Raw genomic sequence first — 72,089 nt, forward strand, 5'->3', positions numbered from 1 at the left:
TCTCCCGGTAGCTAACCGGTATCATATTGCCAACCTGTGGCCATCTGTACAATATATATAGTCTTTCGGGAAAATAGGCCCCTTACCTTCGATTATAGCTCGAAGTCCATGCATAATATGTCATGTATGATATGAACTTTGAATGCACATAATAGGCCATAACAAGAACTTAGCCAACCTTGGCTCATTGGTACTCTTATTCTCATAATCTCATAATCACCTTCGTATCGCATACAAATGTCTCGTGGAACCTCATATCTTTTTTTAATAAGTTTGAAAACTTAGCTCGACTTTTAGAAAGATAACTTAACTCTGAATATGTTCATAAAAAGCTTAAGGTGCTTCACTTAGTCCTTATACCTGATTTCTTGATAATTAGTAAAAGAAAGTATTTCAAAAAAAATCAAATGTTTTAGTAGTTTAAACATAAAAATTATATTTGAAAATTTTGAAATCGACGTGTCACTTTAGAGATTTTAAAATATACTTTAACAAGGAAGAAGGACTGATCGCAAAGACGAATAAGAATTCATATATATGGACATATATTTAAGAAAGTTGACAAAATGACATATATAGATGTCGAATACCCTTTTTAACCGAACGAGTGGAATATCAACCTAATAGCATCATGAAAATACTTCAGCTACGATACCAATGCCTTTCACAGAAGGTCTTTCTAGCAACAGAATAGTAAAATATCACATTTGGCGTCTTAGGAATTTCCCAAAATTCGTGCTAAAAGGAAGGACGAAGCTTAGCCTTAACATACCTCTCCAACGAACGTCCGAATGTCTGTAGTTCCTTCACGAAGGTTGTTCCTTACGTCCTAAGCTTCGAAACCACTATATATATGCAGCTTATACACACCTATAAACAGTTCATAAATGAGTTTAAATCGGCAGATTTCCCATATGACCCTAACTTGACGAAACGCCCGTAGAACTTTGTAAAAACGATCATAAAAGAGTCCCAAGATGATTACCTTGGCAAAGAAAGTATAAATCCTAAAGAACCAGCAAGAACAACAATTTCCTATCTTCCAAAAATAGCTCCAAACACAGCTAATAGAAGGGGAAAACGATTGCAAAGCGTAGAGATTGCGCTTCTAGGCACGGGGGCAAACTTTAATGATAGAAATCGTTAAAAACGCACCTTAATCACTCAAGAACACCATGAAACCCTCTCTTAAGCTTTCTCACTGTTTTGGGACGAAGATGAAATGTTTTGGGGTCTTAAAAGTTGGATTTTCTGACTTATACCACTTGTTTGACCCGACCCGGTTTGCGACCCAATTTCAGCCCGGATAGTCCGCGGTAAAATAGTCATAACGTTTTACTCCAATGTCGGTTTGATGTGAAATTTCCTTGGTTGCAAACTAGACTTGTAGAACTTCGATATGGTATGTTGTGGGTCCTATAACTCTTTATATATTGGGAGAAATGATCTGATACATTTGACCCAAAGTTTAGAAAATTTATTAGAGAAATTTATGATAACTTTTGCCGACCTTTATTTCGCAACTTGCTTGACTCCAAAACTTAACATGTGACCAGTGTGATATTATAATACCTCATAATACATTATTCTTAGCATATTATACACTCTTAGTCTTATCCCACAGGTGCAAGTTAACTTAAACCTTCCGAACGCGCGGGGTGCTACCCGAGCCATTTCTTTAACAATGAACCTTTGTTTAAGGGATTCCTTTGATTTAAAGCTTTAGTTTAGTTCCTTGATATTACCACACATTTTCAATCTTATTCTCTCAATGTGTTATACCCAATCATATATACCTAATATAACCACGCCACGTTACGTATATTACGTAAGAGAAGAGAGAAACACCTAGGGTCTCACAGTCTCTCCCCCTTAAGAACATTCGTCCGCGAATGGGTCAAGTCAATTCCTTGGTTTCATTTCTTGTCCGCTAATACATTATTTGCGAGGCTATATTTGTTACATTTGCAAAGCATAAATCAAATTCTGAAGATTCCAACTACTAGGCTTCGTATAGCTATCTCGCAATAAAAAAAAAATTAAATTGCACTTTCAAGTCATTTAAAATCCAATTAAGTTGCTGTAAAGAAATAATTGGCAATTATTTAAATGCGACTCACCTTAAGTCGTAAATAGGTGGGGGTACTTCTTCCTCATTTCCTCCTCAGCTTCCCAGGTCATTTCCTCGATGTTGTTATTTCGCCATAACACTTTCACGGAAGCCACTTCTTTAGTTCGAAGCTTCCTTACCTGCCGATCTAAAATAACTACTGGTACCTCTGCATAAGATAAGTCTTCAGCAATGTGAATATCCTCAATGGGCGTAATACGTGAAGGATCTCCAATGCATTTCCGCAACATAGATACACGAAACACAGGATGGACTGCTTCCAATTCTAAAGGCAAATCAAGCTCGTATGCCACCCTACCAATCCTCCAAATAATCTTATACGGTCCAACATACCTGGGGCTGAGCTTCCCCTTCTTTCCAAATCGCACGACGCCCTTCATAGGCGATACTTTCAGGAAAACCCAATCTTCTACATCAAACTCTAACTCTCGTCGTCGAACATCTCCATAAGACTTTTACCGACTTTGTGCTGTACGCAACCGGTCTCTAATAAGTTTTACCTTTTCCATTGCTTGCTGGACTAAGTTAGGACCTAGCAACTCTGCTTCCCCGACCTCGAACCAACCGATTGGCGACCTACACTTCCGCCCGTATAGTGCTTCGTAAGGAGCCATCTGAATACTAGCTTGGAAGCTGTTATTATAAGCGAACTCAATAAGAGGTAGATGATCATCCCAACTTCCTTTAAAATCTAGCACACAGGCACGTAACATATCCTCAACTGTCTGAATAGTACGCTCTGCCTGTCCATCAGTTTGCGGATGAAAAGCGGTGCTAAGATTTACCTGTGTGCCTAGACCCTTCTGAAAAGATTTCCAAAAATATGCTTTAAATTGAGCCCCTCGATCAGAGATAATAGATAATGGCACTCCGTGAAGGCGAACAATCTCTCGAATGTAAAGCTTGGCATAATCCTCGGCTGAATATGTCATCCTGACTGGCAGGAAATGAGCAGATTTTGTAAGCCTATCAATAATTACCCAAATAGAATCATACCTCCGTGGAGTGCGAGGCAAACCAGTGATGAAGTCCATATTTATCATGTCCCATTTCCATAATGGAAGCTCAATACACTGAGTTAGGCCTCCAGGCCTCTGATGTTCGGCTTTAACTTGCTGGCAGTTGGGACATTGGGCTACCATCTCCGCGATATCTTTTTTCATTCCATTCCACCAATAGATCTGTCGAAGGTCCCGATACATCTTTGTCGCTCCGGGATGAACTGCATATCTAGAATAATGGGCCTCCGAAAGAATCTTGGCACGGAGCTCTCCTACTGACGGTACACATAAGCGGCCCTGGTATCTAAGGACTCCATCTCCAGTTAGCTCAAATAAAGGTTGTCGCTGCTGTGGAATACTTTCCCTCAGTTTTATAAGCTCAGGATCCTCGTGTTGTCGCTCTTTCACTTCAATAACAAAAGAAGATTTTGCCGTATTCTGAACGAGAATGCGTCCACCCTCTACATCTACCAAACGCACCTGCAAACTAGCTAGCTGGCATAGATATTTGGTCATCTTGACCTTATCAGCTTCAACATGGCTTAGACTGCCCATGGACTTCCGGCTAAGGGCATCAGCAACAATATTAGCTTTGGCGGGATGATATAAAATATCAACATCATAGTCCTTTAGTAATTCTAGCCATCTTCTTTATCGTATGTTCAGCTCCCTCTGTTTAAATAAATACTGAAGGCTCTGGTGGTCGGTGAAAACATCAATATGAACCCCATATAGATAATGCCGCCAAATCTTTAGGGCAAATACAACTGCGGCTAACTCAAGATCGTGCATAGGATAGTTCTGTTCATGTTTTTGCAACTGTCTGGAGGCGTACGCGATAACCTTACCATGCTGCATAAGAACACAACCTAGGCCAATTCTCGAGGCATCACAATATACAACATAACCCTCGGTGCCATTCGGAAGAGTCAAGACAGGTGCCGTAGTAAGCCTTTTCTTTAGTTCCTGAAAACTTTGTTCAAATGCCTCAGTCCACTGAAACTTAGCTCACTTATGTGTCAGTTTAGTCAATGGTGTAGAGATAGAGGAAAATCCCTCCACAAACCTTCGGTAATACCCTGCCAAGCCTAAAAAGCTACGAACCTCTGTCAGATTCAAGGGCCTCGGCCAAGTCATCACAGCTTCAATCTTTTGGCCATCAACCTTGATACCATCGCCGGTAATAACATGACCAAGAAAAGCTACAGAAGTTAGCCAAAATTTACATTTAGAGAATTTAGCATATAACCTGTAGTCCTGGAGAGTCTGCAATACAGCTCGCAAGTGGTCCGCATGCTCGGCTTCCGATCGCGAATATATCAGGATGTCGTCAATAAACATAATCACAAATTCATCCAAGAATGGTTTAAATACCCGGTTCATAAGATCCATAAAGGTTGTTGGGGCATTTGTAAGCCCGAAAGACATGACAAGGAATTCAAAATGGCCATACCTCGTCCTAAATGCTATTTTTGGGATATCAATATCCCTGACTCGTAGCTGATGATAACCGGATTGCAAGTCGATCTTCGAAAAGCATTTGGCACCTTGTAACTAGTCGAACAAGTCATCAATCCGTGGAAGAGGATACTTATTCTTGATAGTGACTTTATTTAGTTGCCTGTAGTCAATGCACATCCGCAAGGACCCATCTTTCTTTCGAACAAAGAGCACCGGAGCACCCCATGGGGATGTACTTGGCCTAATAAAGCCTTTATCGAGCAAGTCCTTCAGTTGTTCCTTCAATTCCCTTAGCTCTGCAGGAGCCATTCTGTAGGGAGGAATGGATATAGGCTGCGCATCAGGAAGCAAATCTATAGCGAAATCGATTTCCCTTTCGGGGGGAATTCCTGGAAGCTCGTCAGGGAATACCGTCGGGAATTCATTCACAATAGGAACCGACTGAAGAGTCGCTGGCTCCTTATCTATATCCCTAACATGAACCAGATGGTATATATAACCTTTAGCAATAAACTTCCGAGCCCTAAGGTATGAAATAAACTTACCCTTGGGCATGGCTGCATTACCTTTCCATTCAAGGACAGGCTCACCAGGAAAATGAAATCGGACCAACTTTGCACGACAATCAATATTAGCATAACAAGCTGCCAACCAATCCATACCCATAATGACATCGAAGTCTAGCATAACCAATTCAACTAAATCAATAGAGGTTGGACGGTCATTAATTAACACTGTACAATCTCGATAGACATGATTAGCTACAATAGAGTCGCCAACTGGCGTAGACACCTCAACTGGCTGTGGCAACAACTCAGATCTCATGTCAAGCTTACCAGCAATAAATGGAGTAATATATGAAAATGTAGAGCCGGGATCCATCAATGCATAAATGGCATGAGAATGTATTGTCAATATACCTGTGACAACATCTGGGGATGCCTCTGAATCCTGTCGGCCTGTGAGTGCATAAAAGCGGTTTTGGCCACCACTAGAACCTGAGGTGTCTCCTTCACCTCTCCCCCTACCACGGCCCTGAGTAGACTGTGGACCTGGTCGGGGAGCACGGACTGAGGGCGAAGAGGCTGTTGTGAATCCTGAAGGCTGAGCTGGTATACCTCTGCCTAACCCTGGGCACCGGCTAATATAATGTCCTGTCTGCCCACAATGAAAACATGCACTCGAACCCTGTCTGCATTGCCCGGTGTGCAGCTTACCGCACTGAGTACATGGAGGAGTAAGCTGTCTCATCTATGCAGAACACTCCTTTCGACGGCCCTCAGGCTGGCCTGAGCTCTGCCCCGGTCCTGACTGAATATAACGATCAAACCGCTGGCCCTGCATCTGTGGTGGGAAACTACCTACTGACCGAGGTAGATATCAATGGAGTGGGGGCCTAAAATCAACTCGTGGCTCCCTATAAGACCCCATAGTAAGCCCTCTTACTCTGCTCCCTATCCCTGCGAGTATCACGAATCCGATGGGAAAGGTCCTTTGTAGTCTGAGCGAAAGCCTGTATGCGGGAAATATCTACATCATCCGATAGGGATGCAACCCTACAGTCTCTAATCAGATGATCCCCCAAACCATCCACATAATGATGAACTCTAGCCCTCATGGTACGTACTATATCTGGTGCATACCTTGCCAAAGAATTAAACTTATGGCTATAATCCCTCACACTCATATCCCCCTGCTTTAGGCTAAGAAACTGGTCAAGACGGGCCTCCCGAACCTCCCGTGGCAAATAATGGGCTAAAAAAGCCTCAGAGAAGTCCTCCCACTCTGCTGGCGGAGCATCAGGTCCTCTAGATCTCTCCCATGCCTCATACCATAGGACGACTACATCACGTAGTCGAAAAGAAGCCAACTCCATAGCCTCGGTGACGGAGGCATGCATCACACTCAATACTCTATACATATGGTCTATAAAGTCCTGGGGATCCTCAGTGGAACTGGATCCTGTAAATAATAGAGGGGCCAAGTGAAGAAACTCTCGTACCGTCGAGCTTCCTATCCGATCTATCCGGGCATCTGCTCCTGACTCTAGCTGTTGCTCATGAATAGAAACCATCCTAGTCAGCAACTGAACAGCCTCCCTCATCCCCTGCTCCCCAGTCTCTGATGGGGGAACAATAGGTGCTGGAGGTCCTGTGTCTCTAGTTGCCTCAGGTACCCATGGAACTGGTGAGGCTGGAGGTACTGCATCTCCCTGGGCTCCAACAAGTGCTGGGGAAGCTGAAACTAGGGGTACTGGAGACTCACTGTGAGCCTCTAAGGGAAATCTATCCCTCTGACCCGGTGGGGAATGACTGGTACCTTCTCCCGGATTCATACCTATCTCTCGTTGTGCCATCTCCTGAGCGTAGGTAGCCTATTAGATAGGAAACACAAAGCACGATTTAGATTTCATATGTTCTTATAACTTCGCTCTATAGCACGATCTATTAATTGAAAGAAATATAACCATTCCTAAATGCCTCATAGCCTCATAATTATAAGTATGGTGCACAACACACCCATAAGCAAGACTCTACTAGACACGGCTTGTGGACTCCCTGGGATACGACCTGCTCTAATACCAAGTTTGTCACGCCCCAAACTAGGGGAGGCACGACTGGCACTCGATACTATATTCGATCGAGTTAGCCACTAAACATACTAGCTAACTAGACTGGGGGCCCAATAGATCGGGCAGCACAACATCTGAAATACTAAGCCTGGACCGTAAGGTTATGACATGAATAACAATAAGCCATATAAACATAGGTAGACAAGCCAAAATAATAAAATATTAGCTGGCCGACGAGGCCGCGACTGAAGACATACATGCCTACACACCTATATATACATGCCAAGCCTATGGGCTGGAGACTGAAAGCAGCAAAAAAGAAACCCAGAATATTGTGTCCACAATAGCCTCTAAGAGTGTCATAAGCACTGTCGGGATAAGGCCTCAACTATACCCAAACTGTACAACAAAAGTAACCATCCTATGAAAGCTCCAGGAAGAGGTAGAGCTTACCAACTCACAGCTGAACCCCGAAATCCTAGCGGAGGGGTCGATCAGAGTCCCTACCTGGACCTGCACGCACGAAACAAAAATGCAGTGTCCCCAGGCAACGGGACATCAATACGAATAAAAATGTACTGGTATGTAAGGCAGAAAGTAGAATCATACATAGCTGATGTAAAAAGGTAATAAAGATACCACCTGACACTGAAACTCTGATAGCCTCCATGGCCGACATTCGACCTCATAGTAATAAAATATGCATGGTATGCTCGTGTAATCGTATGTCGTGAATACATATATATTGATGTAAATGCATGACATACCCAACCAAATGCTAGCAATAGCGGTCTCTCCCGGTAGCTAACCGGTATCATATTGCCAACCTGTGGCCATCTGTACAATATATATAGTCTTTCGGGAAAATAGGCCCCTTACCTTCGATTATAGCTCGAAGTCCATGCATAATATGTCATGTATGATATGAACTTTGAATGCACATAATAGGCCATAACAAGAACTTAGCCAACCTTGGCTCATTGGTACTCTTATTCTCATAATCTCATAATCACCTTCGTATCGCATACAAATGTCTCGTGGAACCTCATATCTTTTTTTAATAAGTTTGAAAACTTAGCTCGACTTTTAGAAAGATAACTTAACTCTGAATATGTTCATAAAAAGCTTAAGGTGCTTCACTTAGTCCTTATACCTGATTTCTTGATAATTAGTAAAAGAAAGTATTTCAAAAAAATCAAATGTTTTAGTAGTTTAAACATAAAAATTATATTTGAAAATTTTGAAATCGACGTGTCACTTTAGAGATTTTAAAATACACTTTAACAAGGAAGAAGGACTGATCACAAATACTAAATGCCTTTATTTTTAAGTCATACAACCCAAAGACGAATAAGAATTCATATATATGGACATATATTTAAGAAAGCCGACAAAATGACATATATAGATGTCGAATACCCTTTTTAATCGAACGAGTAGAATATCAACCTAATAGCATCATGAAAATACTTCAGCTACGATACCAATGTCTTTCACAGAAGGTCTTTCTAGCAACAGAATAGTAAAATATCACATTTGGCGTCTTAGGAATTTTTCCAAATTCGTGCTAAAAGGAAGGACGAAGCCTAGCCTTAACATACCTCTCCAACGAATGTCCAAATGCCTGTAGTTCCTTCATGAAAGTTGTTCCTTACATCCTAAGCTTCGAAACCACTATATATATGCAGCTTATACGCACATATAAACAGTTCATAAATGAGTTTAAATCGGCAGATTTGCCATATGATCCTAACTTGATTAAACGCCCGTAGAACTTTATAAAAACGATCATAAAAGAGTCCCAAGATGATTACCTTGGCAAAACAAGTATAAATACTGAAGAACCATCAATAAAAACAATTTCCTATCTTCCAAAAATAGCTCCAGACACAGCTAATAGAAGGGGAAAACGATTGCAAAGCGTAGAGATTTCGCTCCTAGGTACGGGGGCAAACTTTAACGATAAAAATCATTAAAAACGCACCTTAATCACTCAAGAACACCATGAAACCCTCTCTTAAGCTTTCTTACTATTTTGGGACGAAGATGAAATATTTTGGGGTCTTAAAAATCGGATTTTCCGACTTATACCACTTGTTTGACCCGACCCGGTTCGCGACCCGATTTTAGCTCGGACAGTCCGCGGTAAAACAGTCATAACTTTTTACTCCAATGTCGGTTTGATGTGAGATTTATTTGGTTGCAAACTAGACTCGTAGACCTTCGATTTGGTAGTTGTGGATCCCATAACTCTTTATATATTGGGAGAAATGATCTGATACATTTGACCCAAAGTTTAAAAAATTTATTAGAGAAATTTACGATAACTTTTGCCGACCTTTATTTCGCAACTTGCTTGACTCCAAAACTTAACATGTGACCAGTGTGATATTATAATACCTCATAACATATTATTCTTAGCATATTATATACTCTTAGTCTTATCCCACAGGTGCAAGTTAACTTAAACCTTCCGAACGCGCGGGGTGCTACCCGAGCCATTTCTTTAACCATGAACCTTTGTTTAAGGGATTCCTTTGACTTAAAGCTTTAGTTTAGTTCCTTGATATTACCACACATTTTCAGTCTTATTCTCTTAATGTGCTATACCCAATCATATATACCTAATATAACCATGCCACGTTACGTATATTACGTAAGAGAAGAGAGAAACACCTGGGGTCTCACAATGTCCATGGGTAATGCTCCTTTCTTTACTGAGTTTTCCATGGATGTACAAGAAAATGAGGCAATAGAGAACATGTTGTCCATAGCTCATGAAGGGGTTGTTATATAAGGAGGCAATGATGGTTTTGGGACTCAGGGAGAAGAGTCTAAGACTGTGAAAGAGGATAATGATCTTGTGCCTATTGAACAATCAGCACATGACAATACTACTGGGGTACCAAATGAGTGACCTGATTCCTCCTATGAGGATTTAACTCAAGGGTCCTCTCAAGAGCCCCATGTCAGTGTTGACCCTACTCCCTCTCCTCATTTTGATGTTAAGCCTTTGTGTGTGGTGATGCCTGAGGAAAGATCTGTGCCCAAAAAATAAAAAGGTATTAGTAAAGAAGATTCTGATGATATGTCGATTGCTAGCTTGACTAGGCGTAGACCAATGGTTGTTCAAGAATCCACTCCTAAGCGACCTACTACAAGGTTGCAAAGGAAGAAAGCTTTTGAGTCTGCGCTTAAGAATAACCACGCTAAGTTAAGGAGAAGAAAATTAGTGAAAGATGGGAAAGTTGTGAGCGAGAAGACAATGCTAATTGTAAATGTGGATGATGAAATAGAAGAAGAACCTGGTTCCTTGACTAGACAGCGCTCACAAAACCATGGTCTCTCCAAGCCAAAAGGGGATCTTCCGTGTCTGCTGAAAGTCCGACCAAATCTGATGATGTTGTTGCTAGTGAAAATGTGGTGAAAGAATCCAGTGATAAGTTGGTAGAGGAGTCTGCTGGCAGGGTGATGGAAGAATTGGGTGAAAAGTTTGTGAAGTCTGATAAATAGGGAAAGTCTGTTTGCAAATCTGCTAAGAGAAGAGCTGATACGGATGAGGAACCTGGTTCCTCAAAGAAGGCCAGAATGGGTGATCCAAGGAGTGCTAGGAAAGAGAGGTTAAGAAGTCAAAATGTGCTATGGGTCCGCACATTTGCCCCTGATATCTTGGAGGAGGCTGGTATAAGACAGCTGGTTGAGATCTGTGAGTTCTAACAGTGGACACATTTGTTCACGAATGATGCTCCAATGGTGTATGAAGAGGTAGTCCAAAGTTTCTACGCTGGCCTTTTTAAAGTTGAGGATGATCACATCTGTATGTTAGTGAATGGAGTTGATATGGTGACGGACTCTGCCTTGTTGGGATCTATTCTTGGTGTGCCTGTTGAAGGGCTGTCTAGTGTCCATGGATCTTGTTCTCAAAATTTTAGAAATGCCATATTAAAGGACAAAGCAGTTCAGCAGGGGGAACGGGTTCAGAAGAAGGCCCTTCTTCCTGTATATCAACTGCTGTTTGAGATGGTGAATAAGGTACTACTGCCTCGAGCTGAGAGAAGATCTATCACCTCTCGTGCAGACCTATTCCTCATGGAAGCACTGGACAACTTCACTACCATCAATCTGCCTAGGATTATGATAGAGCATATGAACAAAGTGGCAGGCTTTAAAGATGGTAATCATGGGCTGCCGTATGGGTTCCTTCTCACCAAGGTCTTTAAGAACTTCAAGGTTCCTCTGGGACAAGCTAAAGTGGGCACCAAGAAGCAAACGTTCTCCAAATTTAATCTTGAAGAATATGAGTGTATCGAGAAAATTGGAGGGGTTGGAAGCACTTCTACCATATCTCAGCTGATCAATGCTCAGAACAGTGCTACCTCGGAGATAAGAAAATTGAAAGCAAGGAATGCTATCCTTGAGACTCAGTTAAGTCAGTTGTAAGAGACACCTGGTTCCAGTTGTTCTCAAGGAGAAGAGGTTGCTCATCTAACCAAAGAGAATGCTGAGCTCAGGAAACAAGTGGAGGACCTGAAAGAGAGACTGATCAACGAGCAAATGTCAGCAAATGCTCGAATGGATTTAGTCCTCCAAGCCCTTTCTAAGCCATCTCTTTCCAATGCTCCCTAAATCGAGACTCTTCAGTGTCCGGTCTTTTAGTGATCAGTCTATTCCCTAAGTGTCATTTTTTTATGATGATGTGTGTGGTATTTTTTTGTTTTGTTCAAAACTGTGGATGGTGGTAGTAACATTGACTCTGCTCCTGTTGAAAAATTCAAATTAATGATAATGCAAGCTTTTGCCTTTTTGCTAACTATGCCCTGTCTTTATGCTCTATTTTGAGTCATGTTACTCTTCTTTTTATGATGCCAAAAGGGGGGAGATTAATGGTGCATAATTGATTAATGAGCACTGATTAAGGGGGAATACAGACTCAGGGGGAACTTAAGGGGGAAAACACTGATTAAGGGGGAAACTTAAGGCTTTTCTGGTTCACGGTTTGGTTCTATGCGTTTTCTTTGGGATCTTCAATTATAAGTGTGTCATCATCAAAAAGGGAGAAATTGACAGGTTACAACTACCTTGCTTTGTATTTTGATGATCTAACAAACTTACTGTCAAGAACCAGATAAGGAACCCGTTACATATCCTCAAGACCTTAAGATCAAAAGGTTCCAGCATGGAATATGCTTTAACTCTTCAGCGTCATAGGAACAATAGAGGGAATATATAACTATCGTTTCCCAAGGAAACAATACAAGTCAACTGCCCCAGCTATAAAGTTGCTGCCTGCACACGCTACAATGCAGAAACAGTGCAGCAGACAAATTTATGGGGAGTGTCTTTTACCTACCTTACTTACATCATCTTTGTGATGTCACAAATGTATTATTAACATAAAGGAAGGTAAACCAATCCACTTGTTCACTTAGAGAAATCACTGAAGCTCTCACACGGTCATTGATGATCAAGCAATCAACTCTCAAGTGCATCAAGAATAAAGAACAACACTACGACGGACCAGTTCCCCACAACAAGTCATTGTATGCCCTTAGTTGAGTTGTAACTTTATAATAGTTCTTAAATTATATTTCCTACTTAGCTTGTTCAAAAGTATTCTGTAGGAAATCCTTTGTAAACCTTAAACCTTTGTGTTTGAGTCTTGGCTAGAGTTTGTCGAGTTGTAAAGTCTTTGTAATAGAGTTATTACAAAGTGGCTTGTAATAGAGTATTACAAGTTAGTGATGGATTAGGAGGTTAATTCCTAGGTTGCATAGGTTGTAATCTAAAAGTTGCTTAGTAGTGAAGTTGAAATCCTACAAGGGTAGGTCGTGGTTTTTAATCCCGTTGAGCTGGAAATTTTCCACATAAAATTCCTCTTGTCATCTACTTATTGTTGTGTGCGTGTGTTCTAGTGGAACTGATAGAGAACCTGGTTCTCTATAGAGTTTAGTGGACCCTTATATTCTATCAACTTCCGACTACGGTCAAAATCCTGAGACTTAAACTTCCATTTTAGGGACTAAGTGTCCCAAAATACTCCGAAACTAAAAACAAGACCTCTTAGTAAGTCACATAAGCAGAAACAGATACGAGAAAAATAACAAATAAGGGATCGGGACTAATACACTCAAAACAACCGCCCGCATCATTACAGAAAATCAACTTAGTAGAAAAATCAAGAGAATTAGATCTGATAGAGGTGGAGAATATTTATCTTTAAATGATTTTTGCGAAAAGAATAGAATTATTCATGAAGTAACTCCGCCTTATTCACCCGAGTCAAATGGAGTAGCTGAAGGAAAAAATAGAACATTAAAAGAGATGATGAACTCTATGCTAGTTAGTTCTAATGCACCTGATAATTTGTGGGATGAAGCTATATTATTTGCATGTCACTTATAAAATAGAATACCACATAGAAGAACTGGCAAAACTCCTTATGAATTGTGGAATGGTTATAAACCTAACTTGAAATATTTAAAAGTGTGGGGGTGCCTTGCTAAAGTTCTTTTGCCTAAACCTAAAAAGAGAAAAATAGGTTTTAAAACTGCCGATTGCATGCTTATTGGATATGCTGAACATAGTGCTGCATATAGATTTCTTGTTTTAAAAAGTGATGTGCTTGATTGCAATACTATAATTGAGACAAAGAATGCTGAGTTCTTTGAATATATTTATCCACTATCTGATAAAAAATTTCATACACCTGTTGAAACAAATAATAAAATTACCTCTAATGAGGAACTTAGAAGGAGCAAAAGGCATAGGAAAGAATATTTTTCTTATGGAAATAATTTTCAGACTTTTCTTATCAATAATGAACCATCAAATTATTTTGAAGCTATATCTTCTTCGGAAGCTAATTATTGGAAAGAGGCAATAAAAGTTGAAATCGATTCTATTTTGAAAATTAAAACATGAATTTTAACAGATTTACCTCCCGGTACAAAGCCTATTAGTTGTAAATGGATTTTCAAAAAGAAATTTAATCCAGATGGATTTTTAGATAAATATAAAGCTCGGTTAGTAGCAAAAGGTTTTTCTCAAAAATAAAATATAGATTATTTTGACACATTTGCACCAGTGATTAGAATTTCTTCTATTCGAGTTTTAATTGCCTTAACTTCAATTCATAAGCTTTTTATCCATCAAATGGATGCCAAAACATCTTTTTTTAATGGTGATTTAGAAGAAAAAATTTATATGGTTCAACCTGAAGGTTGTGTCATTCCTGGACAAGAAAATAAAGTTTATAAATTAATTAAATCTCTTTATGGTCTTAAACAAGCTCATAAGTAGTGGTATGAAAATTTTGAACAAGTCTTACTGAGAGACAGTTATTTCTTCAGTCGAGGTGGATAAATGTGTTTATACTAAAGTGGTAGACAATGATTATGTGATAATATATCTATATGTTGATGACATGCTTATATTTGGTACAAGTTTAAATATTGTGCAAAGTACTAAATTATTTTTGCCTGCTAATTTTGATATGAAAGATCTGGGTAAAGTAAATACAATATTGGGAGTTAAAGTTATAAGGAGTGAAGATGGAATAATGTTGTCACAAGAACATTATGTTGAGAGACTTCTTAAGAAATTTAAATATTTTAATGTCACACCTGTGAGCACTCCTTTTGATGTTAACTCTCAGTTGAAAAAGAATAATGGTGACCCATTTGCTCAGTCTAAATATGCGCATATTGTTGGAGTCTGATGTATTTAATAAATTTTATAATGCATGATATAGTCTATGCTGTGTGTAGATTGAGTGGGTATACTCATAATCACAACAAACAGCATTGGTCTGCATTGGATAGACTAATAAAATATTTGAGAGGAACCATGAATTATGGTATCCTATATAGTGGATTTCCTTCTAGTTTAGAAGGGTATAATGATGCAAACTGGATCTCCGATTCAGATGAAACAAAATCCACTAGTGGTTATGTATTTACCCTTGGTGGTGGTGCAATATCGTGGAAATCATCTAAACAGACGATCATTGCTAGATCGACTATGGAATTAGAGTTTGTAGCTCTAGAGTTAGCTGGTTTTGAGGCTGAGTGGCTAAGAAACTTCTTAGCTAATATCCCTTTAATAAAGGGTGTATTGCCTCCTGTGTCTATGCATTGTGATTGTCAAGCGGCAATAGCTATTACAAATAATAAATAATATAATTGTAAAAGTAGACATATGAAATTGAGATATGATGTCATAAAACAGTTGTTGAGAGATGGAATAATTTCCATTGACTATGTGAAGTCAGAGATAAATTTGGCTGATCCTCTGACTAAACCTGTGGGAAGACAATTAATTCTTCAAACCTCAAAAAAGATGGGGTTAAGGATGACATGTTATCAATAGATATGGTAACCCAACCTATGTGATTGGAGATCCCATGAAGTAGGCTCTCGTCACCTCACTCAATCCTACAGCGGAAACTCGAGTCGAGGCCTCACCCGTCTACTACTCGACCTTAAGTAACGTTCATATGGGTAATAACAAGTTGATATTGACACTAAAGCACTAAAAGAGAGTGCTTGACTGCTACTAATTGAGAGGTTGAGTTATAACTCTTAAATAAATTCATATTCCTTATGGACGGTGTATTTAAAAGTAGTATACACTTGATGAATTCACCTATATGAGAGTGGAGTGGGGCTGCTCCTATGAGATTTTGGCCTAGTCTCTAGAGCTCTCATGAATAACAAGGCACGCGCATGACCTAGTGATGCAAAACCGCGTTGAACAACAAAATCGTGAGGGTCAAAATGTGATTGATAAAATCTCTGACTTACAATAAGAATTATTGGTTCATAGAAATATTATATTTCACTAGTAATTCTGTGAGTTAAATTTTATCGATCTAAGTTTGGTTCATAGTCCAAAAGACACCAAACCTATTGTATTTGGACCATACAAATCCAGCAAATTTATTTTTGAAGGTATTTAAAATAGTGGGGGACTGTGGCAATATTTTAAATCCCTTTGTTGACAAATGTCTTAAACAAAATCATATGGCAGCCCTTCTAGAAGCTATGAGATAAATGGCAAGAAGCTTTTGAAAAGTGGCAATTGCATTTGCCACGTTCTTTCCTCTCAGCATATGGATCCATGCACATGTGCTTATAAATAGGCTCTCAACTAGACAAGAAAATCAATCATTAGGAAGACAAAGAAATCCTTCTACTTCTTTCCTTCTAATTTCGGTCTTCATCAGCTTTCCTTTATTTTTTCTTCTCAAAATTTAGTAGTTTAATTTCTTTTGTTTCTCTCTTTTAACTAGCTGAGTTTGTAATTTAATTTTGATGATTCCTGTATCCTCTTAAATAGAGGTAGACTTGTGTAATCCTGGGGAGACATTTCATACAGTGCCTAGCACGACTCAAGTCAACCCATGTATCCGCTTATAAAGAATATTATAGCAGTGCTATTATTGAAATTTTTGCTCTCATTTCCTACACTTAGAAATCTTCAAGTTGGTCAAGAACACCCCAAAGTTGATTTTCAAGATTTGGTCTTCCTAAGGTAATTCCAATCACTCTAACACATTGATTATGATTGTTTATTAAAGCTTACAATATTTATTACAAGTTGTAATGGTTGGAATGTTAGATTATAAAACCCTAGTTCATGGCATAAATAGTGATCGTGAAGAAATGAGGGAGAAGATGAATAGTGTCCTTAGATGCAATGAACCTATTGAATCATTTGTCTGCTAAATTGAAAGTGACAACTAGGATTCATCCGAATTAAATTATTTAGAAATACTTATTAGTTAAAGAAGACGATGAATGGTGACTTGGCGACGTTGGGTAATTAATGTAGTATCCTTAATGACTTCAAATGCACATGATGCTAAGAAAGGGATTGATTAGGGGGAAAAGTGAATTGTATGGGTGAATTGAGATTCTTGAAGGCTTGTAGCCAAACTGTGAGACCTAAATAAGTAATGTCAATTATGTTTGGAGAAGTTTTGATGTACTTAAGGCCTTTAAATGTAGATATCGACTTTTGGATATCTTTGAGAATTTGAATCAAATTGGAGATCGTAGTATTATTTTGAAGCTTGGAATTAAGGTAAGTTGATTAAAACTTACTCTTCTTGAGGTATTTTCTCTAAAATCATGCTTGAGTTAATACGTGAGATTTCTTGTAAATGTACATCTGTACTTGTGGGGACAAGCGGGGGAGGATATCATCATATGTTTTGAGTTGTGTTGCATATAAATAATCTTGTTGTTTTATAAAATAAAAATCTTATTTTTAAAGACTTGACGGCAAATGACGCTTGAGGCAAATATTATAAGTTTTATTTAAACTTATGTATTGAAAAGGATATAAAATGTTTGAGTGCTAAATATGTGTTTTCATGAAAGATATTTCTTTTTAAACTCGATTAATAAATACCTTTTGATGTATCTTTAAATAATGGATAATAAATTACTAAGGGCTTTAACATGAAAAAGATTTTGTATTTGATTTTGTTCAAATTGTTTAGTTTGGCCATGAGATATGATTTAATAAAATAGATTCTTTGAGGCTACTACGCTAGGAATCTATTTTTGGAATATTAAATGTTTTGGGAGTTACTTGTGTTCACCGAGAATGGCTTCGGATATATCATGTTCGTCGTCATGAAACTACACGTGACAGTGTAGGCGTAGATGGATACTTTGTGGTATAAACTACGACAAAGTGCCCTTCCTCGAGAGGGTACTATTTTGTGCTATTATTAGCATGCCTGAGTCGATTCGTACGTCACTGCGATGAGACGACCTGAGTAAGTAGGGTATATGATACTTGCCACTAGGTACATAACCTAGTTGACTTTCTTGTGTCGGTGATGGAGATAAAAAAGTTATTTTCTTATGTTTAGGCGTAAGGAGACGGAAGTGATTTCAGTGACTTAATGTAATTGAAATAATTTTATATGATTGATATAGATATTTTAGAAGTTTATATCATGGTTTATATTTCACTCATCTTTTATTTAAAATAATAAAAAGCATGAATTGATATAATTATTATCGTTCTGTACAGACTTGATACAAAAGCATTAATTTTGTAAAGACTTGTCCCAGTAGCTTGAGTTGGAGAGAGTCCATGACACTTATTGAGCACCATGGTGGTGTACTCAGCCCTCTCCGGGGCCTTGCTTACGTTACATGTTTCAGGATGATGTGTGACACGTGACATATGGACAGGGTTAGGATGACTCTCTTCCTGAGGTATATGGTGAGGCTACACTTTATTCCGTGGTAGCTATCATATTGTTCTCATTTTCTTTTAGTTAGGAATTGTCTTAAGTGTTTACATCTATTCTTTAGTAAAGCCTCCATAGATAGTTATGTTAGGTGGTATGATGGAATTGTACACGACATATATGAAATAATATATATTTTATTTTGATTTCATTATTCTTATGAAATTCTTTATGTATGGTTTTGGATATGAAAAATATTTCATAATTTGATTTGAAAATGTATAAAATTTTCTAATGGCTTCCATAATAAATTATTTATCTATGCATATGGTTGGGGTGTATCACATGAGTTGGTTCACTCGGGTCGGGTAGTGTACCGAGTGCCGGTCACCTGAATTTGGGTCGTGACAACTAGTTAGACCAAAGTTCACTTGAAAATGTCAGGAATTTGACGGCTAGATCAAATCAAAATTCAAACACACGCACACACACACATGTAAGTAGTATATATATATATATATATATATATATATATATATATATATATATATATATATATATATATATATATATATACTTACTTTTTTTAATTGTTTGAAATTAGCATTAATTGTTAAATATTGTTAGTGTTTGCAAAATATTTTGAATCAGAACTTTAAAAATCCTAAGATATCCGCTTTTTGAACTTCAGGGCGTTGTGATTATATTAATTTTCAATCTCCGGCAACAGTGCCAAAATTTGACGAGCGCAAAACATACACTTAAATTATGCTCGCTAGTCAAATATAGTATAGTATAATATCATGTCCACATGGATTGGAGTTAAATAGTATTCTCGTAGTTTCTAGCTTGATTGTTATCCAGGAGGATCAATAGTTGAGATTTATATGATTAATAATAAAAATTTAACTAGGAATCTAAAATCTACAGCTATTGACTAGTGACTATCGAAACAAGGAATAAGCAATTAAGGTTATCAATGGAAGAGGATAGTGACTAGTGACTATCCTTCCTTTGCTTTCTCTATTATTGAAAAGAACGCACTGTCTCGTGCAAGCTCTAACGTCTCTCTCTGATCTCTCTAACATACCATTCACCGGACCTCCGGCGACTACCAGACCAGGTAAGACCCCCACACCACACCACCCACCCCAGTCTTCCCCCCCTCTCTCCTACTTTCTTCTTCTTCCCCGTTACTCCCTCCCCCCCTTTGCTTTCCAGATTTGCCCCCTTTTTATATTTCCCTTTTCTTCTTTTCCTTCCTTTCTCTCCCCTATACCTCGTCTCTTCCACCCCCCGTTCCCCTATTTTCTGGCGCACTGATCTAGCCTAGCGGCGGTGGCGGCTGAGATAATTTTTTGGCGAGCATCGGGCGAAGCGGGTGGGAACTTTCAAAACATAGCTGTTACAGACAACACTTTTCTCGGCACTCGTTGTGACTTCAGGTTCTATTGTTCTTGCTTCGAATTTACTATTCTACTCGCGGGAGTTAGTACCTCCCATTTTCCAGTTTTCCTTTGTTGTGTGAGTTAAATTGTTGTCATCTTACTTCATATTAGTTTATTCACCGTATTAGTGTGCCTGTTGTTGCAACTTGTCTTCTTCTGGTTTGGTCTGTTGCCTTGTGTGTGATAGTGATTCCCCTTACTCTGTTGTAGGTATAGTGGCTGTGGTCTGGGATGGTCGAGTGAGGTCATGTCCTCAGGGGAATGGGGGTGGGGCGGGAGGCAAGGGAGGTAAAGGGAAAAGGGTGTGTGTAGGTTGATAATTGGGTCATGGAACGTAGGTACATTGACAGGTAAATCTATAGAGTTGGCGAAGATCCTCCAAAAGATGAGGGTCAATATAGCATGTGTCCAGGAGACAAGGTAGGTAGGGTCGAGGGCGAGGGACGCTGACGGGTATAAACTTTAGTACTCAGGAGTCTAGAAAGGTAAGAATGGAGTGGGCATCTTGGTGGATAGGGAACTTAGAGAGTCTGTGGTTGAGGCTAGACGAGTGAATGATAGATTGATGATTATTAAGTTGGTGGTTGGAGAGTGCACCCTAAACATTGTTAGCGCCTATGCGCCGTATGTGGGCCTAGATAAGGAGGTTAAACAGCGCTTTTGGGAAGGGTTATATGAGATTGTGCACCAGGTTCCGCCTGCTGAGAAGTTATTCATAGGAGGGGATTTCAATGTGCATATTGGGTCGACCACAAGTGGTTATGGTGAGGTGCACGGAGGCTTCAGTTTTGGGGAGAGGAACGGAGGAGGTACATCGTTGTTGGACTTCGCTAAGGATTTTGGGTTGGTGATTGCGAACTCTAGCTTTCGGAAGAGGGAGAGGCATTTGGTTACTTTTCAAAATGCGGTGGCGAAGACTTAAATTGACTATCTCCTCCTCATGAAGTGTGACAGAGGGTTGTGCAAGGATTGCAAGGTGATTCTGGGTGAGATACTCGCGATGCAGCATAGGCTCTTGGTGATGGACGTTGGTATTATGTTAAAGAGGAGAAAAATGTCTACTCGAGGACGACCGAGAATCAAGTGGAGAGCCTTAACTAAGGATAAAGCCCAAGCAGTGGTGACACGAGCACTATGTGGTCAGCGGCATCAGAGTGTATTAAGGAGGGTGTGAGAGAGGTGTTAGGGGTCTCGACGGGCATCTCTGGCGGGCACAAAGGAGACTGGTGGTGGAATGAAGTGATCCAAGGTAAAGTAAAAGCAAAGAAGGCGGCGTACCTGAAGTTAATGGGGAGCATAGGTGAGAAGGAGATGAGAGTGTGCATGGAAAGGTATAAGGCAACCAGGAAGGAGGCTAATCTGGCGGTCACGGAGGCTAAGACTGCGACTTATGGTCGTATATACGAGTAATTGGGGAAATAAAGTGGGGAGAAGAAGTTATTCTGACTGGCCAAGTTGAGAGAGAGGAAGTCTCGGGATTTGGACCAAGTGAGATGCATCAAAGACGAATATGGTAGAGTATTGATGGCAGACTTACTTTCATAAACTTCTGAATAAAGAAGGGGATCGGGATATTGTGCTAGGTGAATTGGAGCATTCCGAGAGTCACCGTGACTTTGGGTACTGCAGGCGTATCGAGGTTGAGGCGGTCGTAGGAGCTATGCGTAAGATGAGTAGGGGCAGGTTTGGAGTGGTTGACTAGGTTGTTTAATGTTATTTATAAGGCAAAGAGGATGCCGGATGAGTGGAGGTGTAGTACGGTGGTTCCATTGTATAAGAACAAAGGTGATATCCAGAGTTGTAACAATTATAAGGGTATAAAAATTACTGAGTCATACCATGAAAGTGTGGGAGAGGGTGGTTGAAGCGAGGGTGAGGATGACAATGTCTGTATCCGACAACCAGTTCGGGTTCATGCCGGGTCGTTCGACTACAGAAGCTATACACGTTGTTAGAAGGTTGGTGGAACTGTACATAGAGAGGAAGAAGGATCTGCACATGTTGTTTATTGACCTAGAGAAAGCGTATGACAAGGTTCCTAGAGAAGTTCTCTGGAGATGCCTGGAGGCAAAAGGTGTGTCAGTTCCTTACATTATGGCGATTAAGGACATGTATGATGGGGCTAAGACTCGGGTTAGGACAGTAGGAGGCGACTCTGAGCATTTTTCGGTTGTAATGGGGTTACACCAAGGTTCTGCGCTTAGTCCGTTATTATTCGCCCTGGTGATGGACGCGTTAACACACCATATTCAAGGAGATGTGCCATGGTGCATGCTATTCGCTGATGACATAGTTCTGATTGATGAGTCACGAGCCGGTGTTAACGAGAGGCTGGAGGTTTGGAGACAGGCTCTTGAGTCTAAGGGTTTCAAGCTGAGCAGGATGAAGACGGAATACCTGGAGTGTAAGTTCAGTGCTGAGCCAGGGGAAATGGGCGTGGATGTGAGGCTTGATTCGCAGGTCATCCCGAGTAGAGGCAACTTCAAGTTCCTTGGTTTGGTTATCTGGGGGGGGGGATCGACGAGGATGTCACACACCGTATTGGAGTAGGATGGATTAAGTGGAGGTTAGCATCTGGAGTCCTGTGTGACAAGATAGTGCCATTGATACTCAAAGGTAAGTTCTATAAAGCGGTGGTTAGACCGACCATGATGTATGGGCTGAGTGTTGGCATGTTAAAAACTCACATATCCAGAAGATGAAAGTAGCAGAGATGAGGATGTTGCGGTGGATGTGAGGGCATACTAGGATAGATAAAATTAGGAATGATGATATTCGGGAGAAGGTGCACGTGGCTCCCATTGATGACAAGATGCGGAAAGCGAGGCTTAGATGGTTCAGACATGTTCAGATGAGAAGCCCAGATGCTCTGGTACGGAGGTGTGAGCGGCTGGTTGTGGAGGGCACGAGAAGAGGTAGAGGGCGACCTAAGAAGTATTGGGGAGAGGTGATCAGGCAGGATATGGCGAGGCTCCAGATTTCTGAGGACATGACACTTGATAGGAAGATGTGGAGGTCGAGTATTAGGGTTGTAGGTTATGAGGTAGTTGAGTCGTGCCTTACTTCATACCATTGTGGGACTAGCCATGTAGGATTTTTGTCTATGATAGCTGGTGGCAATGTTGTGTCTTACTATTTCGCTTTTCAGTGCAGGTCCTATTTACTAGCTATCGTTTTTGCTTTGCATCTTTCTTCTAGATTTTATGGTGTTTCTATTTTTCTTATAATTGTTGTGGTGATACTAATATTGTCTTCCTCTGCTTTGCATCTTTCTTCTGGATTTCATGATGTTACTATTTTTTCTATGATTGCTGTTGTGATACTAATATTGTCTCATTTTGTCCTTTTTTTTTGAGCCGAGGGTCTTTCAGAAATAACCTCTCTACTCTTTCGGGGTAGGGGTAAGGTCTGCGTATACACTACCCTTCCCAGACCCCATTAGTGGGATTTTACTAGGTTGTTGTTGTTGTAATGGAAGAAGATAGGATTTTGACAGAATAAGTGCAAGATAATTGTTTGAGATCTAACTCTAGATAATTCACTTCCAATGTTCAAGTGAGTCTCTCGAATTCACTCTATTATTAGTTTACACGTTTAGCAAAAAATTTTCTCTCGATTAAGTCTTAACCTCACGAGATGAACCAATTTAAGCACAGTGAAGATATGCAAGAATGCGTAGTGGATCGGTCTTTAGGAAAACCTCTTTCGATTGTTCTCCTAACTAGATTTAATCAATGATTCAACTAGCCTCTTTCGATTACTTAGAAGAATCTATGAACTCAACCAACACTATAATGCAAAGATATCACAAGTTATGCCTCTTTCGATTACAATAACAAGTGAATATATATGCTACAATCAAATCTTCCAAAATCGATTCAAATATATAAAATAGAGTTATAATCCATAAACAATCATCAACACACCAAATCCATCAAAACCCAAAGGGAACTACTCCATAGACATCAAGAAGTTCCTCACAAATATAACTAAAGTATAGGAAAACATAAATTCAATCCAAACACAGATCTTGAGAGAGGAGGGAATGATTAAATCCTTGCGTTCTTTCTTAGCCTCCTTAGGTCGAAAATGTGTCAAAAGTCCATCTAAAATGGTGTTTTGGTGTATTTAAGCCGCCCCCAAAACAAACTCCTGATGAGACTAGCCTTTTTTTTTTTTACGGAAATGGGAAGTCACTCTAATATTTTTGTGCTACCGCGCCGCCCATGCGACGCGAATGTAGGGAATTCCAGAACGTGCTAAAAAATTATTTCTAGCCACTTTTTGTACTGCCGCGCCGCGCGCCGCCCCATGCGGCGCGAATGTAGGGAATTCCAGAACGTGCCAAAAAATCATTTCTAGCCACTTTTTGTACTACCGCGCCGCCCCATGCGGTGCGGCAGTGTAAATTTAGCTAGGAATTGAGTTTTTTTCACTTTGTAGGAAAATTGCACTAGCGCTATGAGGCCCGCGGGGCGGTAGTGTAATTTTCTCAGAGTGAATTCGTTTTCTCACTTTTTGATGTTCAGACTTGGTTTTCGATCCCCGAACGTGATCCCGACTTAATTGATTGGGCTTCTACTCATACTTCAAAGCTTCAAATAGCTCGAATTAGCTCCACAACATCTACATAACTCGAAAATCACTCCTACACGGCATAAAATATAAAATAAGTGCAAAACACTACTAACTAAAGCTCAACACAAGTAAAATGCATTGAATTAGAATGCAATAAGCGACTAAAATACGGGATTATAGCCTACCATCACTATGCAATTCAAAACATTAGGCGAACTATTTTAAAATAAAAACTAACTATAAATATAGAATTATACTTGGTTAGTCAAGCACATAACTTAAAAGGCATAAATGACATTATTGAGCCATACATATGAGTTATATGTTACCATTCCATTATAAGTCAATTTGCTTATAATTCAAAGTTAGTGAAAATCAATAAGTTGGGCTCTCCAAACTAATTGCTTTTCAGTTGATGAGTTTTTACTATTTTAATAATAGTTTTTAATTCACAAAATACCTTTTCCCAAAATAAAACTCCAAACTTTCCCTTCATTCCATGTTCAGCACCTTTTCGTTACAAAAGAACTTTTAAATTTATAATTTTTGTATAAAAAGTTTAAAGGTATTTTAGTTATTTTTATTAAAAATAATTTATCAGCATTTTTTTTAATCAAACATATCGATTGCTTATTATCAGTTTCAACACTATTATCAAAATACGTACTTGTTTATTTATAAAATCAGTTTAAACACACAAAATATCTTTTTAACAATTTAAGTTTATCAACTATTTACTATATGCTAACCCAAACATGCTCCTATTTTTTTCAGAAGTAGGGACTATTATTGCAATCTTTATATAAATAGCTAATTAAATTTATTATTTATTTTTTCTATCTACTACATATAGATCATATATTGATTATATACTATTATACAAATATTATACATGAAATTTTATATATATATATATATAAAAAATTTCATGTATAATATTTATTAGTTATTTTTAGTTTAAGCAGTTTGGGTGGATATCTATTTGGTTAATTCTTCAACCTAAAATCCAAGGTTCGTATTGGGTGGGTCCGAATCCGAATCTAACAGAAAAGACACGCAGCTGTGAAAACTATTCACACTTTGATACAATTAACTCCTGTATTCATCAGACACAGAGCAAGAACAAAGGTCATCAAAATTCTCCGGCAAATTACGAAATGGAGGGTTGGGATCCGAATACGAAATCAACCCTCACTCAGATCCCGTTGTTGACCACCAAGGCGGGTCCACGCGACGGCGCGGCATGGACAAGCCGTTTAAAGGAAGAGTACAAGGCCCTAATCGCCTATACATCAATGAACAAATCCAAAGACAATGATTGGTTCCGTATATCTGCGGCTAATCCTGAAGGTACTCGTTGGAAGGGTAAGTGTTGGTACGTGCATAACCTTCTCAAGTACGAGTTTGATCTCCAGTTCGATATCCCTGTTACTTATCCTGCCACTGCTCCTGAACTCGAATTGCCTGAACTCGATGGCAAAACTGAAAAGGTTACTTCTTTTTTCTGTGTCTTCTGATTATATTTCATTTAGAGACGAATTCAGGATGGTCAAAAACCCTAATTTATCTAAAAGACGAATTATTTAGCGGTATTCAAATGAAAATGGGTGTGAATAGAGTGGAATACATAAATAAGATTTGTATAGCTGAATCAAATTAGTTTGGAGTTGGGGTTGTAGTTTAATTGATATGTATGATTGATAATTATTATTATTTTTTGATTGTGTAGATGTATAGAGGAGGAAAAATATGCTTGACGGTGCATTTCAAGCCGCTATGGGCGAAGAATTGGTAATTATTCTTCTCTTTGATTTGGATTGAGGTTGGATTGCTGTGAATTTTTGATAATTCATAATTGTGTGTGCTCAGTTAGGAGGGAGGGAGGGTCTATGATAGCATCCTAGGAAGCCGTTATCAGTCTACCTGATTGTTTTGGGTGTTTCGGGTTCTGTTAGTTCACCTGCACTCCACTCTTTCTTTTAAGAACCGTACTGTATGGACCGGCTTGCATTGCGTTTGAATCTTCAATATGGTAGACAACAACATACAATTTGTTTCCTTTTTGTTTTTTTGGATTGGTCCATTTTGGTTTCCAATGCTTCCCAATTTCGGGGGCTGCACTTGTTATGCATTCAATCTAGCAATGTGCCTTGATAAAAGAGAACGCTGCGGTAGATTAACAACCAAAATACACACATGCACACACACACACATATGTGTATATATATATATATATATACATACATACATATGATTTCCCAGACCCCACTAGTGGGATTTCACTGGGTTGTTGTTGTTGTTGTTGTTGTTGTATTTTCACTTTATGGAAATGAAAGAGTGACTTAAAACTGACTTTGGTATTCATTCAGCCCCAGATTTGGCATAGCACATGCGCTCTGTTTAGGTCTTGCACCATGGCTTGCAGCGGAGATTCCTATTCTTGTTGATTCTGGCATGATTAAACACAAAGATGATGTGGCCTCATCCAGTGAATCTTGACAAGGAGATGAATTTTAAGTATTGATGAAACGTAATCCCAAGATACAACTGTAAACTTTATGGTCCATCTTTGAAATTGTACCTTTCCCCCTCAAATCCATCATAAATGAATAATATTGGGGAGTCAAAGTTTCATGTGCTTTATGCCCTCAATTTGTTTGGACTAGTGGTTCTGTTCCTTCTTTACATGAATGATATTGAGCAGGCAAAATGTCATGTCATTAGAAACTTTTGCTTTTGAAAAATTAGAACCTTGTGAAACAGCAACTTTGAGATGCTACTGTTATTTGCTGAGTTCGTTGAACATCTGCATTATGCCTCAATTTATTTGGATTAGTGATGTCCTTCCTGTTATTTATGAATCACATTGAGGAGGCAAAATTTCTATTTGAGCCTTGCGGAACCTGAACTTATATGCAGAACTGTCATAAATGCTGAGTTTTTGACTTGTGCTTTATGCCCTCTAATTTATTAGGACTATTGGTGCCCGTCCTGTTTTTTCATGAATTATATTGAGTAGTCAAAATTTCTAGTTATTCAAGCCTTGTGAAGCTGGAATTTTGAGATGCAACTGTCAAATGTGCTGAGTTCTTTGAGCTTGTGCTTTATGCCCTCAAATTTATTTCGTCTAGTTTCATGATTCATATTGAGGAGGCAAATTTTCTTGCTATTCAAGCCTTGTGAAACCAGAACTTTGAGATTCATCTTTCATATTTACCTAGTCTTTGAATGTGTGATTTATTTCCTTTAAACTTATTTGGACCAGTGGTTTCCTTCCTGTTGCTTCATGAATCATTCTAAGGAGGCAAAATTCTCATGTTTTCCAAGCCTTGTGAAACCTAAACTTATAGATACAACTGTCCTATTTGCTTAGTTCTTTAATGTGCACTTTATTTTCAAATTTTTTGGGTTAGTGGTGTGCATCCCGTTTTTTCGTGGCACCTTGTTACGGATATAATCCTTCTTCAGATGTTTGCTATTTGCATCTGCTTTCCTATCCCGACCTTCCAAAATTGGGCAAACTGATGGCTCTATGTGATTTTATGCAGTTACTTTTTGCTTTCCTTGCATTTCTTTTTTATGTTGTCCTTGGACCATGACATGGTGTTTGTATAGCACTAATAGTCTTCCCAGATCAAGTGGTGTCAAAGGCTGCTTCAAATTTGAGGCACTGGAGCTCCTCGAAGTCTGCGGAAAACCTATAATAGTATAATTCTTGATACTAGTTACTACCAAGTACCTATTGCTTGCCTTGTATGTCGTTCATATGACTTAAGGTAACCAGTTCTGTAAGAGTTGGGGTGCTTTGGAAAATGAAATCCAACAATTTGGGAATATCTTGTACCTAGATTCCCTCAAAAGCTAGAGGCAATCAATCTACCTTGGACGCTTACCTTTTTCTTAAAAAAAATGTGTCTACCTGGGACCAATGTGTCATATTGAAGTTTATCTGTATTTTCAATGTTAATAAGCCTCAGGGTGCTTATTTCTCCCTTACTGGTGTGAAGCCTTATCATCTGGTTACATTCTTTCAGCAGTCACATGCAGATGTCTTATACAGCATTGGCTAGTGTTGTTTGGATATTATTTCATTCTCTCCCATCTTTGAAATTTGTCAACTTTGCACCAGTAGCATCCCATTGTAACAAACCGCTTGTCAGCAGTTTGATCTGTTCTTACATGTTGATAATGTATGCATTTGTGTAACTACTCCGATAAAGGCAAATGACTGGCTAGTTGTGGCGCAGCTGGGCTCTGTCAGATCACTATGCCTAGGGTTGAAAGAAGCCTGGGCGCAAGTGAGGTACGGGAAGAATAATTTTGGTTTGTTGAGAGCAAGCATAGGCCATGTCTTTTATTTGTCACGTACTTACTACATAAAGGAAATGAAGAAGAAATTGAGATGCAGTATCCATTCCGGTCAAACTTAATATGCATTCTAGCGTCAAATGTAACTACTTAAGATAAAATCCGTTGAGGAAAAGAATATAAACATTTGTTGTCCATGGCTCTAAGCGTTAAGGTTTACAACATCACTTCCTCATCTAGACAACTCGGCCTCTTGTCTATAGAATCAAACTGGAAAAATGTTTCACGACAGTTCATGCCCTCAGAAAGTTTATTACTAACATGACAACAGCTGCAGAAAATTTTAGAAGAATAGAGTTAGCGAGAAATAAGAATTCATTCTTTACGTACAAAACATTGACTCAACTTATGCTGAACAGATTCCTTGGTTTGAACATGTTGCAGAGCAGCCTCAGCAAGTTTGCTCGTAATGCTTTTAAAAACCTTTCTCTTGACTAAGTTCTAAGCTTGTCTACAGTCCGATATCACGGGCTGAAAACATGGTGATTAAGACCCGAGAAGGATGTCGTTATTCTTCAAAAAAGGATACAAGAAAAAGAAGAGGTTCTTTTCGGACATACAGATACACAAAAGCTCTCTCAGAATGTTACTCTGCTGATTTTTGGCTGATAAGCAATTAGGCTCACTGTGAAAGAGATGGCGGTCATGGACTAGTTCCTGAAATTTTAAGCGTTACCCTCTTGGCTAACACAGAAGGACTCAACAGTTTACAATTCCTAGATTACTTATGCCAAGCTGATAAGCCATTGTACTAGTATGTGGCTGCTTTAACAGCATGGACAAACTTCAAAACATGTTTGTCTGTTTGTTACTTTTTCAGTTCTTCACCACTTGATCCGTAATTAAGCTTCCCTTTGCCCACTTGTAGTAACAAATGTGCCTTAGTTGAACATTCAAATTAAATTTAGGCTCAAGTCAAGCACCAAAAGTTAGATGGTAAAGCAACTGGTGTAATAGACATGTCAGATTTCAATGTTGTAGCTCTAATGCAGAGCATAAACATGTCTCAAATGAACAGACTTTGGCAATACGAGACTGTTAACAAGTTGAGGGCTGTGACTTGCGTCAGTTCGTTTGATAATAGTCATAAGCATATAGTGCTCGAGGAAAATGCAAATTCTCGTATCATAAATATTTCCTTTTATGGAACACCAAAAGCAAAACAAAAGGAAAATTTTGCCTTCTCATTTTTGTTCTTAGATGGAACAACGGAAAATGATATTCTCTCTTCCTTTTCTTACTTAACGTTCCAGTTCCTCTTTGAATTGCTATCCTAAGATTGTTCTGACATGAAATAAAGGAGAAACAGATGGATATGAAGCTTTTGTTATTGACTGAAGAAATTACAGCACAAGTGAATCAAGTGTAACAAATATGACCTCCGCCTCAACCTCAACCTCACCAGAAAACAAAACAACCCCAAAGAAACGAAAAAAAAAAGGAAGAAAAAGGACAACGACTCATGGATGTGAAACCTCCTTCTTGGCCAGTTACAAGTAAAATCTAGCACAGAAATAATTTACATATGTTTTCTGGCTATCTTATTTTTTTCTTTGATATTAGATCATAATTTCTCCAACCCCATTACTCAGTCAAATACTTCATTTAGAAATTTGGACCAGCGGCCAGGATTTCCTCAGTCAGGTTGTTATCAGTTCCGATCTTGTAGTTTGTGAATACCTCAAAATTCTTCCTAAAGAGACCTCCCAGCTTCAACAGGGTATCCTTGTGAGCCTTCTTGTCAGGCCACTGTAGCAACATATGAGATTATACATTTTAGCACAAAGTTATTTTGCAGAATATAGCAATTAGACGATGCTGAAGTGTATGCTAATTACTTACAGTGTTCATAGGATCAAGAATCTCGGAAGGTACACCCTCGAGTTCAGTTGGAATCTCCAGTCCAAATACCTCTGTCTTCTTGTAATTTGCATTCAAAAGGGCTCCGGAGTGGATAGCATCGATGATCTTCCTTGTGTATGCTAACTTAATACGGCGACCTGATCCATAGCTGGTCATAAAAAAAGAGATTTGTTACCTATATAATCCGAATGCATTAAATATTATGGCGAGTGATCTTAGTATTATCTTTACCTTCCACCTGACCAGCCGGTGTTCACAAGCCATCCTGTAGCTCCATGTTTCTTCATTTTCTCAGCCAACATAGCTGCATATTTTGTTGGATGAAGCATAATAAATGCTGCACCAAAACATGCTGAAAATGTTGCTGTAGGCTCCTTAATACCATCCTCGGTTCCTGCCACCTGTGAAATATATTGTCAAAGCAATAATCATTACATCTGTATATCTTGATTGTAATTTGTGAGGCATGTCAGATTTAATGTTTATATTACCAAAGCTGTGTAGCCACTGATAAAGTGGTACATTGTCTGCGCCAAGTTCAATTTGCTGACTGGCGGGAGCACGCCAAATGCATCACATGCTAGAAGAATGACGTTCTTCGGATGAGGACCAACACATGGTATTTTAGCATTTGGAATGTATTCAATTGGATATGCTGCCCTGGTGTTCTCTGCAATCAAACCATTCCATTATAGCGATGAAGCAAAATCAATAAGTGATTCAAGACTACGAGATGAAAAATCGCTATTCAATTCAACAAAAGTTATTACCTGTTACAGATTTGTCTGCATAATCCACTTCTCGAGTATGTTCTTCGAAAACTACATTTTCCAGCACTGTATAGAGAACAAGCATATCAATTTGGGTAACTTGACAGTAAATAATGTCAAGACATCATCAATCATCAGAAAATATACCAGTGCCAAACTTGATGGCATTCCAGATATCAGGCTCCTTCTCCCTTGAAAGGTCTATGCATTTGGCATAGCAACCTCCCTCGATGTTTGAGACACCATGACCACTCCAGCAGTGTTCGTCATCTCCAATCAGGTATCGATTGTGGTCAGTAGACAGTGTTGTCTTCCCAGTTCCTAATAAGATGAACAAGAAAGTGCATAAAGAGAAACATGAAATGTTTATGGAAACAAAAAAAGCAAATTTTGCTGTAAGATATGTAAGGTTAATTAGATGGCACGAACGATCGCTGCTCCACCAATTCCTTGATAGTATACCTGATAAACCAAAGAAGAGGGCAACATCTCCTTCTTTTCCCATATTGCAGCCAGAGTGTAGAGAGAGGATTTGGCGCATAGGCATTAGATAGTGCATTAGGCTGAAAAGGCCTTTCTTCATTTCCCCAGCATACTGTGTGCCAAGGATGACCATTTCCTTCCTAGCAAGATTGACGTCTATGCTAGTGGAGGAAGTCATATAGTGGGTGTAACGGTTACATGGGAATTGACCAGCATTGTATATTGTGAAGTCCGGAGTACCAAATTCCTCCAGCTCTTCAGCAGTGGGTCGGATACACCTGTCACCGACCCCGTTATTCCATTGTACTCACTAACATGTTTTAATTTACATCTTTTGTATTCCTTTTATTAACTATGGCTAACTCTTTACTGGTTGTAAAATCTTAAGACAGATAATATGCATTTGTAAAAGTAGAGGATACTTATCTGGTGACCTGTAACACACAAGAATGTAAAAACAGACAGTTTTAAAATGAATATTGATCAGTTGCTTACATGTTGTGCATGAACAAGGAGTGATAGGCTCTGGCAGATACAATTCTAACTTTGATACGATTGTTTGGATCCCAGTTGAGGAACTGATCATTCACGTACACCTGAAATGAGACCCAAGTTGTTTAACATTTCGACAGCCTAGTAAGTAGTAACTAGCAAATAGTCAGATATGAATGGGCAGATATTTCCTCCATATTGGAACCCAAAAATCAAGAAAATATGTGTACATATTCATTAAAGGGTGGAAAGATATTTCAATTATTGAGTATACCCCATTCCTAAAAGAAGATAGGAGATTATGTTGCACCATAACCATAAGTGCCTAATATCCTGTGGGCTGTGGCCATGCTCTATCTTTAATGGGATTAAGAACAGTTTACATCAATTGCTGTAAGAAGCAACCAGGAAATAAGGACTGAATAAGACAATGTAACATAAAATTTGTGACAGCTACTACTGTAGCCATTTCATATACCACGACTAAAAAAGGACTGCAAATAGTTTGCTCCGGTAGTAGTATTTTACTTATGTGAAATAAGGCGTTTGCTCCATAAATATCATTAGTAGTATTTTATTTATATATGATAAATAAGGCACGCCTATAGATTATCAAAGAATGACTATGGACTGAGTAGTGAGTACTATCTATCTCCTAAAGTTCAGGAATTAAATTATTAATTGACCAACTCTATTTTTAATTAGGTACTTATACTTAATACTTTTAGGCGGCAAATAAACGCAGTGATGTAGATGATGATGGGATAGCACTAAGCAAGGCAGAAGCATAATTTTTATGTCGTTGACATTAATAACCAAGTGGATATATAAGTTAAGCGATCTATAGTGCATGTTAAAACTGATTATGAAAGCAGACTTTACTGAAATGAAAATATTGTTTTAAGAAAATCAAGTAATTAAATACCTCCTCCAATGAGCACAGGTAATCAACAGCTCTTTCTCTGTTGATTAAGAAAGTCTGCTCGTCCATTTCGATATTGGGTGAGCCCCTGTTACAAAAAAAATCAATAAACGTTAGAAAGTGACACTACAAACTAAAAAATTAATATCATATCTTAACGATTTATATATATACGTGTAATAATATTTTCAAAAACAGGGAACTTACTTTCCCCACCAAAGGTCTTTCTCAGTGGTTTCGTCTCTAACAACACGCTTGTCTCTAGGGGAACGGCCCGTTTTGGCTCCCGAAAGTGTGGCCAATGCACCACTCGACGTGATAAATGACCCCTTCTCATACTTGATTGCTTGCTCATACAGCTCTACAAAATGGAAGACATAAAAAGTGAACTTTATTCGCGTTTAACCGTACAAAAATAGCCCTTTTTTCCTACAATATTTAACCAAAGTAGTAAAATCATCAGAGTAAGAAAAGATTTGTATGATATAGTACATTAAGACTTTGTAAATAAAATTTGAAAATGGCACAAGAGTTCAAGAAAAATAAAAGGGAGGGTGGTGGGTAGGCACTATTATATTATTAGATCTAGTGAAAGAGTCAAGAGAGATGTAGGTGTAATAGTAGTACTAGGATAGAAAATTATTTACCAGCAGGAGAGAGATTGTAGAGAATGTGAGTGAACTTGAGGGCACTGTCACTAATGTTAAGGGTAGGCGCGTGGTGGTAGTGAGTTGCATGTGACTGTGCCACCTTCGGCGTTTCCGCTTGCCTTGCCGGGTCTCCTTTCACCACCTTTGGACCAGTCTCTCGTGTCAATGATGCCAATGACGCACTATTTTTAGATAGTGAAAAAACAACAAGTTTAGCATGTTACCAAATTTTTTAGGTGGAATAGTAATTTTCCACTTGTAGTGGGGATACGTTACCACTAGATCACAACTTTAACCTTTTTAAGAAAATTTCTTTTTGATTATTTTTGGGTTGTGATAAACACGTAAGTAATTGAAAAATGAAAAAGTTCGACGAGTTTATATTATGCAGTTACTGTGACAAATCATAATGACTAGCAAAACCTCCTAATTTAATCTTTTCTTTTTGGCAACATATGTGGGTGTAGCTACTCGAGACAGTAGCGTACATGATAAAAATGGAGATAGCAAGCAAGTCAGACGTACCTTTCTCTTTAAATTGAGATAGTATTATGTGGGCCAATGTCATACGCACTAAATTTCACACCGATATCATAGACATTAGATTTCCTTTTTCCTCTATATTTCGCGTAATGGATAAATACGGCAAAGAAAGATCCTATCTTCTCTTATTCACATTTTCAGCCCGCAAAAAAAGACGTCGTACGAGCAATTTAATAAAATGTAATACCACAGGATGTATTTATGATTACCTAATGGATTGGAGCTGTTGTTTCTGGCGTTCTTCTTCAGAAACGGCAACGCCAAAGACATGGGGGGACTTAATGGGAGTAGTGGGCGCTGATTTCTTTTTCTGAAGAGAATGCAACTCGTCCAATGTCTGCGCTTTCACCGGCGTAGCACTGTCGTCGTGGCAAACCACGTTGTCATCGTCTGTCTTCTGTGTCTGGATCTTCGGCAGCCCACTTCTCCTTTTACTGTCGAAACTAAATTCTCCATTTCCGTTTGATGCCATCTTTATCCTGCAAATATAATCACAAGAAAGAAAGAAAAAAAAAACCATCAATTAAAAATTTCTAGGGCATGTCCCAGTTAACGTGTGTGATCTTATTATATGCAAGTATTTTAATATTTTTTTGCCTATTTATTCATTGTTCGAGCTGAAAGCAATATGTTCAGGTGAATTCTCAGAGTCCGCCTTAGCATTTCCTCCAATATATATAACTCCTACGTTAATTTTGGAAATTCACGTTTTGTTAATATGTTGAAAACAAAACAGAGATCAAAAGGAGAGCTAATTACCTGAATCAGAGAGGAAGATGGTGATGAGAATGAAGACCTGAGAAAAGCTGAATTTAAAGAAAGAAATTTTAAGCAAAAGGGTTGAAACGAAAGGGTTCAACCATACACTGTATTTGAAGTGAACAAAGATGAAAAGCAACAAATGGAAAGATGTGTTCTTTTGGGCGAGTGAGATGCTGAATTTATAGTGCCTTGTCACACGCTTCAAGTCTTCAACCTTTGGTTCACCTAACCATGGTTAATGGATAACCCAAAGAGTTGTCAAGATAAGATTTTTGAAACTTAAAAAAGAAAATGTTTTAAATGGCTGGAAAAAGACAACATGCACAAGTAAGGCCGTTAATTCATTTCGGAACATGAATACTTAAAGTACATATAACCATATTTATTGTTTACTTTTTCTAATCCTATATATAAATTATACATTAATTATATATATATAATACATTAATTATGTATATATTATATCTCCTCCGACTATTTTTAGTTTAAGCAATAGGGTGAGCGACTATTTGGGTTAATTCTTCAAAGATGAATTACTTGCTAATGGAAAATTTCAAAAGAGGAACAAACACCGGAAATAGAGATAATGGATCTTAACCTTCAATTCTTACGGGACTAACACAGTAAATTTTTTGTAATAATTTATACGGTGTTTACATTAAACCATATTAACTTAGAATGATTGAGTGATTTGATGAGATAAAATATGTACTAATAATTAACCATAATTTAGTGAAAACACTGAAGTGTTTACCATAAATATTTAATCGTATAAAAGATTGAGATCCTCTTTTTTATTTTCATTAGATGTTTGAACTAATATTAGTAAAGAACCAGTCAACTGGCTGAAAAAATGATAGATCTTGACAATTCAATTTTTAGCATATATCATATCTAATTGTTTCTTACGTGGATAACTATAAGATAGGTACTTTTTCTAAATTTCTATGAATTAATTAGATCCGTAAATAATGGAGAGGAGATAGAAGATGACAAGTTCGTTTAATTAGAACCTTAGGGCCGGTTTGACCATAATTTATTTTTACTTTTTCCAGAAAAAAAATAAAATCAATGTTTGGCCATAAATTTTTATTCAAAAAGCGGTTTGTCAAAAATTTTATTGCAGATCACTCATAAAAATTCAAAAATAATTCAAAATTATATTCATATTCAAACACAACTCTAATTTTAAAATATCATTTTTTCTTTAAAAAAAGAATTTATTTTTTTTCGAAATTTTACGATTCTTATGTCCAAACGCCCGCTTAGACGCTGTGCTGCAACAACAAATCCTATAACTTTGAACTTCGCTAACAAAATTAGCAGGCTTAATAATTATTTTTTCATTTTCTTTTATCAAGTGATAAGGAAAAATAAAATAAAAAAATAGAGAAGAAAAGGTCATGAGTTAGGGAATTTAATAGAAGTGAGAAATAAGGGTGGACAAATATACGTAAGTGTTCGGGGGCCAAACGAAGAAATCAGTCGTATTGCGAGTGGGGTGGTGGGGTGGGGGGTGCTGGATACACGTCAGAGGCGTAATCACAAAGCCAAATTTGACATTCTGCATTTGTTCTCTTCTTTATTCTATCTGTTACTACTGCATTAGCAGCTGCTGCAGCTATACATCGTCAGCTCATCTGCAATTTCTATGTAATTTATTTATATGATGGTTTTATCAACTTGGCCTTGTAAAAATATTAAATACCATATTAGCTTCTTGTTTTAGGCAATGAGTTGTAGGATCACTGTTTATTTTTTAAATAATTGGAAAAAGAATGAAAAAATGGAGGAAAGCGTAAAACTGAACGAGAGAATCGTTGGCTCAATCAAAAGTTATCCCCTGTAATATAATTTATCCAACTAGCCGAGACTTGAGCATATTGAGAATATATATTTACTCCTATTATATACCAAGTCATTTTACACATTATTCAAGTTAATTCATCTACAAACTTGTGCCAATTTGGCGTTGTATACGTAGCCTAACTTGACAGAAGACTTGTCAAAGTATCAAAACATAGGTTTACTTTCTTATTTGGTTTGCTTGATATAGTCATAATTAATAAAAGTCTTTTATTAGTTCGATTTGGCTATTAAATAAGTTACGAACGAAGAAACAAATGAAGAGTGATACACACGGGAATTAGGGATGTACATGGATCGGATTGATTCGGTTTTTATCAAAATCAAATCAAACCAACTATATCGGTATGGATTGGTTTGGTTTTATTGGGTTTTTTTAGGTTTTCGATTTTTTTTGTTACTTAAATATTATTTCAATTTTACTTTGTTAAATTTTTGATAAGTGGATATATGTTTAATAAAAATTTAAAAAATTGACAAACATATTATCTATTAAAATATTTTAATGGGATAATTTACTTAGTAACACATGGTAGTTAATTTTTTAGTCGTCTTACAATAATTTTTCATTGATGTACACTTTCAAGGTTAACCGAATTTAGTAATTAAACATAAAAATTTATATGATATCTAAATAATAATAATCACTTCAAATTCGAAAAAGATATAAGAATTTAATAGATATTGATATATGAATATGGAAGAACAAAGAGATTGACGCATTTCAGTAACACTTGATAAGAAAATGATCATACAACTCATTATTTAAGGTTAATAAATATGGAGCACTTCATATTCTATTAAATATTATATTCCGTAAGAGAATCCCAAATATTTCTAGATATTTTTTAAAGAAATTTTTTATATAAAATCTTAAAAGTATATATAAAAATTACTATATATTTATATGTCGGTTTGGATCAGATTTTTTACTCAATACCAAATCAAATCAAACCAAACCTAATCGAAATTTTTATCGGTTTAATTTGACTTTTCGATTTGATTTGGTTTTTCAGTTCGGTTTGTATACCCTTAATTGAAAGTACAGAATCACGTTATGAATAATTGTCTTAGCCCTGGATTAGTCGATACATATTGACCCAAGCAAACATCAAACGAGTAATGATCATATTCATTTGTTGATTTGAACCATTTTAAAATTCAAATATAGTTTAGCTTGTCCATTTAACACTCCTAAATCATTCTCAACTCCAACCGAGAGGTCAAAAATTTTCGCCTCGGAGGTTAAGTGGTCGTTTGGTAGGATACATTAGAGAAAATAATATATGCATTAACTTTTGGTATTACTAATCCCTTGTTTGTTATACTTTTTCAACTTATATATTATTAATCCAAGTACTAGTTATACAACCTATTTGATATTATCCTATGTATAACTAATACATAACAAACTATGGTATTAACAATACCAAGGCTATTAATGCATGTATTAGCATGATTAAAGACTGAATTATCCTTGAAGACCCTTAAAGTTAAAGAATATGAAGAACATTTTTGCAAACAACTAATTTCTTAAAGATTATGCATTGTATTTTAATTTTTAATACACCATACCAAATAGTAAAAAAAAATAATCTCGACATAATTAATACTTGCATTACTAATTCCCACATTACTACTCTTGTGACCGTAGGATAAAGAAAACGAAAAGATAAATAAAAGCAGAACTAGTATTAAGCAGTAACTCCTATTATTATTTTATTATCTTAGAGGTGAACATCTTCTCTTTTCCTTTTCCTTACCCTACCTATCCAGCAAATTTAAAAGAACACGTCAAGTGATATTTTTATTAGTTAATTATAAGAGAGGGAAATACCTTATTTTAGGGACTCAAATCTGGGAACTTGTAAAAGCAAGTGGTAAAGAAACTTTCTTAAGTAGATTCTCCCTCTTCTATTTATGCTTCAAATAGGGTATTGGACTTTGGTGTTTATTGGGACCAAATTTTCGTTGCAAATTTGACTTTTTTTTATCGCCGTAATTCAGTACTCCCCCCTACCCCCTCCCCTCTAGCATAATAGCATTACAAATTTTCCAAAAAGGAAAAATTCTAACGCATATAATATTTAAGCTGAGCTACTGAAGCTCTATGTCTATTATCGCCTATTCTCACATCCTCAAAATATAAAATTGCTACTATTTGACAACAATAAACTTTGATCAAACATGCATTACGAAGATGTACTTATAAAACATTTATTATTTCGTATAGGATTTTTCCTAAGAGAAGCACAGTTAAAATCAAAACGTGCATCGTACACTGCAAATGAATGCGGGAGGGAAGGCGTGTGAGAAACCTTCTGACGCATAGACAAACATAAAATTTAGAGTTAATATGCAATCAAAGGTAAATGTCTTTTCACACATATATTTATATTAGTGGGATACGACGCTTTGCACGTGTATCTCATCTTGATGATATTTTTAAAACAATTAGATAAGTATTATATTAAAATTATGTTTAAGTTATAAAATAAAAGTTTACATAATTCAAATAAGGAAATAATTTATATAATATATTTAACATTAAAAATGTATATACAATTCAAATAAGTAAGGATTAAATGCACAAAGTTTGATTGATTCAAAACTTCGAAATATTAGGGAAAACTTAAATGATAATTTTGGGCAAACGATGATAATGAGTATACAATTACTGATTAACGCACAATTTATAGTTTTAATTATTATTCTAATAAAGTTCAAAACTAAATGGAGATGATTTTGGACTTCTGTTTTTGGTGCATTCGATTAAGTTATTAAAGTTATCTGTTTCTTGTTTATTTTGGAATTATTTAATAGAATATATTTGATACACATAAATTAAATGGTAAGGATGTAATAATAATAATATATTTATCTCCCCTAAAGTTAGATACTATATCATTTGAACTTGATGTACAATTGTTATGTGTCCTTTTATTAATTAAGTATTTCTAGAATTTGATAATATGTATTTATTTTTTGTACATAAATGGTATAAAATAAGTGCTTATTTTTAAGGTTAAAAGGTCATTCAAATTTAAATAACTACATAAGGGTTTGATCTATTGATTTCACGTGAATTTTCAAAGAATATCTCTTAAATATATCTTTTGAAAAATACTACTATTTCTGTGGCCTAATATTAAATCCTAAAAGTATGGATATTTGTTAATTCATATGCTTTTATCACAATTTCTCAAAGATTTATCAACTAATATAAATAACTTAATATATGAAAAACTACATCAAGTCATTTATTGTATCAATGGAAAAAGAAAAACTTCCTTTGGTGAACTTTTATATTTAGGTGAATAGCCACAGATTTGGTAGGATTTTTGGAAGCCTTAATGTTCGTAGGCTTTAAAAAATTTCCATTCATATAGATTTTACATTGAACTTTCTTTGTTCAAGAATAGAAGTAGTAAATTCATTAATGATCTCAAATCATAAATATTAGTTGCAGTTTATTTATAAAAGGGGATTTAGTGCATTTAATATCGTTATACAAAGAGATACATATGTCAAATAAGGAAGAATTTAATAACCAAAATTTTAACTAATTTTGAAATTTTAACTAATTTTGAAGTCCTAAAAATTAGGAAAATAACTAAATTACTGTTTTGTCCAATATGAAGCATATTTTTTAAGTAATACTCTTTTAGTCTTGAGTGAAAATCGTAAGTACTACTCCTATATAATATGTTTTTATTATAAAATCAAATTTATTTTTTACTCCTTAAAATATATATATAATTTTAGTTATAAGGCTTTCCGGTGGTTATGGGGTTACACCAAGGATCTGCGCTCAACCCGTTCTTATTTGCTCTGGTGATGGGCGCACTGACACACCATATTCAATTTTTTTAATTTTCTTTCACCGCCAATACTATTCTTATGAAAATCAATTTAGGCATCCTAAGAGTTTTGTCAACTTGAAAAATAATTTTAGTTTTATGATAAATTTGATAAATAATTGAATTGGATTTTTACACTTAATTATTTGGTTTTAACATTAACTAATTTATTTTTTGTTGATTCCAAGTTTTAAATATTTAATTATAACTTAAAAGAGATTATAATTATGTTAAATCGTTCAAATAAGAAAATAATTATATAAGACAATTAAAATTTAATTTATTTAAAGTACTGGATAAATATTTCTACATAGTTCAAATAAAAAAAATATTAGTTAATTTTCAGATCCTAAATATTTAAATAATTAATATGAAATATATTATAATTATGTTAAATAATTCTAATATGGAAGGATTAAGAAGCTATTGGCTAAGATAGAACGCCTAAATATTGGTCCGCATATGTATTCTAAATGAATCCTTCCTTTGTATCTAGCATTCCATAAAGTTTTCACTAATAAGCATTAAAGTAGTTGCCGTAACAAATGGCTGCATATGTATAATTTTTAATTTTTACAGCAATGGTAGAATAAGATTGTACTTATTCCAACGCGTAATGCTTTTTCTCTTTGTCATCCTAGCTTTCGTTAGTAGTCTATATAAGTAAACTTTGATTTGAGTTTAAATTTCTAACTATTAAGTAAGGATTTTGATTACCAAAATTTTAGCTAACTTTAAAGTCGAAAATATTAGAAAAATAATTTAAATTACTATTTTATCCAGTGTAAAATCTATTTTTAAAGGGTAAAAAAGGCGAACGATATTTCGCTAAGGGCCTTCGTGCTTTTAATATAATATAGATAATTTGTATCAAATTTGCATGCATGACCTTAATAGGAAGGAATTCGTTTTTTTAAAAGGAAATATAGCGCAAGGAGAAAGAAACATTTATAGGAAGTAGGGTGGGCATAGTAGGGCAAACCCGAGATTCAAATCGAAATCTATTTTTTTTTGAATTTTCGGTTAGGATTTTTGGATTAAGGATTGGATTTCGAACATAATTTTTAAAATATTTGTATTTCGGATTGGATGTTGGATTTGATGCTTGGAATTTTTGGATATCCGAAAATTCAAAATCTTTATACTTTATATTTAGTCCATTATTCATATGCCAATAGTAATAAGTCTAATACATTATCCATTAAATATTATCTCATATATTCAATACTAACTACTACGTTATTGTCAAAATACTTTCTATCTAGACATGATTTTACTATTTCTACTTCTTATCGGCCTTACTAATGTCTCTGTTGCATTTTCTTGAGATGGTTTTATTTCTTGAATACTTTATTTGGATAACTGAGATGAGATGAAGAACTTTATAGGTAATTTAATATGAATATTTTATTTAAATATTTATTTTTATACGAAAAAAAATATCTCAACTTATAAACTTAAAATCAAAAATTTAAAATATCAAAATCAAACTTAAAAAATCCAAACTTATTTAAATTGAATTTAGATTGTCTATTTCTTCAATTAGAGAATTAAAAATCTAAATCTATATTTACATATCCAATCTGAACGGTATGAACGGCTGCCTAAAAGAAACTTAAATCGTAAAGCACTAAAACGGCCGGCGTGACAGGAGTAAGGAATGGAGCGAGAGACACGTGCGACTAGATGACCTTTTCCGCTCTGAAGAAGAAGAAAGAAGAAGAAAGAAGAAGATTGATCAAGAGTTAAATATTGTCCCCCCCCCCCCCCCCCCAACGCTTTGTTTACTTTTCTCCAAAGGGCACACCTTCCAATTTCAGCAGATAATTGTTTTTATTATTCTTTACTTTTGGACCCCACAAATCTCATTTTTTGTTAGAAATTGTTTTATTTTGTCCTTACATATTCTAGGTGTTCCTAGGAATCAATCATGTTCTATGTAACTACTACTATTATCTATTTAGTTCTGGTTGATGAATATTTTACATCGTTTTATTTTTAAATTTAACGTTTTCACTAAGTAGAAGTGTACAAATATTTTAAATAAAATTCACGTCCCAATACTTGAATAATTTCACACAAAATAAATTCAACAACTTGCAACTTGTGTCGTAATTGGTGTTCGGCAGAGACGGATTCAGAATTTGAAATTTATGAATTTTTATTATAATCTCAAATTAATATACAATAATAACTGAGTTCACAGTTATATATTTATAGATATTTAATAGATTTTAATAAAAATACAAGGTCTCCACAAAAGTTATACTTTACGTCCGCCACTGGTGTTCGGCATCCACAATAGAATTAACACCGCATAAGATCCGTTAAAGAAAAGCATTTCATATTAGATTTTTTTTTATTCGTAAATTGAAAGGATTCTTATCATCCTATCCAACACCTATATTGTAAATATTGTGATAATTGACAGCCGAAAAGTTTGACAAAATTTTTCATATATATATATATATATATAAATTAATAATATATTAATAGTGACATTCTATATATAAAATAAATTTTGTAATTTTTAACTATGAACCCGTAATCTTCAAATCCTAGGTCACTTGTATCCAACTCTTGGATGGTGACAGACATTAAATATGAGAGTGAAAGAACTTGACTATAGCCACGTTAATTGCGAGCTAGACTAACTTTTACGCTAAATTTTCGACGAAATTTGGAATACAACAACAACATATTCAATATTATCTCACAACGTCGGATTTGAGTGACGAAATTTGGAGTACAACAACAAAATACCCAATATTATCTCACACTGTCGGGTTTGGGTAAGGAATCCGGAGTAGACATACTATTTCTTCAACAGCTCTTAAATAGTGGAAAGGCAATAAGGCATATGAATGTAGTCGAATAAATATTTCTGAATATCATAATAGTGCTTCAATTAAGAAAACTCGACTCGGTTTTTTGGGTCATGAAAGTTAAAAAAGAAAATAGACACGTCTAGGGACAGAAGTGTATATAATATTTTTAAAATATTACTCCAGACTACTGGATTAATGCCCCAGCTGAGTGTTGATATTATCCCTAAAACACGTTTTAGCGGCCATTGGTTAATGCAAAGGGGGAGTTCTATGAAGTTTCCTCCTGCTAGCTGCTATGGACGTTGACGATATATTCAATCCACTCACATCTGCTGATATCACAAGGAAACGCAATTTTTTTTTCAATGAACCAAAAAAAAAAAGGAAAGTAGAGAGCGATGTCAGACGTTATATTTAGAAATTCAAGAAGAAGAAAAAACTTTCCTGCGTCATACTACTAGTTGGTTTATGTTTTGTTAATATGTTTTTTTCCCTTGGTCATAGATATACATTTTCCTGAAGCAAATGTCGTTTTCTGTGTTAGATTATTAATGAGTAAGACACAATTTTACATATATAAAATCAAAATCTTGAGTTAGAGTCTAAGGAAGCGTACCGTTAAACTCCATGGATTCAGTAGCGACAACAAAAGACAATTAAGTCTGAGACCAATTTCCACGATCCACTAGCTACGCGCTCTCACAGTCCGGAGAACTTGACTGATGAGATGTTTACCGTTATCACGTATTTAAGAGGCAGAATACATTAGGGTTTTCTAATAGCTAGGAAATGGAGGTTGACCTCTATTTATACAAAGTGTCTACCCATCACATGCCAATTGTTATTAGGCATCACTTATCCACACATACGGTATTTAATATTAGAACTTTTATTTATCCACCACTTGAGCCACGTCACTATCCTTTGAGGCTATTAACAATTAACATAAGTCCAAATTCCAACATTCTCCCACTTGGACGTCAACGTTAATTGAGGACAATAAAACAATTTTAAAACTTATGAGTTTTGAGAAAAATATTTTTAAAAGGATTTTAGACTCTATAGTGGCCACACTACTCACATAGCCAAGGATAGAATGACCCATATAACAATCCATCCAGTCTCAATGAAGAACACTAACAATGAATCATAGTATACATCACACCATTTCAAGGTATGAGTTCTATCTATGATCACATGTGATAGACTTTCCATCAACATGGATCAAACATGTGTGCTAAGTATATTATCTTTCTAATCAAGGTAAATGGAGCCATATCGCTTAGAAAGAAATAGTCCTCCAAGTGATATAATAATAGTATCACCTCAGGAGCCTCCAAATGACACTAAAATCATATCACTTCAGGAGGTTTCCCTTGTGCCTTACCCGAGATAATCAAGGACACAAGCAGCAAAACTCAAAGATACCATGAGTTTATGCAATATCCAATCGAAAATAATAAATAAATAAATTATCATGTTAGTCAATAAGCATAACAAATATAAATTAACACAAGCTTGCATAAAATAGAATTTATTAAAAGCAATATCAGTCAGCAATTACAAAGAACTTCCACTAACTAAAGCACATCAAAAGACTCTAAAATACCCATATTTTGAGCATGTTCATTAAACACTACATGTCTAAGACCTTTAGTCAAAGGATCAACCAACATAGATTATGTGTTAATATGCTCAATACATATATCACCTTCTTTTACCATGTCTCTAACCTTAAGAAACTTAAGGTTAACATGCTTAGAGCCTCTTGTTCTCTTATTATTCTTAGAGAAGAATACAGTTGCACTGTTGTCACAGAAAATAGTCACCACCTTAAATATAAAATCCACAATTTGTAATTTAGTAAGAAAATTGTTCATCAGACAACATCTGAAGCAGTCTCAAAACAAGCAACAAACTCAGTTTCCATTGTGGATGTAGCAGTGATGCTTTGTTTCTCACTTTTTCAAGAAATAACACCTCCAGCCAGCATAAAAATATATCCAGAAGTTGATTTCATAGTGTCTTGACAACCTGCAAAATCAGAATCTGAATATACCAACAGGTCCAGATTATCAACTTTTTTGTACACAAGCATGAAGTCTATGGTGCGTTGTGGATATCTCATCACTTTCTTTGCAGCCACCCAATGTGGCTATCCAGGATTAGAAGAAAATTTTCCCAACATATTAATAACAAATGATAAATCAGGCCTTGTACAAACCAGTATGTACATTAAACAGCCAACAACACTTGCATATGGCACATCTCTCATAGTTCTCTTTTCAACATCATTTTTCGAATATTGATCCTTGCTAAGTTTGTCTCCTTTTACCACAGGTGCAACACCAGATTTGTAATCTTGCATATTAAATGTTTTAAGAACACTCTCAATATAGGCACGTTGTGATAAACCCAGCATACCACGAGACATATCCTTTTTAATTTCTATCTCAAGAACAAAAGAGGCTTTACCAAGTACAAAAGACCTAGACAAAAATTGTTTGGTCTCATTCATCAAGTCCAAATCATTTGTAGCAAGAAAAATATCATCAACATAGAGAACCATAATAATAAAATTGTCATTAGCTATTTTGAGATAAACACAATTATCAAGGTTATTTTCCACAAATCCAAAATTTATAATAATTTCATCGAATTTCAAGTACCACTGCCTGGAGGCTTGTTTTATAAAATTTGGGTCCACCTTTTCTTTTATATGAGGGATAATCAGCTCATCTAGACGAACTAACAAAGTTCACTACACCCTCAACTTTCTACTTTTGGATCTTCCCTTCCTCTACCATACAAACATTAATAAGTTCATCAACACTCCGCTTATCTTTCTGTGCATTATAGGTTGTCTTAAACTGGTTAAACTGCTCAGGAAAGGACCTTAGAGATTGGTGAACAAGAAAATCATCGGTAATAGTTACACCTAAATTATTAAATTTGGTAGCAATGTTAACCAATTTCATAATATGATCACGGACACTACCTACTGTAACGCCCAGTAAATTTCCAGCAAGTAATTTAAGGTTCTATGGTGCCTATGTATTAGCAATACCAAGGCTATTAATGCATGTATTAGCATGATTAAGGATAAAATTATCCTTGAAGACCCTTAAAGTTAAAGAATATGAAGAGCATTTTTGTAAACAACTAATTTTTTTAAAAATTATGTAATGTATTTTAATTTTTAATACACCACACGAAATAGTGGTAAAAAATTTCTCGGCATAACTAATGCTTGCATTACTAACCCATGCATTACTAATCCCTCGTGACATAAAAAAAACGAAAAAATAAAATAAAAGCAGAACTAGTATTCAGCAGTAACTCTTATTATTATTTTATTATCTTAGAGGTGAACATCTTCTCTTTTCCTTTTCCTTACCCTACCTATCCAATAAATTTAAAAGAATGCGTCAAGTGATATTTTTATTAGTTAATTATAAAAGAAAAATACCTTATTTTAGGGACTCAAATCTGGGAACTTATAAAAGTAAGCGGTAAAGAAACTTCTTAAGTAAATTCTCCCTCTTCTATTTGTGCTTCAAAATTCAAATAGGGTATTAGACTTTGGTGTTTATTGGGACTAAAATTTCGTTGAGGGAAAGGTTGGGTCATAGTTGTAACAACCTTTGCCATACGAATTTCTCTAATCGTACTTATAAATCTTTCCTATTCTATAGATTGGTATCGTTAGGAGTGTTGGGAAATTATTGTTGCATTACGAAAAGCTCTTTAGAAGTATAAAGGTTAAACTCTTCTTCTAGTATCAGATTTCTCGAATCCTTGTAAAATTTCTATCATGTGTAGTTGAACTTGAAACACTATTGATGTGGGATGTTCAAGCTAGTAAATCGATTTTCAAATTGCATAACGTGTCTGAACCTACATGTGTTAAAGATTGTCTATTGTGACTTAATTATGTTATACCCTTTGTGGGAAGAAGGTATTATATGAAATCAATGTGATTAAGTACGTATTTCTCATATGATGGAACCTTATGAACTTACACTTGCTAAGGCCAAAGGTGCCAAACAGTTGATTGGAAAGGAACTCTTTTGTACATATTTTTATCATTTTGGAATTCGAGTTGTGGCATTGTGGTTACACCTCCACCCGCATATATTGGGGTAAGGCGTCGGGGCCGTTTTGTGTAGAGTTGTGATATTATGAATACATCTCCACCTGCATATATTGGGGTGAGGCGGTGAGGCCGCTTTGTGTAGAATTGTGATATCGTGAATAAACATCCACCCGTATACATTGGGGTGAGGCGGCGAGGCCGCTTTGTGTAGAGTTTCTGGTATTGTGATTGTATCTCCACCCGCATACATTAGGGTGAGGCGGCAAAGCCGCTTTGTGTAAAGGTAGTTGTAGAGGACCCTCGACTTGAAATTTTATTGGAAGTTCTTAATAAATATGCTTTGACTTTTATGTCTATCTAGGCCCTATTATTGTTACTATGACTCATCATATTCATGTTGTGTTTCCAAGTCCTTGAATAGATGTTTTGATTTTCATACTAGTACTATTCGACATGTACTAACATCCTTTTTGTCGGGGATGCTGCATCTTTAATGGATGTAGGTGGTTCCACAGTAGGAGGCATTGATCAATGATAGTGGTATACTCTTTTCCCAACTGACTTGTTAAGCCCCATTTCATTCCGGAGTTGTGCATCTTTTCTTTTGTGTGTATTACGTTTTGAGGTATAGACAGAGCCTTGTTGCTGGCACTATCATTGTACTCTTTTATATCTATTAGAGACTCCGTAGATATAGTATGGGTTGTGTATTGGTATTGGAAAAGTCAAGATAGTAATGTTGTATGTGTGTTACATATTCTACTTCAAACTATGAAAGTGTGTGTGTCTTGAGACATTATAAATAAAGTAACTAATGGTGATGGAATTAGTGTTGTTCATGAACCCTCTTGGTGTTAATTAATGAAATGTATTCTTCTTGTTATTCATGGTTGAGTTGGGTAGATGGCACTGTGCAGGCTTGCTCGACCAGTGTAACTCTATTGAGCGTTGCTCCCGCTCCCCGAGGTTGGGGCGTGACAAACTTGGTATCAGAGCCTAAGATTTTAAAGTGCCCTAGGATGTCTCGGAGACGTGTCTAGTAGAGTCTTTCTTATTGGTGTATTGTCGACCACATCTATAATGAGGAGGCTACTTGGGCATGTAGGAATAATACCTTTCTTTGATGTTCTCAATTGTGCAATAAAGATTTGTAAGATTGTTCCTCCCTTAACACGTGCGTTGCTCTAATTTTCAGTATATGGTACATAAGAAGAAGGCAAGAACTGGCCAGAGAGCCAATGTCACCAAAGAGTGGCGGCTGATCCTATACTTGGTGATGCGGGTGAGCACACTAGGGGTGAGGATAATTCCCCAATTACTACCCTGCCTGATTCTACTACTCCTGCTCAGACTGCACGAGTTCCTACGCCCACTGAGGGTGCATCGATTCCTCCAACTGATATTCCAGTTTCACCTCCATCTCCAGCTTTTGGTCCTGCTGATTTTGATGGGGATCTTAGCAGAGCCATACAGATGTTGGCTCAGATAGTGGCCTCCCAGGTCCAGAGATCAAATGTTGCACCTACTTCTTCTAGTCAGCCAGGGGATTCTTGGTTCGAGATGTGGGAGGAGTCCCGTGAGGAGGGGAGCCCTCCGTCGAGGTGGAGTGAGTTCAGCAATGCCTTTATAGATCATTTCTTTCCTGCTTAGACTAAGGCGGCCCGTACCACTGAGTTTGAGAACCTGAAGCAGGGTAGCATGAATGTGTGGGTGTACCATATGAAATTTGCGCGCCTATCCAAGTATGCTATTCACATGTTGCCAACTATGGAGGCTAGGGTGCGCTGGTTTGTGCAGGGCCTTAACCCCTTGGTTATTTGTCACTACCCAGAATTCCCACCGTCGGGACCATGATGGCGCCTAACATTTGACTTGCTAGGCAAGCCAACGTTAGAGAATCATTAAAACAATCCTTATTCCATTCAGTAATTAACAGCAAATTTAGCTAAGATGAAATATAGTGAGCGCGGAATAACATCAAGATTGAATTAACTACTACCACCCGGATCTGGAGTCACAATTCACGAGCATTCTAGAATTCACTACAAGTAATAGTCAGAAAAAGAAAGAAACAGTAAAACATAAAGGATAGGCGGGGACTTCAAGGCCTATGAACGCCGATAGATCTACCTTGAGTCTCCGGATAGTGGATCCAACAGCTAAAATCTCAATCAACCCGAGCCGGTACCAAAATCAGCACAGAAAGTGCAGAGTGCAGTATCACTACAACCGACCCCATGTACTGGTAAGTGTCGAGCCTAACCTCGATGAAGTAGTGACTAGGCTAAGACAAGGCACCTGCAAATCAACCTGTACAATTTAACAGTGTATATACAATTAACAGCAATGAAAAGCTAGACAGGTAATATCGGGAGGGGGAAATATGCTGAGGGAAATACGAGATAAAGAATTACAGCAGAATAATGACTGAAACAAACAATGTACTATGAATCAACAGGAACAATGAATACAGTAAAGAAAAACAAATTGCACGGCATCACCCTTCGTGCTTTTACTCTCAACCTCACCATAAAATCAATAGAAATGGCACGGCATCACCCTTCGTGCATTAACTCTCATAATATGGCACGGAATCACCCTTCGTGCATTAACACTCACAATATGGCATGGCATCTCCCTTCGTGCATTAACACTTACAATATGACACGGCATCACCCTTCGTGCATTAATACTCACAATATGGCATGGCATCACTCTTCGTGCATTAACACTCACAATATGGCACGATATCACCCTTCGTGTATTAATACTCTCCCTTACCATAATGCAATGAACAATTAATAACGGGGAGATAGAATAACAAATACAAGCCTTACTTCAACATTTGATTTCACAATATCAATCTCAACTTCGAAATAAATACTCAATTATAACTAGAAGATCCGTAAACATGATAAGAACGATTAATTTAACAACATCAGACTAAACCGTAGCAATTAGGCATAGGAAATAGATAATATAAGAAAAACGGGAGAAACAGGGAAAACAGGTAAATTGACAGCGCATAAGTACTCATCACCTCACATATACGCCGATCACATGAATTTCATATAGCAAATAATCTGAGGTTCCTAATTCCATCAAGTCAGGGTTAACCACGACAATTACCTCGCTCCGAAGGCCACTCAATACTAAATCACAGCCTTTCCTCTAGAATCCACCTCCAAACTACTCGTATCTATTCAAAAATGACTCAATAATATCAAATATTGCTAAAGGAATCAATTACATTGCATAAATGCGACCTTGAATCTTCGCAAATGTGACTAAATGATCGCATTTGTGATCACTGCCCTTCCCCGACTCCCTTCACAAATGCGAAAGAAAACTCACAAATGTGAAAATTGTTGGCCCAGCATCTCTTCGCATTGGCGATGAGAAGCTCGCAAATGTGAACCTCTTAGAGGTCGCAATTGCGATGCCTGATCTCACAAATGCGAGATAAGAGGCCTGCAATAATATCAGATGCACCACCAGTGTTTTCCAAGCCAAATCTCACTCTGTAGCATATCCGAAACTCACCCGAGCCCTCAGGGCTGTAAACCAAAGGAGCACACAAGTCTAAAAACATCATATGAATTTGCTCGCGGGATCAAATTGCCACAATAACACCTAGAACGATGAATTTAGCACTAAACCAAATGAAATTCTCAAGAACACTTTAAAATTTCTATTTTCTCAACTGGACGTCTGAATCACGTCAAACCAACACCGTTTCTCACAACATTTCACAGACAAGTCTTAAATATTAAAATGAACCTGTACCGGGCTCCGGAACCAAAATACGAACCCGGTACTAACAATGACAAACATCAATCAATTCTTAAAAATATTAGATTTTCACACTTTTAATTTTCATCAAAAATTCATAACTAGAGCTAGGGATCTCCGAATTCGATTCCAAGCATAAGCCAAGGTCCCATAATTTGATACGGACACACCGGGACCGTCAAAATATGGATCCGGGCCCGTTTACGAAAAATATTGACCGAAGTCAACTAAAATTAACTTTTAAGACAAAAATTCTTATTTTCATAAATTTTCAACATAAAAGTTTTCCGAAAATACGCTCGGACTGCGCACGCAAATCGATAAGGGTAAAAATGAGATTTTAAGGATTAAGAGCGCAGATTCGAGTTTTAAAACATAAGATGACCTTTTGGGTCATGACATTCTCCACCTCTAAAACAACCGTTCGTCCTCGAATGGACATAGAAAAGTACCTGAGATGGTGAAAAGGTGGGGATATCTACTATCGGACTCGGACTCCCAAGTAGCTGCCACAACAGGCTGACCTCTCCATTGCACTCGAACTGAGGGTAACTCTTTGTTCTCAACTAGCGAACTTGTCGGGCTAGAATAGCCACCGGATCCTCCTCGTAAGTCAAACCCTTGTCCAACTGAACAGAGTTGAAATCTAACACATGGGACGGATCGTTTTGATACTTTCGAAGCATGGACACATGGAATACAAGATAAACATCTGCTAAACTAGGTGGTAACGCAAGCCTGTAAGCCACCTCTCCAACTCTTTCCAGAATCTCAAAAGGTCCGATATACCTAGGGCTTAACTTGCCCTTCTTTCCGAACCTCATTACACCCTTCATGGGTGATACTCGAAGCAACAATATCTCCCCGACCATAAATGCAGCATCACGAACTCTGCGGTCAGCATAGCTCTTCTGCCTGGATTGTGCTGTGCGAAGTCGATCCTGAATAATCTTGACCTTATCCAAGGCATCCTATACTAAGTCTGTGCTCAACAACCGAGCCTCTCCCGGCTCGAACCACCCAATTGGCGACCGACACTGCTTACCATATAATGCCTCATAGGGAGCCATCTGAATGCTCGACTGGTAGTTGTTGTTGTAGGCGAACTCCGCAAGGGGCAAGAACCGATCCTACGATCCTCCAAAATCTATAACACATGCACGGAGCATATCCTCCAAGATCTGAATAGTGTGCTCGGACTGCCTGTCCGTATGAGGATGAAATGTTGTGCTCAACTCAACCCACATACCCAACTCACGTTGTACTGCCCTCCAGAAGTGCGAGGTAAACTGCGTACCTCGATCATAAATGATAGACACGAGCACACGGTGAATACAGACGATCTCACGAATGTAAATCTCTGCCAACCACTCTGAAGAATAGGTAAGTGCCACATGAATGAAGTGCGCTGACTTGGCCAGCCTGTCCACAATGACCCAATCTGCATCGAACTTCCTCTGAGTCCGTAGGAGTCCAACAACAAAATCCATAGTGATACGCTCCCACTTCCACTCAGGAATCTCTATCTTTTGAAGCAAACCACCAGGTCTCTGATGCTAACACTTTACCTGCTGGCAATTTAGACATCGAGCTATATATGCAATTATGTCTTTCATCATTCGCCTCCACCAATAATGCTGTCGCAACTCCTGATACATCTTGGCGACGCCCGGATGAATAGATTACCGAGAACTGTGGGCCTCCCTAAGAATCAACTCACGAAGTCCATCCACATTAGGCACACAATTATGACCCTGGATCCTCAAAACTCCATCATCTACAACAGTAACCTACTTGGCACCACCGTGCCGCACTGTGTCTCTGAGGACAAGCAAATGAGGATCGTCATACTGCCGATCTCTGATGCACTCAAACAAAGAAGACCGAGCAACTGTACAAGCTAGAACACGACTGGGTTCAAAAACATCCAACCTGACGAACTGATTGGCCAAGGCCTGAACATTCAATGCAAGCGGTCTCTCACCAACTGGAATATATGCAAGGCTACCCATACTAGCTGACTTTCTACTCAAAGCATCGGCCACCACATTGGCCTTCCCGGGATAATACAATATGGTGATATCATAGTCTTTCAATAGCTCCAACCACCTCTTCTGCCTCAAATTGAGCTCCTTAAACTTGAACAAATACTGCAAGCTCCGATGATCCGTGAATACCTCACATGGCACGCCGTAAAGATAGTGCCTCCAAATCTTCAGCGCGTGAATAATAGCTGCCAGCTCTAGATCATGAACAAGGTAATTCTTCTCGTGAACCTTCAGTTGCCGTGAAGCATATGCAATAACCTTGCCACCCTGCATCAATACCGCACCCATACCAATATGGGATGCGCCACAATATACTGTATGAGATCCTGAACCTGTGGGTAACACCAATACTGGTGTCGTAGTCAAAGCTGTCTTGAGCTTCTGGAAGCTCGCCTCACCCTCGTCTGACCACCTGAACGAAGCACCCATATGGGTCCACTTGGTCAATGGGGCTGCTATGGATGAAAAGCCCTCCACAAATCGACGGTAATAACCTGCCAATCCCAAGAAATTATAGACCTCTATAGCTGATGTGGGTCTAGGCTAGTTCTGGACTGCCTCAATCTTCTTAGGATCCACCTGAATACCCTTTACTGATACAACGTGACCAAAGAAAGCAACTGAACTTAACCAAAACTCACATTTTGAGAACTTAGCATATAGCTGGCTGTCTTTCAGAGTCTGAAGAACGATCTGAAGGTGCTGCTCATGCTCCTCTCGGCTGTGGGATTAGATCAATATATCATCAATAAACACAATCACAAAGGAATCCAAGTAGGGCTTGAACACCGCTTCATCAAATCCATGAATATTGTTGGGGCATTTGTCAGCCCAAATGACATCACTGGAAACTCAAAATGCCCATACCGAGTCCGAAAAATTGTCTTAGGGACATCAGATGCCCTAATCCTCAACTTATGGTAGCCAGATCTCAAATCAATCTTTAAAAACACCTGGGCACCCTGAAGCTGATCAAATTAAGTCATCAATCCTCGACAATGGATATTTGTTCTTGATGGTGACTTTGTTCAACTGCCGGTAATCTATACACATCCTTATCGATCCATCTTTCTTCTTCACAAACAACACAGGTGCACCCCAGGGGGAGACACTAGGCCTAATGAATCCCTTATCAAGCAAATATTACAATTGTTCCTTCAATTCTTTCAACTCTGGCGGGGCCATGCGGTATGGCAGAATGAAAATGGGTTGAGTGCCTGGAGCCAAATCAATGCAGAAATCAATATCCCTGTCGGGTGGCATCCCCGGTGGTTATCTCTCGAAACTCACGAACAACCGGCACTGAATCCATATGCTGAGCCTTCACATAAGAGATAATCCTGCTGGTAGAATGGCCAAAAGTCCCTCTCCACTCTAATCGAGACAACCCCTACAAGGCTAAGGTCACTGTCTTGGCATGACAATCTAATATAGCATGATAAAGTGACATCTAATCCATACCCAGAATGATATCAAAATCAACCATATCGAGAAGTAGAAGATCTACACGAGTCTCAAGACTCCTAATGGTGACCACACACGAACGATAAACACGATCTATAATAATAGCATCTCCCACTGGTGTGGACACATACACAAGAGCAATCAAGGAATCACGGGGCACAAAAAAAATATGAAGCAAAATAGGATAACACATAGGAGTAAGTAGACCCCGGATCAAATAGAACTGAAGCATCTCTACTGCAAACTGAAATAGTACTTGTGATAACAGCGTCAGATGACGTAGCCTCAGGCCTGGCCGGGAAAGCATAACACCGGGGATGGGCCCCACCACTCTGAACTACGTCTCTTGGACGGCCTCTAGCTGGCTGGTCTTCACCTCTAATGGCCTGACCTCCACCTCTAATAGTCTGACCTCTACCTCTGACTGCCTGACCCTGGCTTTAGCTAGCTGAGCAGGCGTTGCAACAACTGGTGCCGGAACCATGGCACGAGAACTCTGATACTGTGAGTTACCCGTTGCCTGAGGGCAAAATCTAGCAATGTAGATCGCCAGAAGTATAACATGACCTCGGCTGTTGTCATTGCTGACCCTGAAACTGAGCCTGTCGACCTGAGTAACCACCCTGATAACTCTGGAGTGGAGGTGCACTAATAGGAGCTGGTGGTGCACTGTAGGCTAGCTGGTCGGAATAAGGCATATGAGGACCACGACCACCTGAGGCACCGTGGGATGCCTGGAGTGCTAAATGAAAAGGCCTGAGAGGATGGCCTCTACCAAAAGTACCCCTATCTCTAGATGAGGCACCTCTGAACTCACCGGAATTACAAGGTCTCTTGTCAGACCCCTGACCTCCCTGAGTAAGAACCATCTCGACTCGTCTGGCGACATTGGCAGTCGCGTGAAAAGCAATTTCACTCCCAGTCTCCTTAGCCATCTGCAATATGATAGGCTGAGTAAGTCCATCAACCTCCCCACCCCTCTCTCTCGGAGGGAAGCAGAAGAATGTCATGACGGGCCAAATCCACAAAACGGGTCTCATACTGAGTAACAGTCATACTGCCCTGCTGGAGACGCTCGAACTGACGGTGATGCTCCTCTCTCAATGTGATAGGCAGAAACTTCTCTAGGAAGAGCTGAGAGAACTGGTCCCAAGTAAGAGCAGGCGACCCAGCTCGTCTGGTCAACAAATAATCCCTCCATCATTTCTTGGCGGAACCAGTCATCTGAAATGCAGCAAAATCAACCCCATTGGTCTCCACTATACCCATATTCCGTAGAACCTCGTGACAACTATCGAGATACTCTTGGGGATCCTCTGAAGGAGCACCACTGAAGTGAACTGGAAAGAGTTTGGTAAACCTGTCCAATCTCCACAAAGCCTCAGAAGACACAGCTAACCCATCACCGGTCTATGGCGCAACATCCGGTTGAACTACTCCTACTGGATGAGCTGTTGGAGCCTAATACTGGGGAGCTATCTATTCCGGAGTGGGAGTAGTGGGAGTCTGGGCCCCTCCTCCAGCTTGAGAGATGGCTAGTGCCATGGTAAATGCGCCATTCTGGGCTACACTCTCTATAAGGCCCACCAAACGGACCAAAGCGTCCTGAAGTACTGGGGTGACAATGAACCCCTCCGGAACCTGAGCTGGTCCGGCAGGAACAGTCTGTGCTGGAACCCCCTCGTCAAGCCCTATCTGAGGCTCCACTGCTAGGGCTGCTGCTCGAGCTCTGGGCTGAGCCCTGCCCCTACCTCGACCTCTGGCACGGCCTTGGCCTCGACCTATGCCCCACGTAGGAGCTGCCACTGGGGCTCTGGTTGCTGCTCAGCTGAGAAAGCGATACGTGATCTCGCCATCTGCGAGGGAATAAGAGTATAAGAGTTCAAAAAGTATTGAGAAAACAAAATTGCACGATAGAGAAGAATAAAAGTTAAATTTGTTCCTAAACTTCATAGCCTCTGGAAGATAAGCACAGACTTCTCCGTACCGATCCTCCAGACTCTACTAAGCTTGCTCATGAATCGTGAGACCTAGTCAATCTAGTGCTCTCATGCCAACTTGTCACAACCCAGAATTCCCACCGTCGGGGCCGTGATGACGCCTAATATTTGACTTGCTAGGCAAGCCAACGTTAGAGAATCATTAAACTAATCCTTATTCCATTCAGTAATTAACAGCAAATTTAGCTAAGATGAAATATAATGAGTGCGGAATAACATCAAGATTGTATTAACTACTACCACCCGGATCTCGAGTCACAATTCACGAGCATTCTAGAATTCACTACAAGTAATAGTCAGAAAAAGAAAGAAACAGTAAAACATAAAGGATAGGCGGGGACTTCAAGGTTTGTGAATGCCGATAGATCTACCTTGAGTCTCCGGATAGTGGGTCCAACAGCTAAAATCTCGATCAACCCGAGCCGGTACCAAAATCAGCACAGAAAGTGCAGAGTGCAGTATCACTACAACCGACCCCATGTACTGGTAAGTGTCGAGCCTAACCTTGATGAAGTAGTGACTAGGCTAAGACAAGGCACCTGCAAATCAACCTGTACAATTTAACAGTGTATATACAATTAACAGCAATGAAAAGCTAGACAGGTAATATCGGGAGGGGGAAACATGCTGAGGGAAATACGAGATAAAGAATTACAACAGAATAATGACTGAAACAAACAATGTACTATGAATCAACAGGAACAACGAATACAGTAAAGAATGAAAAAATGCACGGCATCACCCTTCGTGCTTTTACTCTCAACCTCACCATAAAATCAATAGAAACGGCACGACATCACCCTTCATGCATAACTGTCATAACATGGCACGACATCACCCTTCGTGCATTAACACTCACAATATGACACGGCATCACCCTTCGTGCATTAACACTTACAATATGACACGGCATCACCCTTCGTGCATTAACACTCTCCTTTACCATAATGCAATGCATAAATAACTACATGGAGATAGAATAACAAGTTTATGTATTAACACTCTCCCTTACCATAATACAATGAACAATTAATAACGGGGAGATAGAATAACAAATACAAGCCTTACTTCAACATTTGATTTCACAATATCAATCTCAACTTCGAAATAAATACTCAATTATAACTATAAGATCCGTAAACATGAAACAGATAGCGGTGCATAAGTACTCGTCACTTCACATATACACCGCTCACATGAATTTCACATAGCAAATAATCTGAGGTTCCTAATTCCCTCAAGTCAGGGTTAACCACGACACTTACCTCGCTCTGAAGGCCACTCAATACTAAATCACAGCTTTTCCTCTAGAATCCACCTCCAAACCACTCGTATCTATTCAAAAATGACTCAATAATATCAAATATTGCTAAAGGAATCAATTACATTGCATAAATTTAGATTTCCCAAATTTTCCTCCAAAAAGTCGAAAATCGACCACGGGCCCGCTTGGTCAAAACCCGAGGTTCGGACCAAAATCCATTTACCCATTCACCCCCGAGCCCGGATATATAATTGGTTTTGGAATCCGACCTCAATTTGAGGTCTAAATCCCCAAATTTCCGAAATTCCTAGTTTCTATCCATGAAAACATTAGATTTTAGGTTGAAATCTTGTAAAATATAGTGAAAGATTGAAAGAAACTAGTTTAGAATCACTTACCTATGATTTGGAGAAGAAATGGTCGTTGGAAAATCGCCTCTTCTATTTTAGGTCTTGAAAATTTGGGAAATGAATGAAAATTCCCGTCCAAAAGTCATTTTGATTAGTTGCAGATGTCGCATTTGCGACCTGAGCTTCGCAAATGCGAATGAATCATTGCAAATGCGAAGCCCTTCACACTTTTGCTGCCTTCGCAAATGCGAAGATAAGTTCGCAAACCCTACCTTGAATCTTCGCAAATGTGACTAAATGATCGCATTTGCGATCACTGCCCTTCCCCGACTTCCTTTGCAAATGCGAAAGAAAACTTGCAAATGCGAAAACTGTTGATCTAGCTTCTCTTCGCATTTGCGATGAGAAGCTCGCAAATGCGAACCTCTTAGAGGTCGCAATTGAGATGCCTGATCTCACAAATGCGAGATCATAGGCCTGCAATAATATCAGATGGACCATCATTGTTTTCCAAGTCTCACTCCGTAGCCTATCCGAAACTCACCTGAGCCCTCGGGACTCTAAACCAAAGGTGCACACAAGTCTAAAAATATCATACGAACTCGCTCGCATGATCAAATCATCACAATAACACCTAGAACAACGAATTTAGCACCAAACCCAATGAAATTCTCAAGAACACTTTAAAATTTTTATTTTCTCAACTGGATGTCCGAATCACGTCAAACCAACTCCGTTTCTCACCAAATTTCACACACGTCTTAAATATTAAAATGAACCTGTACCGGGCTCCGGAACCAAAATACGGACCCGGTACTAACGATGCCAAAAATCAATCAATTTTTAAAAACATTAGATTTTCAGACTTTTAATTTCATCAAAAATTCATAATTCGAGTTAGGGATCTCCGAATTCGATTCCGGGACCGTTTACCAAACATGTTGACCGAAGTCAACTAAAATCAAATTTTAAGGCAAAAATTCTTATTTTCATAAATTTTCAACATAAAAGTTTTTCAAAAACACTCTCGGACTGTGCACGCAAATCGAGGAGGGTAAAAATGAGATTTTAAGGCTTAAGAGCACAGATTCGAGTTCTAAAACATAAGATGACCTTTTGGGTCATCACATTATTAATGAGGCCGCTACGACTGCCTTGAATTCTAATATGAACTATGGGAAGATGGTGGCGTTTGCTCAAGCTACAGAGGATCGTAACTGAAAAATAGAAGGGAGCGTGAGGGTAGCAGTAAGGCCCGATCCGTGGGCAATTTTGGTGGTTCTTCCGGTGGTGGTGGTGGTTAGTAGATATTCAGGGGAGGTTCACGAGGGCCATCTCAATTATTCATTCAGTCTTCGATGAGTGCACAGTCACCCGGTCCGAGTCAGGGCAAGATGGGACCCCACCAGCAGGGTCGACTTGGAGGAAGATTCCAGCAGCAGCGGAGGCTCCCATGCCCTAAGTGTGGGAGAATGCACTTTGGCGCCTACTTCATGGACCTACTTATATGCTACGGGTACGGTGTGAGGGGTCACATTCAGAGGGATTGCCGCTCGTCCCGCCAGATTATGAGCAGAGGTGCAGCGCAACCAGCTAGTTCTGCAGCTACTACATCCACAACACCTCTAGATGTCATCACAGGTATATTGACTGTCCAATCCCGTGATGTATATGCTCTTATTGATCCCGGTTCCCCTTTTTCATATGTCACTCCTTATGTTGCTATGGAATTTGGGATAGAACCGGAACATCTTCATGAGCCGTTCTCTGCATCTACTCTGGTTAGTGAGTCTATTGTGGTCGCGCAGGTTTATAGGGATTGTATTGTCACGGTGCGTGGTCGGGACACCATGGCCAATCTCGTTGAATTAAGGTTGGTTGATTTTGATGTAATAATGGGGATAGGTTGGTTTATTCATGTTTCGCTAAGCTTAATTGTCGAACCAGAACCGTTAGGCTTGAATTTCCAAATGAGTCAGTGATTGAATGGAAGGGGGATGACGTGGTGCCGAAGGGTAGGTTTATTTCCTACATTAAGGCCATGAAGATGATTAAAAGGGGGTGTATCTACTATTTGGTCCAGGTTACGGACACCGATGTTGAGGCACCTACACTTGAGTTGTTGCCGGTTATGAATGAATTTCTGGAGGTCTTTTCGGATGAGCTCCTTGGGATCCTGCCGGACAGGGAGATTGATTTTGCGATTGATGTGATGCCAGGCACGCAACCTATATCTATTACGCTATACAGAATGGTACCGAAAAAAATTGAAGGAGCTCAAGGAATAATTGAAGGATTTGTTAGAGAAAGGTTTCATCTGGTCGTGTGTGTCGCCTTGGGGTGTACCCGTCCTTTTTGTAAGGAAGAAAGATGGATCACTAAGAATGTCTATCGATTATCAGCAGCTAAACAAGGTCACGATCAAGAATAAGTACCCACTGCCAAGGATAGATGATTTATTTGATCAATTGCAGGGTGCTAAGTACTTCTCCAAAGATTTAAGATCCGGGTATCACCAATTGAAGATCAGGAAGTAGGATATTTTGAAAACAGCTTTCAAAACCCGATATGGACATTTTGAATTTTTGGTGATGTCTTTTGGTCTAACAAATGCCTCGAAAACTTTCATGCATCTTATGAATCGAGTCTTTAAACCTTTTCTCGACTCATTCGTGATAGTGTTCATTGACAATATTTTTGTATATTTACGGAGTCGAGAGGACCATGCCGATCATCTCAGGGTAATGTTGTAAACTCTGTATCGGCATAAGTTGTATGGTCGTCTCTAGAGAAGGAATTAAGGTTGATCCTCAGAAGATTACAGCTGTGAAGAATTGGCCTAAACCCGCAACTCCAACGGAAATTCGCAGTTCCTTAGGCTTAGCTGGGTATTACATAAAGTTTGTGGAGGATTCTCTACCCTTGCCTCTCCATTGACTAAATTGATGCAGAAGGGGGTTAGGTTCCAATGGTCAAATGCTTGTGAAAGGAGCTTTCAGGAGTTAAAATTGATGTTGACTACGACACCAGTGTTGACCCTACCAGAGGGTACAAATGGGTTTGTGGTATACTGCGATGCTTCAAGAATCGGACTTAGGTGTGTATAAATGAAACATGGCAAGGTGATAGCTTATGCTTCTAGAAAACTTATGAATCATGAAAAGATTTATCCAACACATGACTTAGAGCTTGTGGAGGTGGTGATTGCATTGAAAGTTTGGCGTCATTATATGTATGGGGTCCATGTGGATATATTCACGGACCACAAGAGCATTCAATACATTTTCAAATAGAAAGAGTTGAATCTGAGGCAGAGAAGGTGGCTTGAATTACTCAAGGATTACAACATCGATATTCTGTATGATCCCGTGAAGGCTAATGTTGTAGCGGATGCTCTTAGCCAGAAATCTATGGGTAGTTTGGCTCACTTAGAGGCATACTAAAGGTCGTTGTCCAAGGAGGTTCATCGGTTGGCTAGTTTGGGAGTTCGTCTTGCGGATTCTAGTGAATGAGGGGTGATTGTGCAAAGTAGGGCCGAATCATCGCTTGTTGTTGAGTCAAGGAAAAGAAATACAACGATCCATTGTTGGTACAACTGAAGGAGGGAATTCATAAGCATAAGACCATGGCCTTTTCTCTTGGCATGGATGATGGTACACTAAGGTACCAAGGGCGACTATGTGTTGCAAATGTGGATGGTCTCCGGGAAAGAATCATGACTAAGGCTCACACTTCTTGGTATTCCATGCACCCAGGCTCCACAAAGATGTATCATGATCTTAAAGAAGCCTACTTGTGGAATGATATGAAGAGGAATGCAGCGATCTTTGTGGCAAGATGTCCAAATTGTGAGCAAGTGAAGGCCGAACACCAAAGGTCCGGTGGGTTGGCACAGAACATAGAAATTCCGATGAGGAAATGGGAGATGTTCAATATGGACTTTGTGGTAGGACTACCTCACACTCCTCGCAAGTTCGGCTCGATTTGGGTAATTGTGGACCGACTCACGAAATCAGCACACTTCTTACCTATTAAGGCTACCGACACAGGAGGACAATATGCTCAGTTATACATCAAGGAAATAGTCAGGTTGCATGGCACTCCAATTTCTATTATATTCGATCGAGGGGCACAGTTCACGGCTAATTTTTGGAAGAAATTTCAGCAAGGTTTGGGTACTCAAGTGAATCTTAGTATAATCTTTCACTCGCAAACTGACGGGAAGGCAGAGTGGACTATTCAAATGCTCGAGGATATGTTGCGCGCTTGTATTTTTGACTTTAAGGATAGCTGGGATGATCATTTTCTACTCATAGAATTTGCCTACAATAACAGTTATCATGATAGCATTCAGATGACATAGTTTGAGGCTTTATATGGTAGGGGATGTATATCTCCCATTGGATGGTTTAAGATTGAGATAGCAGAATTAAAAGGGCCAGACCTCGTGCATCAAGATATGAAGAAGGTTAAGATAATTACAGAACGGTTAAAAACTGCTCAGAGTCGTCAAAAGTCCTATTCGGATGTGCGTCGCATGGACTTGGAGTTTAAAGAGGATGATTGGGTATTCTTGAAGGTTTCCCCCATGAAGGGCGTAATGCGGTTTGGTAAGAAAGGAAAATTGTGTCTAAGGTATGTCGAACCATACAGAATTATTCAGAGGATTGGCCAGGTGGCGTACAGGCTAGAACTACCTCCATAGATGTCTTTAGTGCACCCAGTGTTTCATGTATCCATGTTGAAGAAGGTGGTTGGAGATTCGTCGCTTATCATTCCAGTTGAGACTATTGAGGTTAATGAAGAATTAACTTATGAACAAATTCCAGTTGCCATTCTTGATAGGCAAGTTCGAAAGTTGAGGAATAAAGAGATTACCTCCGTGAAAGTGTTATGGCAAAACCAACAAGTCGAAGAGGCCACCTGGGAGGACGAGGAAGAAATGAATAAGAAGTATCCTGATTTATTTGAATAGCTATGTAATTGTGTCCATGATGTTGAAAGCTAACATTCTATAAATTATGTTTTACCTGTACGACTTATGTTGATGTTGCTTCTCCTTGGTAATGTAATGTTTAATGGCATTGTGATTAGTGTTGTTTCCTTATTGTTTTACATCTTTGTGTTGTGGTTATGTTGTTAGGACTGGTTCTGGGATTCTCTGACATGTGGATAGCCCAGTTACATGGGAAAGTCTGGCGAAAATTTTGGAAATTTAGGGAGTTAGTCAAAAGTTTGGAACTGTTGGTGTGTGTATAGTAGTTGAGTCACATTGGTTTCTAAGGGCGAATTTTGGCCCTCATTCGAGGAGGACTGATACTAAGTTGGGGAGGATGTAAGGCCCCGTAAATTTCCAGCAAGTAATTTAAGGTTCCGTATTGTCTACGTAGGCTAATGTATTATATTTTCAGACTTTTTGGGTTGAACAATGTGTTGGGGAGTTGAATCGTTTCGACCTCGCGAAGCTAGGTCTGTAGCACGCTAGACCGTGTTATATATCTCGCGAAGTCAGTTCTGTAGCGCGCTAGACCATTCCATAGAGCTCGTGACGCAAAGTTTGTAGCGCGCTAGACCATGCTATATCCCTCGCGAAGCCTAGTCTGTAGCTTGCTACAGAGCGTGCCTAGCCTGGTCTGTAGTCCGGTCCGGATTTTAGAGGGTCCATTTTTCTAATTTTATAACCCGACCCCCATTTCATTTTTCTAGCCTAAGGGTTCATTTTAGGGGAATTACCTGACATTTTAAAGAGAGGAGAGAGCTATTCTAGAGAGATGGAATGGAAGACTAAGTATTTTACTACTCTACTTTGATCAAACCTTGGAATTCCATCAAAAGAAACTTGTTAGGGCTTTAAAAATATAAGAATTTATTTCCCCAATTCTTCAATTTCGGGTTTGGGGTTGATTATGGGTGATAAGGGTAGATTTATCACATGCATGAGCTAATAGAGATTGTGGGGAAGTTGTTGAACAATCTTGAGTGGTTTTGTTATTGAATTGGTTGAGGAAAATGTTGGGTCATAGTTGTAACAGCCCTTGCCATACAAATTTCTCTAATCATGCTTGTAATTATTTCCTTTTCTATAGATTGGCATCGTTAGGAGAGTTGGAAAATTATTGTTGCATTACGAAAAGCTCTTTCGAGGTATGAAGGCTAAACTCTTCTTCTAGTATCGGAATTCCCGAATCCTTATAAAAATTCTATCATGTGTAATTAAACTTAAAACGTTATTGATGTGGGATGTTCAAGCTAGTAAATCGATTCTCAAATTGTGTAACGTGTCCGAACCCTCATGTGTTAAAGATTGTCTATTGTGACTTAATTATATTATACCCTTTGTGGGAAGAAGGTATTGTATGAAATCAAAGTGATTAAGCACTTATTTCTCATATGATGGAACTTTATGAACTTATACTTGCTAAGGCCAAAGGTTCCAAACGGTTGATTGGAAAGGAACTCTTATGTACATATTATTATCATTTTGGAATTCGAGTTGTGAAATTGTAGTTACACCTCCACTCGCATACATTGGGGTGAGGAGGCGAGGCCGCTTTGTGTAGAGTTGTGATATTGTGAATACATCTCCACCCGCATACATTGGGGTGAGGCGACGGGGCCGCTTTGTGTAGAGTTGTGGTATCATGAATACACATCCACTTGTATACATTGGGGTGAGGCGGCGGGGCCGCTTTGTGTAGAGTTTTTGGTATTGTGATTGCACCTCCACTCGCATACATTGGGGTGAGGCGGCAAGGCCGCTTTGTGTTAAGGTAGTTGTAGAGGACCCTCAACTTGAAATGTTATTGGAAGTTCTTAATAAATATGCTTTGACTTTTATTGCTATCTAGGCCCTATTATTGTTACTATTACTCATCATACTCATGTTGTATTTCCAAGTCTTTCAACCAATTGATACGACCCCGGAGAGCCGCAGTTTCAGTGTACTATAACTATATCTAAAGAAAAGTCTCCCATTTGAAAGATTATTTATTATAAGTCATGTTTTGGAGTTTGCCAAATCATTTTTGAGTGACGAAGTTACTAGCCCCCTACTAGCCACGGGAAGTTAATGCAAGTCGATAGGTCCTTCAATCATCGAGTACACTATCGACTTCCCACACTTATCATAACAACATCACCGATCTTTGGCGCTTATGGGGGGCCCTATCATACACATACACCACTAGAGTCTTCATAAGAGCTTAGTCACCAGTGGCACAACCTACGGGCTAAGTAGCGCCTTATTCTGTAACAGATTTTCAACCTCCCTTCGGCATTTCGAACCTTATACAGAAGGTTTTTCCGTACCAGCGGTTTTCATACTAGTATTATTCGACATGTACTAACGTCCCTTTTGTCGGGGATGCTGCATCTTTAATGGATACGGGTGGTTCCATAGCAGGAGGCATTGATGAGTGATAGTGGTACACTCTTTTCCTAGCTGACTTGGTGAGCCCCACTTCATTCTTGGATTGTGCATCTTTTTTTTGTGTATTATGTTTTGAGGTATAGCCGGAGCCTTGTTGCTGGCACTATCATTGTACTCTTTTATATCTATTAGAGGCTCCGTAGACATAGTGTGGGTCGTGTATTGGTATTAGAAAAGTCAAGATAGTAATGTTGTATGTGTGTTACATCTTCTACTTCAAACTATGAAAGTGTGTGTGTCTTGAGACATTATAAATGAAATAACTAATGGTGATGGAATTAGTGTTGTTTATGAATCCTCTTGGTGTTAATTAATAAAATATATTCTTCTCGTTATTCATGGTTGAGTTGGGTAGACGACACTGTGCAGGCTTGCTCGATCGGGGTAACTCTGTTGAGCGCTGGTCGTGCTCCCCGAGGTTGGGGCGTGACACCTACATGATCATACTTTATGGTAGGCAGGGAATCAATCAGGCTACCTATCTCAGATTTATCATATTCTAGGAATTTGTGTCCTATGGCACTCAAAAAATCTTTTGCATTTCCATTATCCATAATTGCACCTTTTATGTGATCAGAAATGGATCTTTTCGTGATCATAAGACTCAATTTGTTAGCCTTCATCCATTTCTCATACTTAGCCTTTTCATCAGCATTGCTAGTAGTTGTGGGTTCAACGAGTTTCTATTCAATCAATGCAAAGTCTAGGTGTATCAGACCTAACACTATTTCAACATCCTGTTTTCACTTCTTGTAGTTGCTACTAGTCAGAGTTTCAATGGAATTCAACTGAGTAGTCATGTTGTTAACAGATGTATAAGCAAACAACACAAAAATTAGATAAAATTATGGGCAGGAATATATAAATTAAAAGAGTCAAAGACATCCATTACACCCTCCTTTGGGTGAAAGATGCAACTGTCTCCCCTTTTAAAAATCAATGAGTCTAAGGCATTCATTGCATCCTCTCCTTTAGGCAAGAGATACAAAACCTCCTCCCCTTTTTATCCAAGAGTACAAGGCATACTTTATGTTCTTCCTTTAGGTAAGAGACACAAAACCTCCTCATATAATAAATTATCCTTATGTATACACATGAGAATTCAAGATATTATGTTCCTCCTTTAGGTGGAAAACCCAATATCTATTCTCATTAATTAAGTTAGCATCACTAGTATTAAAAGGTAAACCCTCAACACTAATGTACACTTGTAAAGGATAATTTGGACATGGTGTATCGAGAATATTTCAATGACTCAAATAAACAGACCACTTTGATGATACTATTTATTAATCACCGTTTCTTAGTTATACACATTAATACATGTGATAAAATAACACCTATATAATTTAAACCTTTCTATATAGTTATTAATTCCATTCTCCGACTAAAATTATCAATAAAAATTTCCAGCAATAATTTTAAGTACTACTTTTGCAGTAAGCTAAAAGACAAACAAATTTGTAATTATCAGATGCAACCAAGGTTTTTTATCAACTAATGAATAAAAAAATTATTAATATAAATAAGAACACAAATTCAATAGTGACGCAGCAACCAAGGTACTCAATCAATTCTGAGTAGTCACTTTAATTATTTATGTTTGCCATAGTCACTGTAAAATAGAAATTTTGACTAAGAAAATAACCATATAGATTTGTGAGCCACAGACGTTAATATCATAACTAATGGAATCAAGTCCTTCCATTTAAAACTTAACAAAACCGTAGTCGTCGGAAAAACCTTTACCGATGCTACCTCCAACAACAAACATCAAGGTTTTACGTTAAATTCATTATTATATTTTATTTGTAAAAGCCAATCACAACTTTCAGCATATTCAATCAAAAACAGCTGCTAAATACCGATGAAACAGTTTTGGCGAGAAACAGTGTCGAACTGTTGTTGTCTAAAATTTTACGATAGTTCTTTTCGTTTTAAAACTCAAGAATGCATCTTGATCTTATTCTCAAAACTATGGTGCTCTGATATCAACTGTTAGATTATTAATTCACAGCCATATCAGAGATTAAAACGCAATCTTACAGATATAAAATCATAATCTTGAGTTAGAGTCTAAGGAAGCGTACCGTTAAACTATATGGATTCAGCGGCGACAACAAACGACGATTAAGCCGGAGACCAACTTTCACGATCCACTAGCTACGCGCTCTCATAGCCCGGAGAACTTGAATGATGAGATATCTACCGTTACCATGTATTCAAGAGGCAGAATACGCTAGGGTTTTCTAATAGCTAGGGAAAGGGGGGTTGGCCTCTATTTATAAAGAGTGCCTACCCATCACAGGCCAATTGTTATTGGGCCTCACTTATCCACACACACGATATTTAATATTAGGCCTTTTATTTATCCACCACTTGGGTTACATCATTATCCTTTCAGACTATCAACAATTAAAGTAAGTCCAAATTCCAACATTCTGAACCGCTACAAGTTGGTATTAGTTTAAGGGAAATTTTGGAGTAACGGTAAAGTTGTCACGAGTACGTGCCGTAGAAGTAGCTAATGTTTGTATTAGGGTAAACTGTCTATATCACACTACTTGTGGTGCAACCGTTTCCTAGACCATGCTTGAATGTGGAATATTTTGAGCACGTGGATACTTTTTTTTACAAGTTGGTATTAGCTGAAGTCATTTCCTTGTTAAGAATTTTCGCTTAAGCCAACAACGTAACGTGAGAAGTAGAAAGAACAAAGAAGAGTTACAAACTAAACTAAAGATGTGACCAATAGTTATAGTAAATGCCAATATTTAGTATGTAGAAAACCAATTCAAACAAAATTGTAGTAACCAAGTTTAATTGTAGTAAGCCTAGGCAAAGCTCCACTACTTCCGCCCTTTAATTAGAGTATCCTGTTGAGTAGGAGAATAGAGAGAAAAGAGGAATTTTCACAAACCACTATTGTGTTAGTGACTATTAACTTCTTATAGCTATCATATACATAATTATTTTCTATAACTATTATTAAGTTGTTGCGCGATTGTATTCGCTGTATTCGCGCTATTGTATTCATGAATACAGTAGCGGAATTCGCCTAAAAAATAGGGAAATCCAGTTGTGCGACTGTATTTGTTGTATTCGCGCTACTGTATTCATGAATATAGTAGCGGAATTCGCCTAAAAAATAGGTTGTCCGTCTGTTTAATAACGGAAAGAGGATCAATTAGCGTGTATGAGCCAATAGTGGATGATGACGCCGACGACGATTCTGACGACGACCACGATGATGACGCCGACGATTCTGCTGATTTGATGGAGAAGAGAGATGATTGAGAATCTTACTGATAGAGAGAGAAGGAGGAGAGGAAAAGAACATAATTGGCGTATTTCATTCCTCTATAGTAGGTATAAATAAATACCTATTTTGCTATAATAAAATAGAAAAGGTAGCTATAAGTAATAACATTTTGAAATTATTTTGATTTACAATAAATAGGGTGTAATAATTTGCTATATGAGGTAAAATTTTCTAGAGAAAATAAATGCTCCCATACAATAGGCTTTAGTATGTGTTTGTAACATAAAAAGGACCAAGTTAAGTTCATCTTCAGATTCCAGAAAAATGGTTGGACTTAATTAGAGTAAAGCTATCACTGTATCTAATATTTTTCATTAGTTAGGACATGGATTATTCAATTCTGTTTGGAATAAAATGTACTTCAGAAATTGCATTAATAAATATTAGAAATAGTAATTTATATAGTTAAAAACCTTATACTAAAGAAAAAATAAATCAATTTCTAACTAAAAAAGTACTGTTTAAATAGGATTTGAGGGAATAGTTGTTTGAACAAAAAACATATGCCTAAGCTAGTGAAACAGAACAAATAAAAAAAGAAAACAAATAACACTACACATATATGATATACATGCATGGGAAGTTCTGTCAGTACATGAGGTGATTGCACAAGACATGCAAAAAGTTGTGGAGGGTTTTAAATATAGAGATAAAGAGATTGTGGAGTGTTTTCATTAATGGCAGATTATTATACATTCACAATCTTCCTCTTTATTATGATTTCAATTAATGGCATTGATGTGAGAATAAGATACCAGCAGAAATGGAGCTGAGCTGGGATGGTATGGCCAGGAATGGAGATTGTCTCTCCCAATAAGAAAGGGACTGTCTTTGAAATAGACATCACAACAAAAATTCAATGTATAAAATGCTAATATGTGGGGGCTAGGACCTAGGAGCATATATCCATCCCAAAGGGTTTGGAAGCAATCTTCATCATTGCCTCTATGGTCCACTTTTTTCCATTTTTGATTCATAATACTTTTTTTTTTTTTTTTGTCTACTATCATATTGTATAAAATAACAAAACAATTACGACGGTCAAATTTGACCTAAGCCCAAATAACCCGTCCAACTCGATCATTGTTGGGTTGGTTATGACAAGCTTTGAATTCAATCTATCTTGATTCAAGTCATCTCAATCCATTTAAAGTTGGACTAATTTTTAACCAAGAAATTCAAAAATAGTCAGATTTACAAGTGGTCATTCAAAAATAGCCACAATTTCAAAAGTAATCAAAATTTAGCCACTTTTCATGTAAAGATAAATATGAACGAAAACACTGTTCAAAATCCAAAAAATACTCCAGCATAATATACTGGAATTCCAGCATAATATACTGGAACTCCAGTATATTCCAGCAAAGTATATTGGAACTCCAAAAAAGCAATGCCATCCATATGCCTTGGGTTTAAACTAGTTTAGAAGACAAGAGAGGGTATTTCAGTCTTTTGATTCATCCCATTTTAGTCAATATGTTGTAGTTTTGAAGGCAAAAAAATAGTGTTGCGATTTCACAAACTTTAAATAGCTTGAAAACGATAGGGCATGTAAACTAGGTTCTCTGTCAAGATTTATAATACATATATAACGATATGATGATGTAGTATGGTGCAGTTAAATATTTTGTGATGCAACCTTGATAATTTTGAATGATTAATTACATCATGATTTCCTTCCAATTTGTGAGTTGTATAAAGAAATCAAAAATAAAATCTTGTATCAAGATTTTATTTACACTATCAACTTTAAACCTTATAACCAAACAAAGACACAAGCATGCTTTTCCAATTAATAGTATTCCACCAAGAGAAGTTTCAAACAAAGGGTTGAATTTTTTTTCCTTGAAGAAAAATAGGAGATGGTAGTATGTTCGTACTTAGAGATAGATAACAAGTCAAATTTTTATCAATTTGCAAATCTAGCCAATTAGCTCAAGGATGCACTTGGCTATAGAACGCCGTACAAACCATCTAAAGTCAATAGAGCCGATTGATATATGAAGTATAATTTTCTCGTTACGTCCTTTTGGTCCAATTTAACATAATAGTAAAAGAAAAAGACTTCTCTTATATATTACTAGTATATATATATACGCACTATTCCTGATGTCCGTAATACATATTTTATGTGTATTAAATGTCAAACCAAATTTAGCAGTTGCATCTAACGATTTTGGAGATTTCTACAAGAATAGGACAAATGCTTACCTCTAGTCTTTTTCCTTCAATTATATAATATCTAGTTTGATGAAATAGTGGACTTGTGAATAAGAAGAAGGATAGGTACTCTGTACTCAGCTCGAACCTTGCAACACCTAAATGCAGGGCTACTTTTTCAGTCATATGACAAACCATTACTAGTTTATCTAACATGACAATTTTTTTTCAAATGTGACAAGGTGCCTAAATGATTGCTTAAACACCCTCATCATCACCAAAAGAATTGAAAAACGAAAACGATAATATTAGCTAGATGTGGTATTAGGGTTTGGATTAGTGAAAAATTCAAGACAA

General features: G+C 37.8%; 3 protein-coding genes across 4 annotated transcripts; 2 read left to right on the plus strand and 1 right to left on the minus strand.

Moving 5' to 3' along the window:
- The first annotated feature begins 14,902 nt into the window (after positions 1–14,902).
- On the plus strand, positions 14,903–15,340 carry LOC142167067 (secreted RxLR effector protein 161-like). Its single transcript, XM_075227220.1, has one exon. It carries the CDS (start codon positions 14,903–14,905, stop codon positions 15,338–15,340), a length of 438 nt encoding a protein of 145 aa, XP_075083321.1.
- A 10,116-nt stretch (positions 15,341–25,456) lies between these two features.
- Positions 25,457–27,203, plus strand: LOC107805705 (ubiquitin-fold modifier-conjugating enzyme 1). Its single transcript, XM_016629780.2, has 3 exons — positions 25,457–25,890; positions 26,130–26,191; positions 26,770–27,203. Exons 1-3 carry the CDS (start codon positions 25,558–25,560, stop codon positions 26,897–26,899), a joined length of 525 nt encoding a protein of 174 aa, XP_016485266.1. The 5' UTR covers positions 25,457–25,557; the 3' UTR covers positions 26,900–27,203.
- A 2,877-nt stretch (positions 27,204–30,080) lies between these two features.
- LOC107805694 (phosphoenolpyruvate carboxykinase [ATP]-like) lies at positions 30,081–35,634 on the minus strand. Of its 2 annotated transcripts, XM_016629770.2 has the most exons (13): positions 35,251–35,634; positions 34,701–34,970; positions 33,946–34,130; positions 33,506–33,659; positions 33,302–33,386; positions 32,380–32,480; positions 31,864–32,162; positions 31,549–31,722; positions 31,402–31,467; positions 31,123–31,301; positions 30,863–31,032; positions 30,611–30,779; positions 30,081–30,517 (listed from the first exon to the last, which is right to left on the minus strand). In XM_016629770.2, the coding sequence occupies exons 2-13, from the start codon at positions 34,961–34,963 to the stop codon at positions 30,374–30,376; spliced, it is 1,989 nt and encodes a 662-aa protein (XP_016485256.2). In that variant the 5' UTR covers positions 34,964–34,970; positions 35,251–35,634; the 3' UTR covers positions 30,081–30,373.
- Positions 35,635–72,089: the final 36,455 nt, after the last annotated feature.

This window comes from Nicotiana tabacum, chromosome 12 (assembly GCF_000715075.1).
Source record: "Nicotiana tabacum cultivar K326 chromosome 12, ASM71507v2, whole genome shotgun sequence".
NCBI lineage: Eukaryota > Viridiplantae > Streptophyta > Magnoliopsida > Solanales > Solanaceae > Nicotiana > Nicotiana tabacum.

Bases quoted from the DNA above. Each gene is read 5' to 3' on its own strand.
- LOC142167067 (XM_075227220.1), top strand. From the start codon at position 14,903: ATGCATGATATAGTCTATGCTGTGTGTAGATTGAGTGGGTATACTCAT.
- LOC107805694 (XM_016629770.2), bottom strand. From the start codon at position 34,963: ATGGCATCAAACGGAAATGGAGAATTTAGTTTCGACAGTAAAAGGAGA. The intron at 31,302-31,401 runs GTAATAACTTTT...GTTTGATTGCAG, and splicing joins TGCAGACAAATCTGTAACAG to AGAACACCAGGGCAGCATAT. The intron at 31,033-31,122 runs GTAATATAAACA...TATATTTCACAG, and splicing joins TCAGTGGCTACACAGCTTTG to GTGGCAGGAACCGAGGATGG.
- LOC107805705 (XM_016629780.2), top strand. From the start codon at position 25,558: ATGGAGGGTTGGGATCCGAATACGAAATCAACCCTCACTCAGATCCCG. The intron at 25,891-26,129 runs GTTACTTCTTTT...TTGATTGTGTAG, and splicing joins TCGATGGCAAAACTGAAAAG to ATGTATAGAGGAGGAAAAAT. The intron at 26,192-26,769 runs GTAATTATTCTT...GTATTCATTCAG, and splicing joins CCGCTATGGGCGAAGAATTG to CCCCAGATTTGGCATAGCAC.